We start from the raw sequence: 50,982 nt of genomic DNA, 5'->3' as shown, positions 1-50,982 counted from the left end.
AAAAATCACCAATGGCGAAAAATGAAGCGCAACTGCTAATTACTTTTCAATTATATTATGATGTAATTCACGAAAAAATGTTTAGTTTGACTAATATGTATGGGTCGAACCTCAAATAACCGACACTCCCTCTTAGTAGCACACACCTCCGTTTAACGGCCACTCCCCTTTTGCAAACAAAGATTTTGGCCCCATTGTGCCCGTCATGAGAGGTTGGTAGTGATAATTAAAAAAACTACGCGATATATTAATCTGGTTTTTGAAGAGATCAGTTCATAGATGATGTTCCGCGAAGAGAGTGTAACTTATATTATCAATACAGATACGTAAGGTCGGTATTATCAGCAACTGACACGAAGTCCCTGTCGAATATTTTTTTCCAGAAAAGAAAACACAACTACCAACTTGCTGTGGAAACTGGAACAAACGCACGTAAATAGCTCTTCATACGAGCCGCAAGAAAAAGTACAAGAGCTCTGCTGTAAGTAAGTAAGCCTTGCCAAAAAGACACGTTCGGGAAGAAATCACCCCCGCTCTGACATCATAAACTGAACGTCTAGAAAAGTGAAGCACTAAAGCGTTTGTGTGTTTATTATCAATGAGTTTATTCTTTGAACCTGGCGCATATGACTCTAATAGTTTCGAAACTTTCTAGAAATCCTTGAGATTTTGGTCAATCCAGTATTTTGATGTATGTACCGACGCTAAATAATTATATAATCAAGGAAACAGATTTGTTTTGGATATTATGCCAAGGTGAGCTCGGAAAGAAAAGTCATCTGGTCACCGCCGGGACTCGAACCCAGGCCTGCTTGCAAACCAGGCAAGCACGCCACTATCTACACCACTGGAGACATGACCCTGTCTTCCTTATTTCACGCAGTGTGGCTGGAAGCGCTGCTGAAGTAGAGCATTAGTAGCTTCTCTTAACTTCAGCAAAGAGAAAAAGGGGGGGGGGTCTCTTCTCTTCTACTTCCTTCTTCTCTACGCTGAAGTAGAGGCAGCGCCTCAAGCTACAGTACTTGAAATAAGGAAGTCAGGGTCGCATCTCCAGTGATAACATTCTTGCCCGGTTTATAAGAGGGCCTGAGTTTTAATCCCGGTGAAGACCAGATGAATTTCTTTTCCGAGTTCACCTCGGTATAATATCCAGAAAATATCTGTTTCCTTGATATATTGGGCTGAGAATAGTGATATGATGTTGAAATGCATTAATCAACAATGTTTGCCCCCCCCCCCCCCCGGGAGGTAATGACAATATTTTAAGCAGAGCTAAACTTCAAATTTCAACAACTGATATTGTGAAAAACCATCATTAATAACACTGGACAACCAATTTTGACAAAGTTTCTCCGTCCGAAAACAAAAAAATCTCATTTCTTATGTCATTCGGTGTGCTGAACAAGAATTTTAGCCATAAAAAAACTGGACTGGCTACGGGAGGGGGGAGGGGGTCCCTAAAATTGCATATTTAATACGCATATACAGAGTGCCCCACAATCGGTTGACAGTTTTCAAAATGGGATAGCAGGAAAAAGGTTTCAGGTATTAGAGTTATTCTTGAGGAATATAACTGTGCAAAGTCAGGAATTTTAGCTACGCCATTCAAGTTGCAAGGGCCTACACAATTATTTAAACATTAAAAAAAAAAACTTTTTATATGTACATCCCGTGCTCAAATACATAAATAAGGAAAGTGGTTGCCCTGTCTTTCCGGATACCAACAAAGAAGTTTCCACGTTTCTAAGTCAAGGCCGTAGTGGGGGGGGGGACTACTTGGGGGGGGGTCTGGTTGAAAAGATAGCCAAATCTAGTGTTCTATCACTTTGGTTTCCCCCCCCCCCCCCCCCGAACGAAATTTCTGGAGACGGGTGTGTTCTAAGTGCAATGTTCATTGAGATATTTGAATTCAAAGCGTAGGAAAGTTGGGAAAGAACAACAACAACTAACGAACACGCACACACACAACACTTCTTTCCGATATTTATGCCGTTCTTTCTCAACTTTTCTCAATTTTGACAGATTCACATGATCTATGCAAATATTACACTTAGAAACGTGGAAATATTTTTGTTGGCATCGGGAAAGGCAAGAGCAATAACTTTCTAATTGGGCTTCCGAACAAAGGGTGTCCATATAAAAAAAGTTATTATTTTTTTACTTAAATAACTATACAATCTCTTGCAACATAGATGACGTACCTGAAATTCCTGACTTTGAACGTTTATATTCTGCAAGAACAACTTTAATACCTATCACTGTTTTTCTGCTACCGGAACATAAATAATTTCCTGCTATACATAACACAATACAATATATATAGAAAACAAAATAAATGGACAAAAAAAGCAACAACACACACAACAATACATATATAATAGAAAATTCACCAATACATAAAAGCCCAACAAAAATACAGAAACACAACAAAAATACATAGAAAGTCATACGCCCTTACAGCAGTGATTCTCAATCATTGGAAGCCTACAGCCCGGTTGATTTCTTTTTTGCGAGTGGAAGGCCCGGTCACATAGACACGACTAATGGGAAATGAATGGGTAAAAATGAAACGGCGAATCACTCACGGCCCGGTTTGACCGATGTCAGGGCCCGGTAATGGGCCGCGGCTCGGCGGTTGAGAAACGCTGTCTCAATAGTTCATTTATAGGCGTCTGACACGCACTTAGTCGTGCATTGCACAAAAAACAAGACATAAGGAGCATATCTTAAAACTTTCCAACAATAATTAATTAGCCAGTATCGAGGTTGGCCATTTTCCTTGGTAACATTGTTCTATGTTCCTTACCACTTTTCCACCATACGATAACGCTCTTAAAGAACTTTTTAACTGTTAACATGTTAAAATCTCCAGAACGAAAGCCGATAAGACTTTTTCATGATCATATTCGTGTTCAGCAGGTCAAAAACATTCGGAGTTGTTTATTTTCATGTGAACATCCATGTACTGTTGTCCGGTGTTAATAACGAACATTCCAAGTCAGCGGAAATTTTTTTCAGTCCCATAGGCGTCCTCTATCGAGAGGTTCTCCAGTAATGAGATGATTGCATAATATCTCAAACAACAAACTTGCAAAAGCATTTCAACGAAACATCAAAACACTCTTTACTTTTTTGGCAATAAATCTTAACACCGCCCCCCCCCTCGTGCATAAATGAAATCGTAATATCAGTGTGGGGGGGGGGACACATCTCTGGTTAGTGAAAAACGTCCTCCATTTTTATTATCCTGTTTACCTTTGATTATTTGGTTGCGTACAAGCGTTTACCCATCAAGTGAAGACTACAAATGTCCCGTTTTAAAATTATAATGATTAGGAGAAGACATACTACGGGGGTTGTTTGCAATGCAGTCTATCTCACTTTAGTGTTATATCTATATATATTTTTTTTTACCACAACGTGGATATTGACTATTATGCCTGCAGAAATTGGCAAAAAAAAAAAGACAGATGGGGAAAAAAGCCTCCTACTCTTGGAAAACTTCTCTGTTACGCACTGAGAGAAGAGAGATATTAGGTAAACGGGACACATACAGTCCAAAAATATCTATTGCTCCCCCTTCCCGTGAAAGAAATACTTACTCTTCTCTCTCTCTGTGTGTGTGTGTCTCTTGCTATCTATCTCTTTTACTACTTGGGCTGTGTCTGGTTCGTTCGCTACTGCCGTGCGGTGCTCTTACCAAGTGTATCGTATTATATAAGACACAAGAAAAGACATTTATTTCTGCGGAGCACGTGTGTGAGACATTCGAAACTGTCGATACTACGAGTACGAAACTCATTAGGTGATTTTAAAAGTAGATATAAACCTGGAACTTGATAATTTCTGATGGATAACTTCTACGACCCTAGGTATGTCTTAAATTTCACATGGATTATCGTGATCTAAAATTGAGTACAATAACGTAAAATGCTCTCAAGGAATTTCGTCTGTTTCAGAATAGCCTACCTTTTGTATTGTATGTAGTTCTGTGCATTTTAGTCAAGAATAACTAATTTTTTTTCCTTTTTTTTTTAGTATTTTACGTGAAATTGTTTATTTTTGTTTGCTTTATCAATACTATGAAATGTCAAGCCTAAATATCTCCATTTCTTGTTACAGCGAGGATTAAACCAGAGGTTACCAAACGGTTCACAGGGTCTCCCGGGGTTGCCTTGATTAATCATTGAAAGCGCCGCTACATGCCCCGTTATTTATCAGAAGCTTTAGCCTATGTTATGATTTAAGGATTAAAAAATTGGTAAAAATAGGTCATGAATAGGAAATGTTTGGGAACCACTGGATTATACAATAATAATTCTATTGAGTAAACCCCTGTTTAAATTAGAAAAAAAGTGTTTTTCTCTATAATTAACTTCAGATATTTTTAATATTTAGGCTTGTACAACATGTGCTCAAGGCGTCAAAATTGGAGGGCTCCGCAATATTGAAAAATTTTAATTCTGCAATAATTCTTCACCTGAACCCACGAAAGTAATATTAGCGCAACAAAATATGCAATACTGAACTTTTGCTAAAACTGTTTTAATGAACCACTAACCTATTAATTGAAAATATCTCGTTTACTCTCCCAGCATCAATCGCTATTCTGCACCTACTGCGTAACACTTGCGAATTACTGTTCTGTACCTAACTGATTTTTGAGTAAGGGGACGTAAAATATTTGGCCGGAGGCAGATTTATGGTTATGCTACTCTTCTTCCGTTGTAGTCTAGCTTTCTTGACCACATATGCATCCAAATCTTGTCATACCGAAGAAAAAGTCCGCTTAGCCCTCCTGTAAATACTCTTCTATATTCGGCTGCAGAGAGGCATAAGAGAGGAACATATATAAGATCTACGAACCAGAAACAGTCGAACGTTCGTGGAAACCTCAAGTCTACATTGCAGTTTCACCATTGAAGTAGGTGAATCTAAAAATGAAGTGGTCTATATAAATAAATGTAGGTACCTTGAAGAGAAGAACCTTTGGGCACCTACAATGATTTAGACAGTTTTATTTGTAACTCACTGATGCATCGTTAATGAACAGCTAGAAACTTATTTAAATCTAATACTAACTTGTATTGTATGTGCGTATCTGTATTTTATGTGAGATTACAATAAAACTCTTCTTAACGGTCACCTCTGTTTTACGGCCAAATAAAAATTTCCCGGCAAAAAGCCTATTAAAATAATGTAGTTCGAATCCCCTGTTTAACGGTCACCCTTAGAAACGGACGCCATTTTCATCATTCGTTCTATTGGACTAAAACCCTTATACGAACACCGATAGTTGCAATTTTGATTCGAATTATGATCACCAGACAACAGCAAAAGTTTTATTTGATCAATTTTTTTATACTGTATTTGACTACTTTTGAATGAAATTTTGGCTAAACGTTTGTTAATGTTTAGGAACTCTGATGTCCGTTTAGAATCTGAAATAACGGGTTGCTGGTTGTGTTCGCTCGCATATTTTACATTATCCCACGCTATTTAATAATGGCCAGCTCTAGTAAGCGTCGCTCTCTAGCACTAAGATTAAAAAATTGATGTCATCGAATCTAGTGAAAAACGTAAAATCGAAAAATTTTGTGTTTTTGCAAAGGGGCCATTCAAGTATTACGTAAGCAAATTTTTAGCCATTTTTGACCCCTTTACCCCCTTGTCAGCAAAATTTCGTTAGCAGCTTAGAATATTTCATACCTTCAAAAAGGGTGGTTGATGACGTAAGCAACCTTCAAACCCCTCCTCTCTCTTGTCATCAAAAGTCAGCAAATCCGAACCCCCCCCCCCCCAACTCGATGCTGACGCAATACTTGAATGACCCCAAATGAATTAAATGCATTGCTTAAATACATTTTCCTATAAACACAATGACGGGAAGTCATCGGATTCAGTCTCGTAGCCGAAAATACACGCTGATGGAGTTGGAATACTCAGCAAAGCAAACCAAAAGTCAATCAGTTTTGATAAAATTTCCCAAAAGAATTGAATTGATCAGTTTTCCCAAAAGATGTAAATTCAATATGTAAACTTTGTTTAATATTTCTTTTGTAATTTTAATTGCATGCCTCCGCAATATTTGTGCATTTTCATGACTTAAATGTAATTTAGTCTGCGTATAGGGGACTTGAGAAATTGATATTGGACAATAATCAAATATTGATGCTAAAGATTCTTTTCTTCTGTGTGTGTTTTTGTTTGAGGTTTAGTATTTTAAAATGGGCGGTAATGCAGGGGGAAAAATCTTAAATTTTATTCCTTTAATGTATATATTTTCCCTAAAATAAATATATGAACTATTGATGTAATTTTTTTTTTCCTTTTCTCTTCCATCTGTTGCACCAGACGCGGCCGTGGAGTCGCATGGCCACCTGGATCACCATCTGCGGCACCTTACAGTCCACGTGATAATAGCACTTGGAAACCCTTCCAGGACACCCCAGCAAGTGCATCCGACTGCAATGGCGGAGCAGTGATTTACGGATCCGTTAAACAGGACAGCAGCGGAGGATACGTGCATACATTCGGAGCGGCTCCTAGAAAAGAATCCTTCCAAGCTAATCGCCAGGGATCTTTACAAGATGGTAACTATACTCCGACAGCGAATCCTCAGGGTCCTCCGCGTTTCCAAACTGTGCGTCAAATATCTATGCAAGGACCGAAACCGTTCACACCAAATTACACGAGGCAAGACTCGGGAAACAGCGGTTCGTTCTCGCCACAGGTTGAAACGTGGAATCACGCAAAGACGACCGCCCAGTTTCCTGTATCCGATTACAATGACTCGTCGGACACCCAAAACAGGAATTCGGTCTTTCGTCGACAAGATTCAAACGGCGTGAGCCCTCAGAGACCGGGCGGCCTGTTTCAGAATCAGCCTCAACAGTACGACGGTTTTTCTAGACAGAATTCGTCGTCAAGCCCGACTTCACCTTATCAGCCGTCACCGGTTAAATACTCATCGACGATGGTCTACGAACCGTCGGTACCATACACTGGAAATTACTGTCCACCTCAAAACCCCAGTCCGGTGTCTGTGACCCCGTCATCCTCTCAGTATTTCACCAGACAGGACTCTAAGCCGTCTTATTACAGCAGTCCACAAAGACAAGACTCTAGAACAGCGCCGTTTTTTCAAACTACCAGACAGGATTCAGTCCAAGGAACCGGACCATACGTAACGAGGCAATATTCCTCATCAGATTACCAACCAGGATCTGGTAACACTTATTACCCAGGCCAAGAAGTTACTTCTCCGACAACCAATTACTACCAGAATCCCCCAATGAATGATTTTACTCGTCAGCAGTCGATGAATGATAGTATTGGGTCGAGGACACCATTGTCTCCGGCACATTCTCAACCACAGTTCAATTCGGGACCCACGACACCGTTGTCTCTTGCACAGTCTCAACCGCTGTTCAATTCAGGACCCCCAACACCACTGTCTCCAGTGAATAGGCCGCAAAGTCTCGGATACGTCGGTGCCAGCTCTCCGAAGCCCTTCAGACTCCAAGATGTCAGCCCATCTGAACCCGAGCCCTTCCCACCGCCGCCGCCCATGCCCCAGCAGGAAGAGAGCCCGGGCCGCCAGTGGCAGCAGCAACCGACGAGCCCAGTCAACGATTTGCCAACACCGCCATTGCCTTCACCGCCTGTTCTACAGCAAGCACCTTTCGAGACACCAGCTCCTGCGATGATACCACCACCGCCTCCGCCACCGCCTCCTCCTACAATGGCACCTCCACCGCCACCGCCCCCGCCACCCCCACCAGGCTTCTCTGCGCCTTCTGCTGATAATGTGCCAGCATGGAAAAAACAGATTCAGGTAAAAACACAAAGTTGTTTCTGTTTCTGTCTCTGGATTTCATTATGCCTGTAAAATGTATATTAGTATAGATTAGTTAGATATAGATATCGTAAAGATAAAGCTAAGTTTTTGTTGAGTAGGGTGATCATATGACCCGCATTTTACGGTGCATTCCTGTATTTTTTGGTACCTCGAATTTAAAAAAAATTAAAATGTGCCGTTATTTTCGGCGGTTTTTTTTAACGAAGCTTAATCCAATTTGAAATCCTCACTAAAATCATGAATGAAGATGATTTTTGAAACTTAATGAGTTTAAATATAAATTCTCATTTTTTTTCCCGTGAAATGCATTTTAACTCACTGCACTTTCCTGTAGCACTCATTTTCCGCTATTGGCGATACTTCAACTATAATTGGCAGCTTTGCCGATTGTTGGCGACTTTTACAGTGCACCTAACAATGTCTCCTATTTTTTCGGTTTACGGTATTTTTCTCGATGATGTATGAATATGTTATTCATTTGACATGTTGGCATTTTTCCGAAACATCTTTCACAAAAAAAAAAAAGCAAAAAGAGAGAGAGAGAGAATGGACTCATATAACGTAACTTGAAATCGGATGATTCTCTCAATTTTTTTCTCTGTTAATAAATTGATCTTATCAAAACCAGTTTGGCAACTGCGCATCCGATATTTTTCGTTTGGCATGTGCAACATTCTGTAAAATTGGCTTGCACAGTGCCAAGTTAAGAAGAACGGAACTAAAGACCAAAGACAGCAAGATAGGTGGCAAATGAGTTGGTGACGATTTCGTTAAGACTTGTAATATCGAAGAATTCTTCCCTGCTTCTCGTCACAACAAAATAAACCAATGGTTTCTTAATCAAAGTTCAGCGAACTCCTTGGGAAGGTCCTTGGAGATGTTTCAGGGGTCCTTGAGCTTGGATGAGAAAACAAATTGATTCATCGTTTCTATACTGTCATATATTTAGTATTATTTTGAAAGGGGATCCGTGGACGTTCCTAAATCCAAAATATCCAATCTTGTTAGAGAACCGAAAAATTTCCAGGATTCACACATAACTTACGTTTCTCGGACACTGCCCAGTTTTTGACTCATCATACACAATTTGGGTACAACATAAATGTGACAATGGAGTTTGGTGGATAATTTTCGACGTGGGAAAATAAGGTAAAATCACCCGCTGTCGCCGAAAATAATGCCAGAAGTGAGCAAAGCTGCCAATTATAGCTAAAATCACTTGACATAATAATTAAAAATGGCAAGAAATGAAGGGTTTTTTTTTTGTTTTTTTTCAAATCGCGGAGTATTTACATTTTTTCTTTCGTAGAAAGAAAAAAAAATGATTTGACTAGACAAACATGTGAGATGAATGTTCACATCTGTAGTCATAATTACCATAATATAATTTATAAGTCGGGGAAAATAATTTTAAGTCTAGATTTCAGCGAAGAATGAAATTTTATGTAGGCTTCGTTACAAATACCATAAAGAGCAGAATATTTACATATAAAAAAAGTCGAGATGGAGTTAAACTATTGGAAAATACGGGTCATATGGTCACCCTAGTCATCACTATCACATCAAAGCCAGAAAGCTCTCCCGGGATCCTGCACCTTAAATGCAACCGGGAATCTAAACTCATTTCCCGGAATCTCGAGAAGAATAAGGGTTGAACCAGATCATATTTCTGTGTTGAATTAAACACGTCAAAGAAATTTTTATCACATAAACATGCATTTTAGAAGCTGCGATCAAATTTTCTTCCTAAACTTAATCGTATTAATAGATAAATTACTAAATAAATAAATTACACACAATATATTTAATAGTTTAACTGGCATTGACGAGATCATTGACGAGATATCTCGTCAATCTCTTTCCCCCTTATTTTGGCATTGACAAGCCCAGACATTTTGTGATGCTGAAAAAATTTCCAGCAATTTGTCCGACAGTTGGAATCTGAAATAAATGAGACACTTGAATTCGGTTTCTTTTTCATTCATATGAATTAGTTTATCAACCCTTGAAGCGGTGTTGACGAGATATCTCGTCTCATTGAAATATTCTTATTTTAGCATTAACAAGCCCAGATAATTTCAGCCACCTCGTTGGGCATTTTGCCTGTTGTGGCGTTGTATTTGTATTTGTCAATGCTAAAATAATGTACCGGTATAGAGTGTTCCACTTAGAAATTATTATAGTGTAACACGCTATCTTTTCGCACCTGCTGAAAATAGGAATAAAACCTACTCCATTGAAAAGATATGGCATTTTACAGGGGGTGCCGCTTAAAGGGTTAACTAATCCACCACTGAATGGCTCCGAAAGGAATGAAAAAAACCCAATTTTTCTGTAGTTTAGTAAATTTTCTAAAGAAATTTCTTTTATAAAATTGTATTATTTCCAACAATATTGTATTATAGTTTACGCTGCGATAATTCTTCTAATTAAGGAGAATATAATACAGTTAAATTATAATAATTTTTTGATTAGCCGCATCCTTCTTTATTTCTTTTCTTTCAAACCGAGCACCACTCAGGTCTATCGCCACGTGCAATTTACTACCTAGAGAAATGTGCCGGAAGTGCAAGAATGTGTTTGCCTAACAACCTGAGTGGACATCTAGTGTTGTGTCTCATTTTTCAGTGCTGCCATCTATATTTCATAAGTAAAGTGTAACGATTGAATATTTGTACCGTTTGTAGACCTGTTGCTCTCTGTGGCGAGACTTTTTAACGGGTAGATCGACTCGCATTCGTGCCTAGGAGTTGGGAACCACAAAAAAACCAACTTCAGCCTACCACCACCACTGTGGCACCGGTGAGGTAATTAACAGCACCCATCACTAAATAGTATTTTAGGTTTAAAACACTATTTAGGCAATACGCCAGATACGTTCATCCTCTTCCCCTCCCAGACACAATGGACGGTTTTGGAGTCGGACCTTTGGTGAGAAGAGAATAAATTATTTCTACAAATCAATGTATTAGTTATTCAATTTTTTAAATAAATAACGTGATCATCACGCATTCCCAAGAGATCATTACGATCTGTCCAGAGAATTTGTTAGTGCTAGTAGACATCCGTGCCCGAACCGGGATTCGAACTATTTCCTCCTACAGATACACACGTATCTCTAGGAGGTAATGTTCGAACCCAGGCCTGCACAGTCAGAAGCTAGCTCTCTAATCACTGGATTGCCAGGTGGCAAGTTTTAATAACAAATTAACTAAACACATAATTATTAGTTATAGTCATTAATAAGCTTTAAATATTAATTACTTTTTAATATTAATACTTTACTGTAATATTAATACTGTTATTAAATACCTCTAAATTTACTTAAATTGCTCATGTGTTTACGATAACCGAATCCCAGGAAATGTTAATCCCCAGAACTCACCCGTTTCGCAATGACGTAGTACACCACCAAGCGTTATTCTCGCTCGCTTATTGGAAGCAATATTTTCAAACCTCTTCTTTTGAGCAAAAGTAGATCTCTTAGAAATTTACAAGTTGGCTCACGAGCTATTTTTTCCGCTTTTGTAGTTATTTCTTCAGTCCCTGCGCATTCATCGCAGACGTTCCCATCCGTTAGAAAACGGACATCAGATCTGTACTTTCGCAACAATTTCAAGGCAGCCGAATCACTGGTTTTAAGAAAGTGTGAGGGACCTTTCAGTCATGGGAGTTAATTTGTTTTGTCTGGTTTTAGTCTGTTTTTTTCTGACGAACTCATTTTAAATAGTAGTTGGAAAACAGACGTAGAGAAGGAGAAGCATGTTACGAAGAATAGTGCCGAACACCACTTTATTTAGTGCAGTTATTTTTGGCAGGACAACGTTTTTGTTCCGCTGGCATTGACTGACTCACCGATGAGAAAAAGAAAAAGTTAAAAGTTAATTTTAAATTAGTTGGCACGATGGGATTGTTGATGCCAGATAAGCGTAAGTGAACATGTGAATTGAGAAAATACCAAGCAGATACTCCGGGTGAAAACATCTGCTTATGTAACCACTTCCATTTTTAGTTTTGATTTAAATTTATAATTACTTTCCGTATTTTCCTGCGTATTATCTACAGCTCTTTTTTCTGAAAGTGCGGGAGGAGCAACAGGCCTACAACGATACAATTATTAAATCATTATATTTCACTCGTAGTTATAAAAACTGATGGCAGATGGGAACACTACGCATAACAAACATTACACAGAAACAAACTTCACGTCAGGTTCACAACACGTACAAGCATATTGCAACATGTTTTAATTCGTTCCAACATGTACCAAGAAGTTTCGCAAGGAATGTGAACGAGTGCATACGTTGTTTGGCGGTAATAGTAGTATCGCGCCAGTGTCGAATGCGCCTAAACCGGGTTTTTTTTAAGAGCATGTTTTTTTACTCCGCACGCAGAGTAAAAAAACCTGCTTTTAAGAAAACCCGGTTTAAAAGTTTGATTTTTCGCAGGCCTTCATAGCCAGTTCTGTGCTGACAGATGGCACCTGAGGGCTGGGAATAGGCTCCAACTTCAATTCAGTTCAGTTTGCTTTTTAGCGGATTGACAGTAGTTAATTTAGCAACGACACTCTTGAATGCGAGCCTTTGTCTCTCATTTGCAAAAGTCTCTCTGCAGAGCGTAAGCAGACCTTCAACTCCATACTTACATATACACGAAAATTCAGGCTTTCGTTTATTTTTCACTTCTAATACATTCTATATGATTGCTCCAACACGAAACATGCATAGGCCTATCTCTGACATCAGCGTTAGGGTCACGCATGCGCACACACGAGACTTTCTGGCATGAAGCAATTCGTTATAGAAATTTTCCAAGAAAAATGTTTACCAAGTGCATTACCATGCACAACATAGTAATAAGTTCGGAAGGGTGGACTAAAGTACCATGTATTGGTACAATTTGAAACTAGGTTTTTAAGTCGGTAAGGTTCAAAATTTACTGTCATCCCAATAAAAATGCTCCAAAACGTTCATTTCTGTTTTTATAATCGACTTTTGGGTATCCATATTCAAGGTTGTGCCGTAATTTTGCAGCCGTTCACTCGTTTGAAAAAGTCTATCCGTAGAGAGCAGGCAGACTTTCAACACGATAATTACATAGCATGAAAGATATTTGCATTTTCACTTCAAATAATGGATGACACAGCACCAGTATAATACGAAATAAACGCGCGAGTGGTGCAGCGGTAAGATGCCCGTCTTCCACCATGAAGGTTACTCTCAGGGTTCGTGGGTTCGAGGAAAACTTTAAAAAAAAAGTTCTTTACCTACCGAAGCCTGGGGGACCACCAATAGATCGCGCCTTCATTTCCAACCCAATTTCTTTGGTAGGAAATTGCTATATGGCGATGTGACAAGAGTTGGTGTGCGGTAAAGTAAGTAGTATAATACGAAAGAGAAGCACAAGTCTGACAATATAAATATGTTAGGGCCACGTATATATCAAACAATCCGTTCCGAAATATACCAGTGCGTGAGGAATTCCCTAGAGCAGCGGTTCTCAACCTTTTTTGACTCGCGGAGCCCTTTTCAGTACATAATTTCTATGGCGGAGCCCTGTTTGACTCGAGGAGCCCTTTTATGTACATAATTTTTATGGCAGAACCTTGTAGGCCTCTCTGATTTACTTATCTATCAAATTTACTGATTCATTTTATTTTCCTCGAGTCGCGGAGCACCGGTTGAGAACCGCTGCCCTAGAGGAATGTTTACGACGTGTATGTATGGTTGAGTAATAGCAGTAATTTTGCGGGCGACCCGTGAAAGTAGTGCATTAAAAGTCATACTAGAGAGAGAGGGAGAAAGTTTTGTGTAGTAAGTGCAAAGCGTATGATAGAAAACTACGTTGCGTGAGGAACAAATATATATATTTTTTGAGAAATTCCAAAATGCACTCATCTTATAATGAGCAGAGAAAACGGTGAATATTTATAATAATAAACAGAAAACCGGTATATATCGCTATATCGCGCATATTGTAGTGAATAACGACGTTGTGCTGAAAAGCCAAGGTCGAGCCAACATCTCATTGAATAACAGGGAGAATTTATTTTTGGAAACTTTTCGATGAGAAGCGCTTGTAACTCTGAGAGAGATCCTTTATTAGAAGCACCACATCATTCTTGGCAACGAGAGGCTAAATAACCACCACTGACACACATATATTAGGACGACGTGATAATCAATCATACATCAAGTACAGAGTGAGCATTGTACTAGAAATTCCAAACTTTTAAAAAATGTTAATATTGATTTTTGAGTTGTTTCATTATCCGATAATCGAGGTTATTACACAATTACAGAAAATAACATTGTTTTCTAATTTCTTATAGCCTTTACCGTTATTATCCGTCTTACGAGTTATTTAACACGTATTAGTATATAAGCATTCATATAGTTTATGCTCCTTTCAAGATGGAAGCTAATACAGCTCTAATCTATGGTCCAGGTGAATCATTATTTATAATTATGTTACACAAAATTGACGTAGGGCATTCTATAACTCTTTCCCTGAGGCCCCATCAAAATACAAGAGGGTAATATTTCTCCGCAAAGAGCAGAAAGGTGCTGATTATATGAGGGGTTCACAACTGTAGTATACCAAGTCCATTTATCTTTATTATGGATAATAACACCTTGTGAAAGCAGAGCTTTTACAAAAACTTTAAGGTGTACTTATTCATAATAAAGATAAATGGACTTGATCTACTATGTGGTTGTGAACCCCTCTTATCGTCTTTCAAAATAATTATACAGCCACAAGATTTCAAGGTATGGTTATAATTGATTTTTGCAGATTTTCAAGTTCGTTTTCGAGCTCAATTTAGTTCAAAAGCCATCATGGGCGGTGGAAACTGGGAGTTTCAAATAAGCTAAAGGTACTTGAAACCCCGTGTTTCGTGTGCCTACGAAGTTTAAGATGCTTTAGCTTCCCCCCCCCCCCCCAAATTTCCGTTGCCAATGATGCCTCAAGATACTTGATCCCCTAGTTTTCGTTTTCTATTATGTCTCAGGATATTCGAGCACTTTTTTGGTGCCTATGATGCCTTTACTTGAGGCCACCAGGTTCAGGTGCCAATGATGCCTCAATATGCTTGGGCCCCCAGTTTGGGGCTTATGATGCCTCAAGATACTTGAGCTCCCAGTCTTCGTCTCCTATCATGTCTCAAGGTACTTGAGTGCATTTTAAGGTAGCTATGACGCCTCGAGATACTTGAGTCCCTAGTTTCCGGTGCCTATGGTGCCTCAAGATACTTGAGCCCCCCACCTCCAGTTTCCCATCTATGATGCCTCAGGGCATTTAAGCCCTCAACAATTCATCATATGTAATATAAAACTTTCCTCTTCCTGAGTCTCGTATCCCCTCTAGTCTCGTATAGACGCCTGGCAACTTTAAGCACCCCTGTCAATATTTCCTTAATGTCGGCGCCGCTATAAAGCATTGTTGGTGAGACTATGAGACTAATATATCTGAGCGGGGATTAGTTGTTTTTCAGCTTTACGACAATTTAGTACACTAACACAGAATAACGTGCCATCAGAAAAATGGGATGGAAGAACTATCTCTATCCATCTACTTCACTACACACTGACTACGGCCACATCGCTGTACCCATTTTACTGTCATTTACGATTTTATTTGGCAAAAAACGCACCATCATTAGCGGTGGTCGCCTCAAGCTCGTTATACAGAGAAAAAAAATATCTTATCTTTATTCTTCCCCCGGTTCGAACCTGGGACGTGACGAGAACCTTTGCAATACTAGACGAGCATCTTACCACCACGCTACTCGGGCCACCTTATTTATATAATTTTTATTTTCTCCCTAAAAACTAAATTTGACAATAATTGTATTAATAAGTTTTGGTTCAGCCCATACTATTTTTGATTGGTGTGTGACAACGATTTAGTATATGTGTATCTGCCCTTCTTTTATAGAAATCGATTAATTTATATTTTTCACTGACAAAAAGATTTCTAATTAAAAAAAAAATCTCACATTGGTTAACGGTTATGTCTTAAACATCATGGAGAAACTTCCCGATTAGACCTCGTGCTCATAAATTGACCTTGACGTCACAACAGGGATCAAACCGTCATCATTACCACAGTCATAGAAAACAACGAAGGTTGTTTCGTTGGGGGGTCGGGGTTATAGTGGGAAGAAGCGCAACATGAACTTCTCAAACGTGTCACAAAAAAGAGGTTATTTATGTGATTTTTAATTTCCAACTCTCAGAGTGCGCGTGAATTAGAAATTCGCCATTACGCTATTGCCAGAAAGAGTTACGTAGAATGTGACAGCGATAACACACGTACATGTTACGCGATGTTTTTTGGCACTTGGGTTTGAAAATTCTTCGTATCTCAAAGAACGAGTTGATGAGGGGGATGTTTATTAATAGAATGTTGGCTTTTTCCTCTGTCTCCACCTCATTTTTACCCCCTTAAAATAATAATCATGTTCGGTTTTGGTTTTTTTTCCGGCCTGGAAGGAGATTGTCATGTGTTCATACAAGATTTTTTTTTTCCATTTAGAGCATTTAAGAAATTTAAGAAATTGCTAAAAGTTTGTGGAATTCATCAGAATATTTTCATATGATGTGTGCCATTTTCGAAAGTGTACGGAAAATTATTTAGTATTAAATTATATAAATTAATGTATAAGTCAGGATAGTCTTAAGAACACCATGGGGACAGGGTAAAAATTATGTTCTGGGAGGGGTGCCCTATCTATTTGAAAGTGCCTGCTTACCAATTCACGTGCATAACTCTAGGAAATCACAATACCTACAGAATTTCCTTATTACGAGGTTCCACTACGAGCTTGATGCTTCCGGGCAGCACGTTAAAACGGTCATAAGTGTAGCCCGAAAATGGTGAATCAACATGTCAGGCATTAACTAAATGTCCCGATTGAAAATCTGCTCGTTTCAAGCTTAATCGAATCCTTATGTTATTGAATACTTGATTTGGTATCCGATTGAAGTGTAAGAAGAATGGATAATTAAGATAAGTTGTTTGTGAGGTTGAATAACTTTTCCCCTCTTGGTTATCATTGCTATTGTGGTTATTTTCAATAGGCCAACAAGGAAGCGAGATCGCACTTACCACCTCAAGATTCGATGCAAGAAGATTCGGGTCCGTCACTTCCGTCAGCGCTGCAGAACGAAATGAAGCGCGACAAGAAACCGTTCACGTACCTTCCGGCAGGTCTGGACCTATCCGAAATACGATCTCCAAAGATGCAGCGTCGGATCCTGGCGAACCAGCAATACGCTCCACCGCCACCGCCACAGACGTCTCAGCAGTTGAATTTGCCGATCAATGATCAACAGCAAATGATGCAGAATCAAATGCAAGGGTGATTATAAAACAGCAACAATAAAATCGGGTTTTTTTTTGCCCTCATCAGCAGAATCCTGATTGTCATACTCAAGCGATCAATGTTTCTGGCCTAGGAAAGAGACTCTCTGGCTATAATACCAAAAGGAGCGAACTTTGGGAAGAAAAGTTGTCTGCACCGGGAATCTAGCTGTTGCTTATTTCCAATCCAGGATGATTGCAAAAAGACCAAGTTTCAATTTCCGGTAGAGACAACTAACTTTTTTCCCCCTTGAAATTCGCCTTGGCATAATATCCAGAGCGACTCTTTCTCAAATGTATTGGGTGAGAAGAAAAAACTTTTATATAGAGATGGTTTTATCTTTGAGTCATAACAAATTGTTAATTTAACTTTTATTATGGTTTAATAAGTTTTTCAGGATCATATCATGACAAAACAAATGCATCGTTTTCCTCGATTATACTCGTATTGTTCATTGGTCGAAGATTTCTATTTTTTTTACGCCTTGCATTATATGTAATTGGATCGTTCTGATTAATGAGTCTTCGAGCAAAGAAAGAAGTTTCATGACACATTGTGCGTTTTACAAAAGCTTTTTACTTCCACAATTTTAAGTCATTTTTTTCAGCCACTTGAAAAATTCTGTCGCAGAATTTAACTGATTTTGGGGTCGGAAATTTCTCTAAAGCTTGGTCTAAATTGATTATTTTCGGGTTTTCTTCTAATTCTGGTTTTAAATGATTTATTACAATAGATCATTCATTTTTCGATCCTCATCTTCTAGAATCTAGCCCTGAATTCCTTGATTTATAACTTCGCGAAACCGCAGAACTGCTAACTGAAGTAAAGCACAATCTCCATAAACTTCATAAATATTTCTTCAACTTCGAGAAGCATTATCTTCATTAAAAAGAATAATGATAACAGAGCACCAAAAAAACGACTTGTGTTCATCAACAAGGAAAAATATATTCAAAATACAGCGATTGCGATAGAATGGATACCTCAGTAGTTTTTTGCCGCGCTGAAACAAAACGTTTATTTAAATACAGGCGTCCTTCGCTTTAAGCGATTAGTTGGTTCCGCAAAATAGTCTTATAAGATGAAATCGCGTAAAGTGAGTTGAATTTAACATGGAAAAGATAGGGATTGGGGGTAGGTTTTCTTCAGAAGGATGGAAAAAAAATTGAATCCAACAGCAAAGAGACTTTTTAAATGAATTTATAATTCCAATTTATGAATAAATCTCGTGAATTTAGGCAATATCAATGAATTAAATTAATACTTTTTCTGTCTTCACTACTTCTGATTGATTCTAGTGTGAGTGTGGATATTTTCTTTCCTGAAGAGCCTGGTACGATAGGCTGATAACTCTTTTTAATGAAACAGTCAAGATTCGGCTTATAAGCAGCCGTCCCCTTATTTTTTCCCTCCTTTAGTAACAAAGCTAGAGAATTTTTCATACTTCTCGCAACACTGGAAATTCTAGTTTCACTGGAACCGCTTTTGTTAGATTAAATTTCCCATGGCATTGTCAATGTGTTATTAAACATTGTTAATAAGTGAGTTGTATCTGAGAATTTCTCTCAAAATTGTATTTGTCTCAGCTAATCACCAAAAACCAACGTATTTCATTGTCAAAGGATTTAACTATGATATAACTTCAATTTCCAAGCTCATTTCCAGGATTAAAGTAAAACTCCAAGCAAAATTTTGCAGGTTGGGATTCCTAAAATCAACTTTTAAAATTCGCATTATAGCAAAATCGCGTAAAGTGACGTATACCTGTATAATAAAAAGAAAGGCACAGCGAGTTGAAACATGCGCCTGTGTGAAATGCCAAAAACTTTCGGAACGACCTAATAAAACAAGACACCAAATATTCGTGTAATATTTTTTAAATACAGGACCATCTTAACGCATCGGCTCAAGAGGACATCGTGACATCTGGTACATCGCGAAAATTATATTCGTCTTCATTTTTGAGTGTAGGTATGTAAATTGGTGTGCGCAAGTAATTCCAGCCAAGTAGAAGCCCCAGAACATAATTTTTTCCGGGGGGGGGGGGGCAATGTTACTGTTAAGACAGAAGCTGAAATGGTGACAATAATCGTTGGCCATAGTGACAAAAAAGGAACTACTATATATACAATGATACAGATTCATCCATAATTTCTTCTTTGTAGCTTTCTTGTGCCTGTTGACTTGTAATTTTATTAAGAGAATCGAAGAGTTGAATTGTGGCGACAAAAAGGCATCATCGAAAAATAAATGAATAAATTTCGCACATTAAGCGATTGGATACATTAGCTTTTATCACAGCAATAGAAGTAGTCACAGGTTGAAGCTCAAAGCAAAAACAACAAATCATTCTACTCGATGAAAAGAATTCGCTGCGCGTGGAAAAATTTTCCGATCGCGCTTCACACACGCACTCCATCTTGATTTCAATCCGTTCCCAACCAATAAAGGAGGTTTTTCTCTGAAACAAACTGGGCGGTTTATTTAAAACAAAAAAAGGGCACTTGAAAGAGCCTTCGAGAGTTTTTTTTTTCTTTTTAAATGTAACTGAGTGGACGCGAAAGGAAAGGCTGTGTTCGTGAAGAGCTGTTGCTACAAACAGCGATTGACCTCCGTGAAGCCGTGACCCGATTTTTTTGTGTCGGTGCTATGTTGTTGCTGCCTTTATATTTGTGTTGCCATCATTAGACTCTCTCTCGAGAGAGAGAGAGTTTGGTTCTTTATATTTCATTCTTCTCACTCTAATATCAAATATATACTTCTTTTATTGTTATTTTTAATGAAGGCTAAATCTGGCTGACAAGAGCTCGCCTTACGCTTACAAGCCTACTGCCCCACCGCCAGCCCCGATGCCTGCCGACCTGCAGAATTCTGCCGATGACAAGAACAACTACGGCCAATCCCGGTCCTTTCGGATCCTGCAAATGATGACGGACGGAAATCAAGCACCGGGTATGTAAAATCCACTGTCTAATTATGGATACATTAATGCTTCATTTCCTCACATGAAAAAATTTGCAGAATATTTTAAAAGCTTAAAAGGTGAATACTTATAGACAAAATAATAATACATAATAATAATAATACACATAAATTAAGCGTTAAACAATGGAATGCATAGGTATACATGTACACTCAAACGACGGAAATAAGGGGCAAGGGGCAAATACCTGCATAAATCTGTAGTAAGTAATCGTAAAGTGTACAACAGGAAACTACTTGGTAGCGTGATATGATGAGTGATAAAGAGAATGATAAGCGATGATTCTCAAGAAGAATCTGTGGATAATAGCTAGGTTAATTAGGTTTTCGGACGATGACCCAGATCAAATGACAGCACGTGAATGTAGGAAATTATACTAAACCAGGGTGCACACACTGGCGCGATACTGCAGAGATGTATCATGCAACTCGACAAGAATTGGTAAATAAACCTGAAATTCCGGTTTTTAACTAATCAGTGTCGAGATAAATGATGGAGTCTGCAGTCTTTATTCAGCAAGTCACGATACCGTGCATGTTTTAAGAGAAGAAAATGTCCTCTCTCTATGGTATAATGGTCATTGCTCTTGCCCGGTATGCGAGAGCTTCTGGGTTCGAGTCACGGTGGAACGAACGACATTTTTTTCAGTGTTCATCTCATGATATTTAGAAAGCCTATTGATTTCATGAATACGTGTCGAGTTGCATGCTACACATCGCTTGCAGTATCAAATGCGCCTAGAGCAGGTTTTTTTTTTTTTTTTTGCTCCACGTGCAAAGTGAAAACGCTGATTGGGTTAAAAGCTTGAGTCAGGTTTGATTTTTCACAGGACTTCGTGACCACATTTTATGCTGACAGTTGGCCCTGAGGGCTGGGAATCGGATTCAACTTTAATTCAGGTCAGGTCCGTTTGATTTTTAGCGGAATGACAGTAGACAATTTAGCAATGTATACGGAAGACTGGATGTTGTGAAGATATTTATTATTTGAGATGTTAATTTTTTAAGGAAGGAAAAACTCATCTCTGCCTCTACCGGGAGTCAAACCCGGGTCCCTCGATTGCCGGACGAGTGCTCTGGCCACTAAGCATATATACGCTCTAGCGAAGGAAAATTTCTGTCTCTTCTGTAGCTTAGTGGTCAGAGCACTCGTCCGGCAATCGAGGGACCCGGGTTCGACTCCCGGTAGAGGGAGAGATGAGGTTTTTCCTTCCTTAAAAAATTAACATCTCAAATAATAAATATCTTTACAACATCCAGTCTTCCGTGTATCTTGTATTAACAAGTGAAGAGCGACATTCGTGTCAAATTTAGCAATGACACCAGTAGATGGTATTCATATGCTCAAAAAATCGTCAATGAATAAGGAAAATCGCAGGAAATACTAATACTACTTTAGTATTTCCTGGAGAAAGAAAAGAGAAAATTAAAGTCATGAAAAAAAAACTAGCACGAGAAACCACTTTGGAAAATATTACTGAGAAGCCACTCAATGAAAGTGTAGTCAATAACCATACGATCCAATAGTCTCACTTAACATCATTCCGATTCTCAAAAAGTTTAACCTTACAACCATAGATGTACCTACTAAAAGCTTTTGTTTCAAACCCCCTAAAAATGCTATACCACAAAATAAACAATGGGGACATTTATTATATTCCACGTGGTGATCGCCCGCTTGGCTACATAGGACGAACGCGGAGACCCATAAAAACTAGATTATATGAACATGCTAGCTGTGTTAAAAATCAAGAATGTGAAAAATCGCTGTCAAGAGGGCCATAGATTTTTAAATTTCAAGGAATTTTTTAGTATTTCCTGGTATTTGCCTTATTCTTTGAAGATTTTTTTGAGTATTATTAGGCAATCGGAATCTACGCTTCCGGTATTCATATGGTCGTCCCATTTAAAGTGAAAAATTTTAAAAATTGCCCCTATATAAATAACCCCTGATAGAAAACAGAATAGCAACTTACTGATAAAGATAACTGAAACACATGAAAAACTACGATTTTTTTATAATTAGTTAAAACTATTAAAATTAAATATTTATAATTAAATTTACTTTTTTTTGATAAAATCTGTTGTTGCGGTTAGCGGTGTAAGAATTTTTTTAGAGAAGATGTTGTCAGTGAGGCCTAACAATATCAAACGACTTGTTCACGGAATAGCATCTTAATGCAGGGGGTTCTTAACCTTTTGTGTTCGACAGACTCCCTTGTACCAATAAAATGGAGACCACGGAGACCTCTTCATAATAATATTCAGTATATACTATAAAAATTATGAGTTAATTGTTTTCTCATCCAAGCTCTCAGACACCCTGAAGGTTTCCCAAGGCGTTCGTGGATTCAGAAGGCTCCTTAAGAACCTTTGGCTTTGAACCCTTGCTCTAAAATGTGTTCTCCCCCTCCCCCACCCAATAATGTTATTAATCATTACTTCCTACACCCATCTAATAAATAACTCTCTCTCATCATTCACCAATTTAATTGATATATTATCATTATCATCTCGTTAGAGCGAATTTCTAGTGCAGAATCTTATCAGTTTTAGATATTTTTATCGATTCCGTGTTTATTTTTCTGCCTGGAAATGTTTGGCTATCCATAAAAGGGTTTAAAATGTTTATTTCGAACCGATTCTCGCCAGATGATAATAATCATGATATCATCGGGCAGCAGCAGCATCATCCGGATAACCACCAGACAGAAATGCGATTCAGTGGCGGACTTCGGAAAGACGCCATTCCGTCCAGAGCCTTCCAGACGCTACAGAAAATGACTGGCGGCGCTCCTCAAGAATTTGGAGCCTATCCAAGCAACGGTGAGTGGCGTGAGCTGCTCCGTCATCTCTCTCTCTCTCTCTCTCTCTCAAATTGCTTATAACAACATGGGAGACGTTATATAGAACATCGTCCCCATTAACTTTCAAAGTTATTTCAAACTCTTCGTTAAAATGTGGTGAAGAACTGCATTCTCTTTGAATCGGTGAACTCTGGGCTTTCTCTCTCTCTCTCTCTCTCTCTTTCTGGCAGTTTATTCGAAACTATGCGAGACGTATACAGGATGTTCCACCAAAAGTGTCCGAAAAAAAAAGAAATTCTATGGTTCATTGAAATCTCCAGTTAAGTATGAGACGCCACACAGTAAAAAGTGGGAAATTTTGTCGCGATGGTTGAACTTCTCAAAAAATGATTATTAGGAATACGGACCTTAATCAAAGAATTGTCGCGTTGACATAGAAAAGCATGCAAGTCATAAAAAAAAACAAATCTAAATTACTTTTTTTTCGTTTGTTAGTCTCTAAAAGAAGTAGTTCAGTTGCTACAGCTCTCCAAAGATGGCGTTCGCAACGAGTATTCAGGGCTTTGGCATAGACATGGTATACATAGAGACTTGTCCTGTAAAATTTGATTTTTGTGACACGTGCTTTCCCATGTAAACGCGACAGTTGTCAATTACCGCAATTTCCCGTGATGAAACCGCAACTTATATCAGTGTTCTTCAACCGCTGGTCTGCGAAACATTTCACCCAATTCATATATACAATGTGCATGGGTAACAGCGCGTATGGCATTTTATTTGCGAACCGTTGATTCTAGAGGCATACTTCCAATTCGAAAAAGTATTTAAATAACCTGTAGTACTCACACATGTCATTCATGTTGCAAGGGGTTTTGTATAGTTATTAAAATAAAAATGTTAACTTTTTATACGAACACCCTATGCTCAAGAACCCAATTAGGAAGTTGTTACCCTGTCTCTCCTGATGCAAAAAAAAAAAAAAATTAATGTTTCTAAGTGCAATATTCACTCAGATATTCGAATCGCGAAACAGAGGAAATTTGGGAAAAACAGCATTAAATGCGGAAAAACCGTTTTACACGCACTTAACGCTGTTTTTTAAGAAATTTCCTCCATTTTTTTAATTTCAAAATCTCTGCGAATGAAGATAATTAGAAACGTGGATTTTTTTTTTGCCATCAAAAGACAGGGCAACAGCTTTGTAATTGGGGTTTTGAGCACAGGGTGTTCGTATAGAAAGTTAGCATTTTTATTTTAATAACTATTCAAAACCCCTTACAACATGAACGACATATGTGAGTACTACACGTTATTTAAATACTTCTTTCTAATTGGATGTATGCCTGTAGGATCAAGGGTTCACCAGTAAAATGTCATATGCCCTGTCACCTACGCACCCTGTTTAAATATAATAGCTACTTAATTTTAAATTAAATTAAATGTTATACCATCTATTTATATTATTTTTTTATTTCTGTCTTAGCCGTCAGTAGGTCCGCAAATTATTGGTTTGTCTATTCGTTTTCCCTCCTAATTATTTTGCATATATCTACTAGTTGGAACCTCAGTATCACTAATCAGGGTTTTCAGGTTATTTTGCGTTATGTCCAGTGAAGGCTTTTATTCTTCAACCGCATAAAGGCGCAGTTTTGTACATTCAGTTTAGCTCTGTTTAACAGATTCTAGTATTCCACTTCTTCTACCAGCTCCTGAAGATTGCGGAGCGCCTTGCAAGCTTTCCTATCAGTGAAAATCATTAATACATCATCAGCATATAAAGCAAGAATTCCTTTAGGTACTTGAGGATAGTTGTCATCCATGAAAACGTTGTGTAGAATGGGTCCCAAGTTTATTCTTGATGGTTTCCTACTTTTATACGTTTTTTAGTTGCAATTTAATCCCTTAGTTTGACTTCAACGGTCCTATAAGAAATACGTACGACCTAAAAAAATTTTAGGATGATCAAGGGATAACCTCTGTTGATCATCTTCAGGAGAAGCTTCTCGCGCGAAATACTGTCAAAAGCCTTGTTTTAATCCAAAAACGACAACGGTTGTGTTTGTAAGCAAATATTTTCTCTCATTTGTTCCTCATTATCTTGCTATTTGACCTCTTTAACATGCTTAAATGACTATTTTAAAATTTTTCAAGACACGGAAATTGGCAAAAATCGAGAACGTCAATTATCGATATTTAAACAAATTTTCTTTTAATTGGTATCTATTGAATTTTTTTTTCTTTTGGTTTAATAGAGAGGCGGAAATTTTACTTAATAAATAATTTTCTTTATTGTTTTCTGTATAAAATTTTTATTTCCGTATTTTCCCCAATTATCATTTTTTCAAGAGGTTCAACTGTCACAGAATAATAACGCTGCTCTTTTTTCTAACCATTTTCCATATCTCACTTGAATTTAAAAAAAAAAAGAACCGTAGAATTTATATTACTTTCATACACTTTTGATGTGTAATTCACTACATATACAGTCTGTTCAAATACCTCTGGGACTTATATGTATGATACTTGTTCCTTCCAGCGTACACATGTGGAATTAGGATTCTGTTTGTGTATGAATACTCAGTGGCGTAACCGGGTGGGGTTGCAGGGATAACACTGGCCCTCCCGATAAAATGTTACTTACATCGGCACCTATTGTACCAAGTGACTTTTGATCTCTCTCTCTCTCTCTCTCTCTCAAAAAAAAAAAAACAGTATAAAACCCCTCTTAGCAGGCACCCCTCAGAGCGATCACCCCTCTTTCACGGCCCAATAACAATTTCCCCGTGTATAATAAAAGTATGCATTTTAAACTCCTGATGTCACTGACTCCTTTTTACACGAACTTTTCCATTCCGCCAATATCCAAAAAAGAGAGGTTTTACTATACTTTTTTACAATTTAGTTTTATTCTTTTTCCAGCCACTTTGTTGGACAATTTACCAGTTGCGACCTCGGAATTTGTATTTATACAGTAAAGAAAGAAAATATTTTTTTTAAATTTTTGAAATCGATAAAAAAAATTGAAATTAATTAAATAACAATCAATGAAAAACTAATTAAAAGCAATTAACTGAAAATATAAAATAAATTGAATTTTATTTTAATTGAAATCTGAAGTGATTTCTAAATTTGCGCCTAAATCAGGAACAAAAATAAAGGCGCCTTTCCCAATTTTGCTTCCCCACTAACAAAAAACCTGGCTACGCCACTGGGAATACCCACTGAATTTCTTGAGCAGACTGTGTACAATAGGCTTTGCATGGAAAATGCTTTTATGTTTCTTATGATTTTTTGTTTATAGAGTTCACACACACACATATACTTACTTTCATCGAAGATAATTTTTAATGAACTAAATAGAAGTAAGAAGCGAAGGAAGGAGAAATCTGGGAGATACGAAGTGGCAACAACTCGTGATTAGTTTGCGCTAATATGAAAGGTCGCTTGCAAGAATGATAGCTCATTGATCCCGATGCTTGTCTTTTCATTCAGATGTATGCGGAGTGTTTCACGAAAAGTGTCCGAAGTGCTAATTTGTGCTATTTCTCGAGTCTTGAAAATTTTGAGACTCGGTCGGGAAAAATGGCAAAAATCGAAGATTTTAATCATCGATATCTCAGAGAATTTCAGGTCAAATAATAGGGGGGGGGGGGGAATTGTCACTGAAATAGAAAAATCTGCATATTTTAATAATTGACATTTTTTTATCAAGGGCCGTACATAAATTTGAATTTTTGTACACTAATTCTTTGAATTATTATTTAATAGATGTGTCATAATCACACAAAGCTGGATTTTCTTTCTTGCTGATCATTTTTGGTGTTTTACCTTAATTTTAGATTAGGACATAGAATTTTTATTCCTTTCGGACACTGTTCGCTAAGACATTCTGTATGTTAAATATATTTTCATAACATCATAAAGCCTAAATAAAACTCCGACTCATATAACCTATAACACATTCATGATTTCAATCCAAACATGCAAGCCTTCCGTAACATTCATCTGCCATATGCCTGCTAACTGTTAATACGATGACTTTCAGTATTTGTAATTATGAAAAAAAAACAAGTGCCATTTTTTCTTTCTAAACCGATGTTCGTTTAGAATTTTATGCAGCCAACATGACCAAATAGGAGGGCGAGATTATTATTTAATATTGTATGAAGTAATTAATACGTACTTATATTTCCAACTGAGAATACTTTTTTAAATTCAGCAAAAGTCCGTTCGTTGTAACGACAGTTCACAATCAGAGGGAAAATTGTCGTTACAAAGGATTTCTCGTTATTAACGAATTTTAGTGTTTTGCACTGTAGAAATATTCAAATGGGGGGAAACACACACACGAACTAGATAAATTTATTTTTATTTTCCCTACAATTTTGATCTACTTTTGTTGAAACATGCATTTAAAATTATAACTAGATGCATATTTAAATGTAAATGATGAAGAAATTTAGATTTATATCTAGATTACACATTTATCTAGATGCGTAAGCAGCTGTCATATGCAATGTTGACCGTTTAACAAAATTCGCACTTTGAGGAATGGGGCAGTTTCTACACTTCTTGTACTATTCATTATATTATAAAGGTGTCCAATAACACTTTAGGGAGAGAAAAGTATTAAGACCTTCTGCCCATGAATAAGGTGAAGAGATTGTAAAAAAATGCCACTCTTTCCAGTCCATTTTACGTATAATTTTTTGAGAATGGGAAAGCAAAACACACACACACATGCTTTTCGAGAAGTTCCGCTGTCTTTATAGCGAATTTATTCTGATTTTCACTCATAAATAATTCGCTATAAGTGATTATTTTTCGTGTCTTTGGTATTAGCTCTTTGCCAACACTTGACGGACTTTTATTTTGTATATAGTTCATTTATCATAATTTTTCTGATATAATATCGATAAATTATTAGATTTCTTTACCTTTTTTTTTTCATGCATCATTCCGTCCAGCCCCAGGGCCATACGATGATGATGAAGCTCGTGGTGGAGACGAAGGTGGGCCCGTCGATATACGATACAAGGGAGGCAACATCCCTGGAAGATCATTCAAAATGCTACAGGAAATGACGGGTGATGGAGGTGAGCGAATACAGCATCATGTTTGGTTTATATCATTCCATTTAATGTGATAACATTTCTTATAGCTCACCCTAACACTTCGACTGATAGAAAAACAACTGTAGTGGCGCATACAATCAAAGCATCTAAAAATGTTAGGTGACCATATGACCCGAATTTCCACCCATTAGTATGAAAAAGTAGTCTCGTTCATTATCCTAATTATGACCAGGGCTGGAACTAGAGGGGCAGGGAGGGAGACTACCCCGGGTGGCAAAATTATGTATAATAATACAAATTATGTAAAATTATACAAAAATAATGTTTGATCCGGGCGGCAAAAATCATAGTTACGGCCCTGATTATAACGACAAATACTCATCTCGTATATTTTTACTTTTAAACGGTACACCACCCAGGCTTTGTCGACATTCGTCAATTTTAGTCATTGCCCCAATTAAGGTCTGTTCGGTATCGAGGAAATTTTATTAGCATGTACATAAAATACGTACATTAAAAAAAAATTACAAAAATAACTTACAACATTCAGAGTTTACAAAAGAAAATAGAGAAGGGGAAAAAAACCATAACTAATTATAAATATATACAATAACTTAAATTGCAGGAGACTCCAGCAGATCAGTGAGTGAGTTCTGGTTGGAAAACAATATGTATATGACATGAATGTATGTGATATATGACAATATGTATGTTTATTTCAAATTCCGATAAATTCCATCGGGTCAGTGAGACATGGCTGGGAGATAAAACAGAAGACAGAAAGAGAAAAGAGAGAAGAAGAAAAAGAGGGAGTGGGGAAGCTAAACCCTACAAATGAACGTTCGCCGGGAGCCAAAGCTGCATTAAGAGTTATAGTTGAGAGCCATAGCTGCATTACCTTTCAAGCGACTTTGCCAGGAGTCTTCAGTGCAGGATTTGCGCGGGTCGGATGGTCCAGCTTAGTCAGGAGACGTGCGCAATCAGTCCGAGTCTGATTGTGTCTGTCTTTTTAATGTCTTCCTACCAGCCTGGGCAACACCAGTTATAGCAGATATCTGCTACAGCTGGTGTTGACCTGGCCGAGCGTCTTGGCTCCACTGCGACGGTGCTAGGTACCTCTCCGTCTGCTTGTTCGACCATCTTAGCTTTGTCTATGTTGTCTTGCAGGAATACGACGAGCCTGATCAGTTTTCTTGTCGGTTCCAGTCTTTTTAATATATTGCCCATCCATACTTCTTCCATGTCTTCCGAGGGAGCTCTTAAGTGCAATTCTATCGTATATCGACAAGATGTGGAGTAGTGAAATTTTGTTCAACGTTCACCACAGCTGCAGCGATCGTTGGGAATGGACTTGAACCTTCCGTGGTCAGCAAAGAACGGTCCTAGTCTAGTAATGAACATAACCAGTTCTCAGCACCACTTGCTTTTCGTGGTTTTAACTCGACGCAGGATCTTATGCGTGGGCCTACCCGAACATAAATTCAGTAAGCTTCGGTGAAAATACGGGAATATATGAGCCATTTTTATGAAACTGCCGGGACGGTCCTAAATTACATGTAAATGTCTATTAAAATATGGGTCATGCGGTAACTCTATTTTTTATAAAAATAAATACAATAAAAAGGAAAATACCTTTTGGGCACAGTGTACAAGGTGTAGACTCAAAATAAAAAATCAAAACACCAAACACAGCCGTTTCGAGACTAATATAGTTCCTTCTTCAGTGGAAAAATGGTCTGATGTAGTGGCGACCGCTCACCAGAGTGGAAGCACGTGGTCGGTGGGAATTGGAGGATTCACCACGCTTTCAAACGCAGGTCTGAAATAGCAGAACTCACATTTTGTACAATATGGCAAGGGTATCTATAGTACTGGCTTCTGGTATTCCAGTATGTTTTCTGCCGTTTAATCGCGTGCTTTTGCTCTAGCAAGCGGTCTGCGCTATATCAGACCATTTCTACCCTGAAGAAGGGGCTATATTAGTCTCGAAACGGCTGCTCGGTGTTTCAATTTTTTGTCATTTTCGTTGAATTTCAGGCAATAAAATATTTCCAATATGGTGCTGCCATCTAACGATAATATTTAAAACCAATTTTTATAGTGGACTACATTTGTTGATTTTGTGTTTTAGGCTCTCCTGCTCCTTCCGTCTTCCAAGGTGGTCAGAGGAGGCTCACTCCTCAGGGTCCCATGTGCACACCGGGCCGGGTCATAGCCCCCGGAGAAACTCTACCCCAGAGGCAGTTCCCGAACCCAGAGGTTCCCGCTTCTCAGCAGGTCATAGAAGATAACGCAAAAGTTTATCGCGGAGGAAGGATACCGTCTCAGTCATTCAGGATACTTCAAGCGATGACCGGTGAAGATTCAGGTGAACAATATTCTCAGCGATTTCTCTATTCTTCTAACCGAAAAAAATGATAATCATCAAACGAGAATAAATGTTAAACTACAAGGTGTTCTATATATATTCATAAATAGTTTAACAATTCATAAAAATTGGAGGAATTGGTATATTTTTGAAAGCACTTTGCGAAAAAGTTATTCTCACAAAACTAAGGGGAATTTTTTTTTAACACAAAAAAATTAGTTCGAACTTCCGTTAACCCATTGACGCCGGTTGGAAAGAAAATTTGCCATTCGAAATTTTAATTTTCTTTCTTTGCCAATAAATATTAGAAAAGTGGTTGCACTCAGTGTTTTTTTTTTCTTTCTAAGAATCAAAGTCGTCTTTAATGGGTTAACAAAGAGTGCTACAAAAAAAAGCAAATCACTGGAAATATGCAAATAAGGGTGTACGATAGGGTTACCAGATTCGAAAACTGAGAAAGGAGGATGTGTCCACGTACGCACCCTTGATGACATCATTTCCCCAAATTTTCGCAACGAATGACATCATTTCTCTACCAAAAAAATTAAATCTTTCCACCACAATAATTTTTCCCAATTAAAATCGAATCGCGCTATATATGTTATGTAAATTTAGTAAATCCAGTCATTTTGCATAGTTGATAGCCATTTTTCTAAAGTAATAAATTTTGTTTTTCACATTTATACCGGTAATTATGTGCAATCCCCAGCTCATATTGGTAAATATGCTAAATCGTCAATAAATTATTTAAATTTACCGGAAACTGACCGTAAAATTCTGCCCAAATTTCAGCTTAGAATGATGAATTCGATCAGTGGTGTTGCTCATATTTAAAATGTTGATAAACGTGAAGAAAATATGAACTTATTCTGAAATTGTGCATGTTTGCAACATGGTGTTGTTGTTGTTGCACATTTAGCAATTTGCATGCACTTTTGTGTATTAATACTGAAAAAGGTCAAAATTTGTAAATGCATATGCATTTGCATATAATCCGGGCTCTAGTTATGAAAAAGGATATTCGAACTCAACCGATAAGTTGTCAACAAAGAGAGAAACAAATATTAATGATAACTTACACAAACTTGGTCAAGTTTGACTAATAATTTTAAGACAAACGGGGTGATACAATTCACGTTCACTATAACAACCTCACATTATTACAACTGGTACAATATGTTGTAAATGTTTTTCTATTCATCCCACGTTATATTTTTCATCCAATATAATGGCCTGCAAAGACAGCTCAATCCAATACAATGTCTGAATTCAGCTCTTCACACTCCTTGTTTTCAAAAAAAAATTAACAAAACGTGTATTTCCCTGTCCTTTTATATCGGAGGATTTCGTATAAGGGGCCGTTCAAGTATTACGTAAGCAAATTTTTAGCCATTTTTGACCCCCTACTCCCCTGTCAGCAAAAGTCAGCAAAACTCTAACCCCCCCCCCCCCCTGCCCTTGTCAGCAAAATTTCATCAGCTCTGCCGCTCTGAATCCTAACGCATATTGGTGGGATCAGAGACGTACACAAGGGGGGCATAGGGGGCTCGTGCCCCCCCCCAACGATCAAAAATTTATTTTTTTAATGCAAAAAAATATTTTTTTTTTAAATTGAAATTTCGGAAGAAAATACCTTTATATGTTGTTATAATCAATTACTGTTAATTTCAATGTTATTTGAAGGCTATGACTTAAAATTTATTTTTAATAAATTCATTGTGTCCCACCCTCTAAGCCATATGATGATAAATTGCAAAAAGGCCCTTGGCCCGAGGACCAAATATGGCCCTGGGGCTATCTGATGCGGCCTGCCCTCCTCAAACTTGATTTTGTAAAAATGAACTAAGCGGCACATTTACAGTGGCACAGTTCCAGAGCACTTAAGCGGCCCGGACACATTTCCAAATCACTTGGATCCGCGAAAACTTCAGAGATCATTAAAGTGGCTCCGTAGGGTTCTTATCAATAGGGGGGATGTTACTTCAAGTGCCCACAAACTATCGAAATGTTTTTCTCGTTTTTGACGCACCGAGTAAGATGCCATTAAAAATATTTAATATTTTCAATAAAGGGTAGTTGATAACATAAGCAGTATCCAAACCCCCCTCCCCCCCCCTTGTCATCAAAAGTCAGCAAATCTGAAACCCCCTCCCCTCCATCGATGCTGACGTAATACTTGAATGGCCCCCTAACCTGTTTTGTTTGCAATGGTGAGAGGCACCAAGAGATATCTGATGAACACTTGTGTGTGAAAATGTATCCCCCTCCCTACAATCCGGATTAAGGAGAAAGGGCATGAGAAGTTCAGACTACGCCAAAAGGACTTCCAATGCACATTCAAAATGAATCTTTTTTCTGATAAGAGGAGAATATACACACACGAGTGAACTTCGGTTTTCATAGTTAAAATAAGCACTTTCTTGTTTACATTCGTTCATAGGCTGCCTGAAATGAATGCAGCGCGATGCCCTTGGACATTAGATTGCTTGTTTGCAAGTGTGTGCAAGAAATTAATTATTAAAATTTTATTATTAATTTCTGATCTGGAAAATTTTCGTTGTGAATGCTTGCATTATATAAGAAAATGACAAATATAATTTTTATTTCGTCCTAATATGGAATTATCTCAAGCGGCCTTTTTATCTCTCTCGAAATTGGATGTAACGACTGTTGACTGTACTGTGTTTAATAGCACCATTTATGAAATTTTTTTATCAACATATCGTCGGTGTTCAAGCAAAATTTTATGCCGGACTACTTTCTTTCTTTCAAACCGAGCACAATTCAGGTCTATCGCAGTGGGCAATTTTATTTATTTCATTATTACTACTGTAGTTGATTAGAATTTCCAATTAGTTATTTAATGATATGAACAATTATGAACCACACTTATCTAAAAACATCAGTGAATCTACTGTAGTAGTTGAAAATCTTTTTCTTTTTTAATTTTTCTACTTTTCTCACAACGATTCAAAAGTTGACAAAATCTCAAAACTGGGTGTATAAAATATAATAATATTCTAAAGGAGATAACCCTAGGGTACGATTAATAGCTCATTTCCGAATTTTCCTGTGACTGACGCCTGCATAAGGTTTTTATTGTGATGTTGACATTGGTAGACAAAGCACTATCGGTGAAGTTGCTTTACCTCAGCCGCCTGCTGAAGCTTAACGAACGCCTCGGACACAGAAGAGATTGAAGAGAGGTTCAAGTCCAATCACTCCTGATTTTCTTTCGTGCAGCGCTTTCTTTCGAGAAAAATTTGAACTGAATTTTTTCTTAGTACTAAAACAATCCCCCTTCATGAGAATAACATTTTTGCAAACTGCATTTAAAATACCAATTCCTTTCATTTTTTATGAATTGAATTCATATGCCACCCTGTACAGTTAATTGATCTGGTGACTTAACCCCGATCTAATCTTTTTTGTATTTTCTACAGGTGAAGGAGTTACGGACATGTGAATTCACGGCATTTCAGAAGTTTAAAACTTTATCGATGATTTTGAAGTTTTTTCTGTATTTATTTTATCCGAGTCTCATATTTTTAGCTAGTTTCTAGAATTTCTTAGAAATTGTTCTCTTTTTTTTTTCGAAAAGGTAGACATGAAAATCTTGTGTTACGGAAAAATTTCAAGACCCTTCATCTGTCATTAAACCGATGACATGATAAGATAATGAAATTTTAATGAAATGATAAGAAGCAACTGCTTTCTTATCCCTGCGTTAAAGAATCAAAAACATCATCGCACAATAGATTTCTTTGTTATTACTTTAAATATCTGTTATTGTTATTAGAATCATTAGCTTTTTCTTTTAATTTGAGAAAAACATGACAAAAAATCTTATGAGAAGTATGTATCAATTTTTTTTGAATGAATACATTAAAATATCCATTTCTATGTTATTCATGATATCTATTTTACATCTATATCAATCATAATATAATATTTTCATCTTATAAAATCGCTTTCGAGGAAAAACGAGTGGCTTCTGGAGAAAAGCTTTTGAATATTTTCTATTCAAGCTATATTTCAAATGAAAAACAATAATAATAATAATAACTGAGGTATATAAAATAAAGAATTCGTTACGTAAGTTACAATTTGTTTTTGTTGTTCTGTATTATTTAGGATTAAAAAACAGTCTTTGAAAAATCGAGTTTCAAACAAGTTAAAATTCTTCATGAAACATTACCCTTGAATATTTCATGGGAAGTCTCGTTTTAACGTGAGAATGAAAAATGAACGATATTATGTGGATTTGTCGTAATATTTTGACCTCATTTTTTTTTCTCTCATTTTTAAATCAGTATTTCCCACGTATTCGGGGAAGAGGGAGAGGGGGATAAATAATTCCCAAAGTACTAAAAATTTGGACTAAATGGAGTCCTCCTACCTTTTAACATGGTTAAAAACTGCTCTAGTAGAAATATCATCAAAAATATTAGTTAACTCTTCATTTATATCGAATTTGGTATACATATTTTTGATTGCATACGCTATGATATGCCGATGAAATGTTTGACATACCTCTATTACTTAACTGAGTCCCCCTTAACCCTTTCTGACTCTGCATTCACATGTGTGTGGGTTGCTTTTTTTTTGGCTGTAGAAATTTTTTTACCTCATGCAGTTAACCCATGGCTTAAAGGATTGTGCTGTGCAAGTTTTGAGTTAGACATATGGTGAATATGAATTCTGAGGCTTTCATCAGAGGGCAGTACTTAAAGGTGAACTGTCAGGGTGTCTTTAAGATGGCTTCCAGGACAAAGTCCCTCCGGCAGAAGTGTGATTTATATTGCATAAAACTTAGCAATACAATTCTGGAAAAGATTATATATATGAAGATGAAACCCTGCATCTACATTTGTGTTAGTTTTCAACTAACACAATGTAGTATATTTTCAAAATAAAACTCAAGTACTGGTAAGTACCAGTACTTGTAAAAATTAAAACCTAATGAAAGCAATAATTCTAAAACTAATGAAAATTCAGAATTTATGAATGAAATAATTCATATTCAGTTAGTAAACTCCTGCAATAACTTACGGCCCTCCTGTTTGATTCATGTCTCTGGGTCCTTTTGGCCCACAACTGGAGGCAAAAATGCATTTAGCCACATGAGGCAACCACCTATTTTTGTGTTCCCGCTATGATTTTGGATGAACAAAGAGAGAATTTGGCACGCCCGAGGCATCAAATACACTTGCCGTGGCAAATAAGTTTCTCTAATTATTAATTTTTATATTTTGATAGTTGAAGCTCAGACACCTTGTTTTACTTACTACAAAAAAAAAAAAAAAAAATTAATTGACATAATACGTCCATGGGCGGGGGCGTCAAAAGTGTATATATGAATTAACATCATCATCATCATCATCGTGGGGGGGGGGGGCCAAACTTCCAAGTCTATCTCCGTCTATGTGAATACGTCAATTAGTTTTATTCATAATATATTATACTTTTTTCTTTTCTATTGCCATGAGTGCAGGACCTGGTGGACCGTACCTGTTGAAGGTGCACCCGAAGGACCGCACTTCAAGGGTAGCTTTGCTCCATACTGATTCAATAGTTGTGAATCAGTAATGAAATCAGTAGTTGATTTCTCAGTTTTTCCGATTGTATCCTGTAAAATTTAAAAATAAAATTGAAAGTAAAGAAATAAGCACATCAAAAATGGAATCCAAATATTTAATCACAGTCCTATAACAAACGCCATTACATAACCACAAACCATGTATTATCATTTTCCTTCCATTTAATCCTTTCCGTGTAAATAACGGAGCAATAATCGCGAGTTTTCTGTCGCATTTATGCAATAAGTATAGCGTAATATATATATAATAATAGTATTTACATAAAACAATGCCGTATTATTGCACATAAATACACTCTTCATCAGCACATTTGCACTTCGTATGAGCTCACATCAACAAGGAAGAATAAGGTATATATTCTACGCAATATACAATTTATATCCGCTATATAGAAAACAAAAAAAGAGAGATACATCGGCAGTACATGATTAAGGTACACCACACACGCACGAATAACAATGTATAAGGTGAACACTGTACAAAATTTCCTATGCATAGTATATACATATATAAATATGTATACATAGAACAAGCTAAATTGGTAGATAAATCGAAATTTCAAAAAATTTGTCGCGGTTTTTTTGAGTGAAAAATTGGCTTTTTTTCTTTAAAGGGATTTTCTTTTATTCAGTAAAAGTGAGAAAAATCTATTTTTTTGCAAAGAAATTTCTCTCTGGAGCTAATTTTAAGAAAGAAATCGGGAAAATTTTTTTTACATTATATATTTGTTTTAAATGTGCGTCGAAGTTTGAAATGTGATTCATCATCGTCATAAGCCACCACATCCCGTGACCGAAAATACTGTGTTTCTCTTTTGCACGTGTATTGGAGCCAGTATATACTGCAAAGAATTTATCAAGGAAACTTCATTGGAGATATACATACTACTATACGAGTGAGAGATCAGTTATTGCTAAATTTTTAATTCTGAAAAATGAATTTAAAAAAAGAAATCCGTTGAATTTCTTTTTCCTGAGTCTTGCTAAGTAGTTCTTTCTTTCGTGGAGTTTGATCCCAAAATTGGTAAATCAAATCGAAAGTTTATATTACGTCACAAAAAATTCAGATTTTTGTCTTCAGGTATCAGATTGCCTTTGTTAGCACTTTTCTATAAAATGGTACTCTTGAGTGAACTTTAAAATATTTTCTGATAGTGTCCCAAAATGGTGAAAACAATTATTTTCGGACTACCTAATGCCATTTTCTATGAAAAAGTCATTTTTATGTCAAATTTCAACCAAAATTCGTGTAATATTCGGAACAGTATTGCGAAAAATTCTAAGAATGAATTAAATTATTAATTATTTTTTATTTTCACAGAACATTTAGCTAGTGATGATGCAAGTTATGAACTTAAATTTAAAGGATTGTATGGTATTCTCATAAATTACATCCAAATCGGTTGATTTAAATTTTTTGAAATTTCATTTAATGTATCTTGTATAAAACACTGTAATTAGACGAATACATATGATAGACCTTAGATTTTAATTCTTAACCTTAACCCATCGAAACTTGCATCATGAGCGTCTGAAAAAATAACGAAATTTTCAATCATAAGGGTCTGAAAAAAAAATTGTTGGAATGTTATATACTCTAACTTATATATCAATGATGTTTAATTATTGTTGTGTACACGACTGAGATTTGAAGAAAAAAAGATTATTCATATTCACAGAGAAATAATTCGTACCATATTTTTCAATCCGTGTAGTTTTTGAGATAAACTCCGAAGAGAGAAAGAAATTGTTTTCCTAACATGAACACTCGGCTCGAATTTGTTTCAACTCACTAATCAACACATGTGCAAGTGAACTATACATAATTCCAGAAATAGGTGAGAGGAATTATACAACCGAAAGGATATCTAATTCAGAAACGTCTTATAATATCGATGGCTGGCAGTGGAGAAAATGTAACGTTTGTTTGCTTCCATTAATAAGTGTTTGAGCTGGGCATGATGATTTACGAAGATAATAGAGAAGTATATGTGTTTGTATAGCATTAACAATACGTAGTTCAGAATAAGTCAATTTATTTCAGCTGTATATAGTGTGCATATCCTTTAAAGGACTCGAGATCATCCGCATTAACACATTTCAGGTAATGATCCAGATATTGAATCTCTTTTCTTTTCTTTTTTTTTATCGGAGAAGTCAGTCTATAAAAGTTTAAGCGCCCCGTAATACTTCACGTGCGATGAGATCGGCATCCAAGAAACAGCGTGAAAGTCTACCTAATTTATAAGGCACGTGTTTATGCAGGTACTGTTTCAAACACATTTAGGCCGGCTATCTTGTACCGTTTGAAAGTTCTCGAGCCCCGGAAAGCACATAAGCCAAGCCTTGCTTTTCATCAAAGAAACGATTTATTGACTTTTTCTAATTTCTTGAAAGCGAGTTTGGGCTTTTCGATGTATTTGAGCACGTTTTCTTGTTGTAAAGACAAAATTTATAAAGCCCGTCTTCGCGTACATACTCCCCCTTTCTTTAGACCAGGGGTGCACAACCTTTTCAGTCCGCGGGTCAGATGACACTCGTGGGCCAGAAACTTACATATGAAGCGTGCCCATATTTTACGGGATGTTGCCGCTTTATTTTGGTCATCCCAACCTTTTTTTATAAAAAAAAAAGTCTCGTTTCCCCCACTATTTTCAACAAGGCTTAGTTGAGAATTTTGGAAATAAATAATTAAGATTATTATCATGACTTATATTTTGAGAATTATGACCCTATCGTGATTAATTATAGTCAAATAAATACATTTATCTCAAACATATACTTTTTTTTTTGGTGAATTACATTGCAGTACCCATAATATTCATTGATTGGTAATTTTGCGACAGTAGCGACTGTTACTTGCTTTTGACAATTTTTTTCCCAGCAACTTTAATTGCCTTGATAACATTTTTTCGTTATATTCCGTATTTTTACGAAAGAAATATGGTCAGCTAAAGTATTTATCGTGTTGTGTAATACTTTTCTACCGGAGCAACTTTCACTGTATCTAACTACTTGGTGGGTCGCATTTGACCCGCGGGCCGGAGGTTGTGCACACCTGCTTTAGACTTATCATCAGCATCTATTCAAGGTGTGGACTCATCATTATCAAATGGCTAATTCCTGAACGATTAGTTTTTGAGGCAGCTTCCAAGTATTAAAAAAATGTTCTAAATGCTGTCATATAATCAGTTATGAGCCAAATAATCATTAAAGTATCATTGCTATATGAATTCCAAAAAAAAATTATTTTGGTTATCATATATCAATTTTATACGATTCCTTAGAGCTTCGCTGGAATGATGCGTTTTTACATAATGAAATGCCAAAAAATTGTAGAATTCAATGTTTCATAATTCGATGAATTTTGGTGTGAATGAAAATGGATTTACTTTTCCTTTTTTCCCCCTTTTTTGTATAACATGTTTACTTCTTTTCCAATTGAATCGCTAAATTTAAAAAGGGGTCATATCAAAAAATAAGACATGACCCCTTTTTACATTTAGTGATTCAATGCCCCAAGAGCCATAAAAAAACTCAATTTCCTAGCTTTTTTCAGTAGCAGTTTCTTCGGCTTAAACGCCATCTAAGATGTAAAAGCAGTTAAACAAAATTATAACTGGAAGCTATTTCTAATAGGACTGGAAAAACTCTTAAGACTCTTAGGAATTTCCATAGATAACGATATGAGTGGACACCCAGTCCATTGTCTGCATATGCATCGAAAAGGTTTTGTTGCGGTTGTTATCTTCTAAAGAATATTTATTCGCTCAAAATAATATCTGCAACTAACATTGACTTACATTTACTATAATCAATATGTCTTTCAGTCATTAATCTTTTTTTTTTCATCGAGGCAATTTTGGCAAACAATTCACAGCCTTAAGGCAAACTACATTGTTGACGATATGCCTTGCCCATGAAAAAGAGCAAATCTTCACGAGATGGATGTGAAGAGCCCATTAACTCTGTATGAAATAATTTAGAGCCTACGGATTTCTGGGACATGCTAGCTCACCGCTAGCAAAAATTTATCAAACATATGAAAACCTTTATGCAACTACAAGCTTGAAAAGAATGCATGTACAATCTTTTTTGTACAAACATGCACAATTTCTTTTCAACACCACACGGTACAAGTATGTTTGTAAAAGAACTAGTTTGTACTTGAAATATAGCGTGCTCGAGGGATTGGCTGCCTTTGTTCTTGTGTACCGGAAGAAAAACGTCAACGAAAAATACAAACACCAAACAAAGCTCAAGATGTCTGAATACCTATATGGTTACCTGCATTGTACACACTCTTAATTCCGCTTGCGCAAGCGTTGCCTGTACAAGCATGTATAATCAAAATTCACTCAATCTTCAAGCAGCATGTACAATTAAAATGCTTGTGCTAAATTCCTCTACAGACACTCAAGCAGGCTTGCACAAAAGGATCGTACATATGCATGCTAGTCAAACTTGTAGTTACGTGTGTAGCTGCCTCTGGTCTGGATTAGTTATCCAAGATTACGTAAAATGATGAGGAAAAACATTTTAGATGTGAAAATAACCGCCTACTTGTACATTTTCGTGTGCGCATACAGACATTTTAAAGGTGAATTTATACCTACAGACACTCATAGTATCAACATTGATATTATTGACAACTACAAATATTGTTCAATGTACCATTAACTATGACTGCTGTGAATATGGAAACATTCCATGTCCGCCACGGCGAGTGTCTGTGGATATGGATCCACCTTGATACAAACAACTCAAATTGTCAAAACTGTCAAAAAAATCTCCCGCGCCCCCCCTTTCTGTAGCTGCATATATATATTTTTTTTTTCTTTTTTCGTTGGCAGATGAGTGTTTGCATAGCTATTTTCTTTAGTAATTACATTTGTATGTGAGAATAAAGGAGAGGTCTTTTGTTCCCTCGAAAAATTTCGATTGTGGTGTCCAGCTTGATGTTGTTTTCAGATTTTGCGTGCCAGCAGGGCGATCAAAATTGCGGATGCTACCGTGTATACGAAGGATGGAGCTGCACTTTTATAGGCGTCGTTGCATCCATCGGCATTGTCACAGTGGCAGTATTGCATGAAGACCTGATAGGTTCCAGCCCGCGTCAGGCATTTTCCAGATCCCGGCTCGTCCAGGTAACCACAGCTCCGGATTATCCGTGTGTCGTCACGTACTGGAAGAGGGGAAAAGAAAGCGAGAAATTAATCAAGGAAATCCACTTCATGCGAGATAATCTCTTCCATTTTTACTCTTATTCTGCAGAATAGTCGAAGAAATGATTCTCTCACAACGGCAGCGTAAAAAAAATTCCCAGCTGTCTTTTCAGTTGTCTTTCGTGAAAGATAGATGGTACTCAAACTCATACGCTGCAAATACAGTGAAACCTTTCCAAGGATACGTACATAATGCACACTGGTTCCCATTCTGCGAGTCGACGCCGTTACTGGTTATTTAAAAAACTTGAAATTCAGGTTTTTAGAAAATCTGTAACAGCGTCGACTCGCAGAATCAGAAACCAGCGTGCACTATGTTTGTACCCTAAGACGAACACTGTATGAGACAGAAACCTTTCTTCGACGGAATCACAAAATATTTCCTTCATTGAAGGATGCTTTTATGTCTACCTTTATAAAACGGAAACTTGTCTAAAATGGATTATTATTTGTCTCTTGAAGCTCTGTTTCGTACAGGTTCCACCGTATAATACAATCGAAAAAAAAGTGTAATACAAGAGAATCTGGATTCGAATCCCCAATCACCGACAAAATAAAAACTGGTGGTGTATAGGCACCCTGCCATTACTCAACAGCGGACACCCACCCTATATAGTACAAGCAAAGCTGTTAGAGCAGTGGTTCCCAAACTGATGATGGTGCCCCCTAGGGGGCCGCGTAAAGGAGCGGGTGGGGGTCGCGAAAGACTTCCCAAAATTTTGAACGTCTTAAACCAATTTTATTTCATTCTTTCGCAACGTAAATAAATATTGGGTGGAGAGCAAAGTTCTTGATAGAAATTTATTGTTTGGAAAAAAAGGATACAGAAAAAAAGGCAAGAAATGTCTTTTCGAAGAAAGTCATAGATTATTTCACGGTAATTCCACCAGACAGACAATATGACCTTCTTGTGTGTCAGTCTGGTGACCTTTTTTGCCCTAGCACCGGGCAATTTCCGACTAGATTGTCGAGGGGAATGTCCACAGTAGAAACAGTATCTAACAGTATCTATTATTTTGGCATTTACAGTGGACTCTCCTAAGACTGAATTTATCGTGGTTGCAGCCTTGATAGCACTAGGTTTGGATTTTCAGTGGAACCAAATGATGTGACGAATATCATATTTTTCAACGGGCATTTTACACGTCCCGTATTATACCTTAAAGTTGCAAACAACGAACAAAATTTTGCGTACTACTAGAACACACTTTAACTTTTCCAAAATGATTGCAATTATGCAAATTAAACTGTAAACACGACTAACTACTGCAGCTCGTCTGATGCTACCTATCATCAGCCACGAATTACTGGCTGAAGTAAAAACATTTGTGAATATTTCTGATCCAGAAGAGATTGAAGAAAGTTTCAGGTCTAGAATTCTGTGATTTGCTTTCGTGCAGTGTCCTCTACCAACAAAAATGTAAACTAAATGTTCTTTCTGCCCCAAAAAAAAAAATTCCCCCTTCGTGAGAGTAGTTTTTCGCAAACCGCATTTAAATATACAAATTCCTTCATCATTTTTTATGAATTTTTAAACTATTTTAAAAATACTAATTAATTTAAAATTTAATTAATTTTAACACCATGTATTTAGATACTATTGATTTGTTTTTTTTTTTTCTAATTTTGCATGAGCAGTCTGTAAGTCGCCAGGCAGCTACGAGAAAAACTAAATTCTGTCTGTCTGTGATTTGTTTTTTTTTCTAATTTTGGACCTAAATATTTTATTGATCGGAAATATTTATTAAGAAATTTTATATTAAAAATACACCGAGATAAAAGTCGCACTTTGAGTCACTGCTGAAAAAAAGGTTAAGAACCCCGTGGATTGCATTCCTCGTCAAAACAAGTGTTTCCAGAAACACTTTCCGAGTCAAAACTGAAATGAAAAACTTCAAACGCTCATTTCTTTTTCGATGGAAAAATGAGTTTCTTCTTCGAAGAAAGCGTTTTCCGGAAGAGCATCTCAAATTACAGGAATGTGCGCGAAGAAAGTAAAAAAAGAATGCGGTGTCTGAAAATCCAAATTAGCAACAGCAGCAGCAGTTGGTTTCGAAGCATCTCTCGTTGTAGTTATTTTAAGAACGGCAGCATTTGTTTGAACTTCAAGAAGAAGTTAGTGGTAAAAAAAAATAATAATAAATAGTTTTCTCGTGAGCACTTGTTTATTCTGGCAAAAACCAAATGATGGACGAGTGGGTGGTACCAGCCGCGTATAATTGATTCTTGCGAGTTTCTTTAGTTCTTATGCGCTCGGATACGACAAGTATATTATTTCTCCGATGAGTGATGGTTAGTCTTGAGTGTTCACTGTTTTCTCTCTGAGTGTTTTCTCTGTAAACTGAGTACATTCGTGAAAGAATAAAAGAGATATATATCAGAATATGAAGCAATATCAATTCTTTTCCTACCGGAATAGGGATTTCAAAACAAAATTCAAAACAAAAATAGCGATTTCAAAACGAAGAAATTTTCGTGGTTGATTTTCAATCAACCACGAAGAAATTTTAAAGAGAAAATTTCATGTAGTGAATTGGGCTCAGATTTCCAGCTAATGTGCTACAGTAGGGGATGCACAACCACCGGTCCGCGGGCCAAATGCTGCCCACCAAGTCGTTTCTTCCGACCCGTTAAAAGTGTTTCGGTAGAAAAGAATTAATACACACAACACGATAAGTACCTAAGCTGTATAAGCATTAGTTATCACACTGTTTGTGTTGCATTTTAAGCGTCATGTCGAGTTTTTCGTTTTATAGCACCACCTGTGAGAGAAATTTGAACCTTTTTTTATTCAAAAATTAATGAAAATAAGCTCTAGGCCATGCTAAGTATTTTAGTGCAAACCGCACCTTTTCATGTCAGTTGGTTGGATTTGTATCAATTTTTAAAATGTGTCCAGGACTTCTCGTCCACCCTGTATTACATTTACTTCCTCTTGAGATAACATCACCATTTCAAAAATACACTCGCTTCCAAAAGTTGAGCACGCGACGGCTTATATAACATCCCGACACCACTTTAATCTTCTAATCCCCCTCTAGATTCCACGGTTAGTGGAACCCAAACGCGTGGTACTCGCGCATACAGTCCCTTTACGTGGAGCCGTCGGCACTCAGTACCAACAGATAGTGTCTTACCAAGTGATATTGCAACCTTGGAAGTAAAACTTGTGGAGATCGCTTGTCGGTTCCGCTTAGCTATTATAGCAATATACCGATTACGAAAGCAATTCCCAAGCAAGTCAAACAGCTGACCGGAGACATGGGTTCAGTCAACCAGGGTTACCACCCCATCTGATGATCGGTATATTGCTATAGCACCCATGAGGAATCCACGAGTGACTTTCACTACTGTTACATCCATTGTTGCAGTATCATTTGGTAAGACAATATTTGCCGAAAGCTCCACATGAAGGGACTATGCACCCGAGTACACGCATTTGTGTTCCATTAACCGTCCAAGCCGGGACAAGTGGTGTCGTTATGTTATATAAGCCGCCGCGTGCTTAACTTTTGGAAACGAGTGTATATTATTACTTCCAATGTAAAACTCTATTCTACGTTCAAGTCTGGGACTTGAATGGTCGTACCACGATTGCACGAAGGCTACACAATTAGCAAATTATATATTTTTTCCTTATAACGTGCTCGAATATCGAATAATTTTTTATTTTTATACTGATAACTTTTCAACTAATGTGTCCATGAAAATAAATAATTTTGCATTTTTTTTTCATTAGAGGTTACACAAAAAAAAACTCTCTGTAACGATTAATGACTAAACAATGCTTTTTTTGGACAATGACGCATTTCCAGGAGTGCAAAAATAACGGAGAGTGATCATATGAAATTTCATGTCACTCCGAGCATTTCGAAAACATCAATGGTTTTTTTTGCGTGGCAATAAAGGATTATATTCGTGATTTCTGTTGAAAGGTCGCATCAGTTATATCTAATCGTGAAAATGTTCCCCCCCCCCATGACTAAGGACTGAAAATTTTCGGATATGATTCACCGTGAATGGTATCCTTGACCAATATACATAGCAGACAAAAAAAAAAGCTATATTTACTTAGGAATAGTAAAAGTGACGAGTAAAGTGGTCATGCAAATGAGGAAAAACGAGAGATCGTAAATGAGATGAGAGGAAAAGAACTTCTTTGTTTAGATAATGTTGTCCTACTTATCAAAGTTGACCTCCGATCACTACAGAGATTTTTTTTTTTCTTTTTATATTATCATCTATGAACCCAGGTGATGCGATCACGCGATTTCTTGTCTTTTTGCCATTAAACTCCTGGAGTCATTTTATGCTTTCGAAAAGCAAATTTCTTAGATTCAATTTCCTATTTCTCATTTATAATTTCGGCTGTTTGAAATTTTGAATAATATAGAGTCTTTTTCTCTGCTCAATCAATCAAAATGGCTAAGAAAATCAATGACTTGCATAAAATTTTCATTGTGATGTTGACATTGGTGGGCAAAGCGTTATTAGTGAAGTTGCTTTTCCTCAGCCATGAACCACTGGCTAAAGCTTTAAGAACGTTTCAGACGCTTGAACTCCTTCCACTTTTTTTTTCATGAATTTTTTAACTATTTAAGAATTTATGAGCCATCCTGTATAAATTAACTGATTTTGTAACTTAGCCCCAAATCTAAGCTTTTTGTGTTTTCTACTGGTGAAGGAATCACGGACATGTGAATTCACAGCATTTCAGAAAGTTTGAAATTTTATCGATGATTTTGATGTTTTTTCGGTATTAATTTTATGTCTTATATTTTTAGCTAATTTCTAGAACTTCTGAGTTTTTCTCTCTTTTTTTGAAAAAAGTAGACATTAAAATTTTGTATTACAGAAAAATTTCAAGACCCTGTCATTAATGATATTATAATTGTAATGACATGATAAGAAACAGCTGTGCGCTAAAGAATCAAAGATATTGTCGCACAATAGATTCAAATTCATTTCTCGTTTAATATCTCGGCTGCTTAAAATTTTTAATAATATAGAGTCTTTTCTTTTTTTCTGAATCATTCAACTCATTTACGGTTTGTTTGAAAAAAAATTTCAAGAAATTTTCGTATAAATGTTTGTGAGGAATGGTCATTTTTTGAAAATGAAAGTTTTAATGAATGTTAATGTTTTTTTTAATTTGTTTAGAAGAGAATTTAATTTTTATGATTGTTCAAAAAATAAACTTTTAGAAATTTTATCCTGATTTCCGATAGGAATTTTTTTTTCTCCTGACTATAAACAGAAATAGTTATTTTTAAACAAAAAAGCAGTTGCTTCTTTTTCTTTTGCATATGATAAATGAGGTTTCCCGTAATCATAATTATTATTTTAATTGGATGAAGTTAATTAGTTTGTGCTGATTAAAATGTCATATCAATTGGAAAGTAAAACATACTAAAAATTTATGTCCAATTTTTTTAAAGTTCTCTCAAATATGTTATGTGAGTAACCAGTAATCATGTATAACAATTAATTGCAGTTCGGTTAAGAGTTGGAAGAGCGGTCAAAAATGTGTTAATGTATCAAGGATTTTTAATTTGAGCTAATAATAAAAAACGGTGAAATCATTCATTCAAAAGTTAAAAGACTTGCTGCAGAAAGGAAATAACAGCATTTTTTGTAAAATTTTAATTCAACATTTCATCAAAAGCAAACACCAAAGGTCTTTTGAAATAATTTAGAATTGAAAATAGCTTCAATATTCAGCCCGAAAAAAAAAACAACCAAAAACAATTTATTGAAGAAACTTTAAAATTAAAATTTTAATGGTTCTTTCTGGTTTCCTAAAACTTTAGGAAAATGAAACTAATCTTTTATCTTAGCAAACCCTTCACTTAACAAAAAATAATTTAAAGCAGTTCAAAGTATTTCCCACATATATTGTTAAATGTTATTAAGGCTAGGAATTTTATGACCTAATAACCGACAGAATATGCTCTATAAAAAAGGCATTTACGCCCTAAAAAACCTAAAAAATATTTCTCTACCAACAGGCTGGCAATATTCCCTAGAGAAAAATACGGGAATTTCATACATTCGCCAATCATTATAAAAAAAATTATGCCAAAGGTACAAAAATAAAATTGCAAATTGTTGCTAATATAGCCGAAAAATCGGCAATCATCGTCACAAATGATGTCAAAGGTACACAAATGAAATTGCCAATTGTTGCTATCACGGAAAAATCTATAATTGTGAGAAATGAACTAAGAAAAAGAGGGGAGCTATTGGGGGGGAAACCCTCTTCATTGTGATGCTGAAGTATGCAAAATAATGTTCTAAAATAGGAAAATATGCCATAAATTCTAAAAATCATGAAAAATGCCTTAAAATTACTGAAATATTATTATATAAATAATTATTATATTAAATTAATATTAATATAATAATTATTATATTATTATATTAAATTAATATTAATATAATAATTATTATATAAATAATAATATATAAATAATTATATATTATTATATAATTATTATCATAGAAAAATGCTCTATCACGTAAAAATAGCGAAATATACAAAGCTATAGAACTCCTATCCCTAGATATTTTTTAACATCTCAGTAGTTTTAAGTTTCCAATGATATCGAACCATTTTTTTTGCACAATCGATGGCTATCTGATCTTTGTATTAATGGTTTTTAAAAGGAAATGTGTTCATATATCCTCATCAAAAATCCAACCGATATGTCGTTCTGAAATTTAAGCGAGACTTCGCTTTAAAAGAAGTCAATTCGTAAACATTGAAAGAGGCTCCTCGTACTGCTCCGGAGGTGCGAACGTGTTAATAATAATATATATAACGTATCACTTCTTGAATTTTCATTGCGTTGGGTATTCTTCCTGCTGCTCTAATTTTTTGACACTTGACGGTGGAACACGTTTTTGCTTTCTTATCACAGCAAATGTGTCACCTGAAGAAAAATTATTATCTACTGTGAATCAAAGTTCTTCCATTGAGTCAAAGTTTTGAAGAGTTGTTTCTTCTTCCTTTCAGTGAAAATCGTGAACCAGATCATGAAAAAAAATTCAATTCTCCTTATGAAAACTACTGAAGTACGCATATATTATACTCATCTGTGCATAATTCTTCGATTTCTCTCCGGTTTGAAAAGCTAATGTGTGAATAATCAAACGGCAGTTCGGGCAAATCATTTTTCATTTCCTGGTATTGCTTATTGTAGAAGTGAATTGATTTTATAAAATATTCTGTAAAAATTTAAACCATACAAAATTTCGAACAAATGAGTTCGAGTTGATTTTATGGTAATTCTTCCGAATAATTTTTTTTAAAGGTAACTGGTTTTTTATTCATTCAAAACTGTTGTCTTTTAATTTCTTTCTCGATATTTCAAATAAATTTTAATTTATCAATCGATCGTCCTTGTTATTTCAGTAAGTGAATAATGCCCTGGACACTGTTGCCAACTTAGGTGTTTTCCCAGCTGAATCTTTAGAATGTTGGGTATGAAAAATAATTATCTATTTGCAAAACAAAATAAATAAATAAATAAGCTACGTAAATATAACAGCAATGGGGAAATATTTTTTCCGGTTACTTCTATTACGCTTATAGTTTTTCTTTTTTTTAAAAATGAAGATCTTAAAAATTCTAGTTATTTAATTTTTGCAGTGTTAGCAGTACTGATTTTGAGCGCAAATGGTAAAATTTCGTGATTCAAAACGTCGTGTAAGAAGTACTATTCGGGAGAACTGCTTAATATCTAGTAGGAATGCTCTGATACTCTGTGTGAGGATATTATAGAATTTTTTTCATACAGTAAAAATTCATCAGAGAAAAAAAAAGTTGGTGTTTCACCATGGAGCAATAATCAGCTAATATTGCGACCAACATACAGGATGAACTAAAAGTCAATAGACTTTTTGAAAATTCATAAAAATTGGGAAAGTCATTCGATTGTTTTTGCACAAAATTCATATCGTCTCGGCAACAGCAAAGAGAAAAATTACTCCAGAGTTATTTAAACTGTGGGGGGAAAAAGACGTTACTCCATAAGAAACGTAGGTATGCAAATTCTCTATATGAGAAACAACCGTCCATCCACAAACCTTCACTATATTTCTTATAGTTCATTGTTCTTCGATCTGTTTACACCTGTAACAATTTCGCGGACCGATAGAAATGAGATAAATAAATTGCGTATATGATACAACGTATTTTATTCATACAAATAAAAGCCTTTTTCTCTCTTCTCTCACATGAAATAAATTGCGGACCGGCAGAAGATAAATAAATTCGAAAAATAATTTGCAAAAAAGTAAGTAAAGAAAATAATTTGCGTACCGGCGAGAAAAAAAAATCATTAGTGAACATCGAAGATGAAAAAAAATAATAATTTGCGGACCGACAAAAATAATTCAATAGGAAAAATATGCAGAATGGGTAAAAACAAAAACAATTTTAGAGGCAATATATATATATATATATATATATATATTTTTTTTTTAAATCTGAAATTATTAGTGGCTACATAGATTGAGCGAAATTTTTTGCGGACCGGCACACCGGTCCATACACCAGCAGTTGAAGAGAGCAACGCATTCCAGTTCAAGTTCGTGGAATTTGATTGATGTGGCATTGCTGGTGAAATTATTGTACTTGAACGGGAATAAACTGTGTTAGAGTTTCGCACAAAAATACGTATTAGAATGTCACCCAGATAATAGAGGGTGACACAGCCAGTGACATCTTTAAAAGAAATTTTGAGCTGATTTTTGTTTTTGTTGCCAAAAAAAGAATCCGCATTAATTTCTTGAATTTTCATGCCAAATTAATGAAATTAATTCAAAAATTGATGAAATCAATACGGAAATTAACGAAATCAATACTGAGATATTAACTCGGAAATTAATGAAATCAATTCATAAATTGATAAAATGAATTCTTTGGGAAATTTTATAAAAATTTTTGAGAACATTAAAAAAAATTTAGTAGCTTTTGGTCCTCTCTGTACCTCGAACAGCTGTACATGTTTCGAATTTTATTAGAAATGCAGCAGTTTTGATGGATCTGATACCTAAAGAATGTTCATTGTGTTTTTGCCCTTTCATAGTAAGAATACATCGTTACGATCTGACATTCCACGCGCATTATATGTGTGAAACAGCTTTACTGATCCCAGATCGTTCATCTATGAAACAATGATAGAAATGGTATGGTATCAAGACCAAAATAGATCAGATAAACAATAACGCACAATCCTCATATATATATATATATATAAAAACGGCATTGTACCGAAGTAAAATAATTACGACAAAGAAACATTAAGAAAATTCGACAGGTAAAAATGATAAAATCGCCACCGCGTTGGAGTAGAAAGGTGTTTGTATTGTATGTTTCTCTCTTTAACTAAAGAAAAAAAAAATAACATTGACAATATTAGTTTGTAAGTGCTGACAGGAAGTTTTTGTGTGTAGAAAAAAAAAACACCAGTGCGTAAACAACAGAGGAAAGTGAGCAACGGACCAAACGAAAGAAGAAAACTCCTTTGACCAACGAGACAGATAGAAAAATAGAAAATTCTTTCTTTTCATTTTTCCTGTATGGTCAGTGAGACGAAATGTTACTTTCCCACGAAAATTTCCAACAAGGCGATGATGTCAAAGTGAAAAGACGAAAATGGTGTCCGAAAATGGAAGAAAAATGCAGTCAACTG

General features: G+C 36.2%; 2 protein-coding genes across 3 annotated transcripts in view; one reads left to right on the top strand and one right to left on the bottom strand.

Annotated features, from left to right (window-relative positions):
• Positions 1 to 3,496: 3,496 nt before the first annotated feature.
• LOC149076438 (uncharacterized) lies at positions 3,497 to 34,559 on the top strand. Of its 2 annotated transcripts, XM_089244003.1 has the most exons (8): positions 3,509 to 3,872; positions 6,355 to 7,837; positions 16,945 to 17,225; positions 20,014 to 20,180; positions 22,863 to 23,036; positions 27,985 to 28,113; positions 30,224 to 30,460; positions 33,904 to 34,559. In XM_089244003.1, exons 1-8 carry the CDS (start codon positions 3,850 to 3,852, stop codon positions 33,924 to 33,926), a joined length of 2,517 nt encoding a protein of 838 aa, XP_089100129.1. In that variant the 5' UTR covers positions 3,509 to 3,849; the 3' UTR covers positions 33,927 to 34,559. The 2 variants fall into 2 exon arrangements, with proteins under 2 accessions (XP_089100131.1, XP_089100129.1); XM_089244005.1 differs by lacking the exon at positions 22,863 to 23,036 and having other exon boundaries at positions 3,497 to 3,872.
• Positions 34,560 to 40,594: 6,035 nt separating this feature from the next.
• LOC149076437 (UPAR/Ly6 domain-containing protein crok-like) overlaps positions 40,595 to 50,982 on the bottom strand; it is a 16,943-nt gene continuing 6,555 nt past the window's right edge. The window contains exon 3 of the mRNA XM_089244002.1: positions 40,595 to 41,244. Coding sequence (XP_089100128.1) covers positions 41,027 to 41,244 — 218 coding nt within the window. The 3' untranslated portion in view covers positions 40,595 to 41,026. The remainder of the gene's footprint in view (positions 41,245 to 50,982) is intronic.

Source organism: Pholcus phalangioides, unplaced genomic scaffold (assembly GCF_987345545.1).
Source record: "Pholcus phalangioides strain wild (caught in Gottingen) unplaced genomic scaffold, Ppha-v1.0 ptg000015l_1, whole genome shotgun sequence".
NCBI classification, from domain to species: Eukaryota; Metazoa; Arthropoda; class Arachnida; order Araneae; family Pholcidae; genus Pholcus; species Pholcus phalangioides.
This window is presented reverse-complemented; position numbering and strand designations above follow the sequence as displayed.

Coding starts and splice junctions, on each gene's coding strand:
- LOC149076438 (XM_089244003.1), top strand. CDS start 3,850: ATGGATAACTTCTACGACCCTAG. Junction 3,873..6,354: donor GATAACTTCTACGACCCTAG/GTATGTCTTAAA, acceptor CTGTTGCACCAG/ACGCGGCCGTGGAGTCGCAT. Junction 17,226..20,013: donor ATGCAGAATCAAATGCAAGG/GTGATTATAAAA, acceptor TTTTTAATGAAG/GCTAAATCTGGCTGACAAGA.